Source organism: Urtica dioica, chromosome 10 (assembly GCF_054948205.1).
Source record: "Urtica dioica subsp. dioica isolate 48M chromosome 10, U.dioica_male_clone48M_v1_H2, whole genome shotgun sequence".
Lineage (NCBI taxonomy): Eukaryota > Viridiplantae > Streptophyta > Magnoliopsida > Rosales > Urticaceae > Urtica > Urtica dioica.
Genome location: NC_142765.1, coordinates 15529567 through 15601655, shown reverse-complemented (window position 1 = coordinate 15601655; position 72089 = coordinate 15529567). Strand labels below are relative to the sequence as shown.

At 44.2% G+C, this 72089-nt stretch overlaps 2 protein-coding genes, 1 long non-coding RNA gene and 1 pseudogene across 4 annotated transcripts; 2 read left to right on the top strand and 2 right to left on the bottom strand.

Moving 5' to 3' along the window:
* The first annotated feature begins 39351 nt into the window (after positions 1–39351).
* LOC149383517 (uncharacterized) lies at positions 39352–40527 on the top strand. The gene is made up of 3 exons (XR_016301928.1): positions 39352–39402; positions 39641–39788; positions 40383–40527. It is a non-coding gene; the product is annotated as an uncharacterized LOC149383517 (long non-coding RNA).
* A 4514-nt stretch (positions 40528–45041) lies between these two features.
* TAR2 (tryptophan aminotransferase related 2) lies at positions 45042–52507 on the top strand. Of its 2 annotated transcripts, none has more exons than XM_089628422.1 (6): positions 45042–45183; positions 45820–46052; positions 49569–49872; positions 51054–51334; positions 51449–51747; positions 52106–52507. In XM_089628422.1, exons 2-6 carry the CDS (start codon positions 45826–45828, stop codon positions 52285–52287), a joined length of 1293 nt encoding a protein of 430 aa, XP_089484548.1. In that variant the 5' UTR covers positions 45042–45183; positions 45820–45825; the 3' UTR covers positions 52288–52507. The 2 variants fall into 2 exon arrangements, with proteins under 2 accessions (XP_089484548.1, XP_089484547.1); XM_089628421.1 differs by lacking the exon at positions 45042–45183 and adding an exon at positions 45205–45284.
* A 62-nt stretch (positions 52508–52569) lies between these two features.
* Positions 52570–56185, bottom strand: LOC149383515 (AP-1 complex subunit mu-2-like). The gene is made up of 11 exons (XM_089628423.1): positions 55883–56185; positions 55651–55797; positions 55508–55570; positions 55243–55419; positions 55024–55127; positions 54526–54633; positions 54262–54358; positions 54065–54162; positions 53669–53810; positions 53452–53574; positions 52570–52856 (listed from the first exon to the last, which is right to left on the bottom strand). Exons 1-11 carry the CDS (start codon positions 56009–56011, stop codon positions 52758–52760), a joined length of 1287 nt encoding a protein of 428 aa, XP_089484549.1. The 5' UTR covers positions 56012–56185; the 3' UTR covers positions 52570–52757.
* Positions 56186–64605: 8420 nt separating this feature from the next.
* On the bottom strand, positions 64606–65313 carry LOC149383514 (secreted RxLR effector protein 161 pseudogene; annotated as a pseudogene).
* Positions 65314–72089: the final 6776 nt, after the last annotated feature.

Sequence of the window (72089 nt, the reverse complement as noted above, 5' to 3'; positions counted from 1 at the left end):
TCTAGGTTTTGCATCCTTCATAAAGTCCTCCTCAAGGAAACGAGCATTCGTGCTAACGAAAGTCTTATCGTCCTCGGGACTATAGAAAGTAAAACCCTTGGTTTCCTTTGGATATCCAACGAACAGACACAATTCTGACCTACTAGCCAACTTGCTAGTCTTTTGCCTTAGCACGTGTGCAGGGCAACCCCAAATTTTGATGCGGCCAAGATTCACTTTACGGCCAGTCCATCGTTCATAAGGAGTACCAGGAACCGTCTTGGACGGAACTTGGTTCAGAATATAGGCGGCTGTTTCGAGGGCATATCCCCAAAAGGAAAGAGGGAGTGATGAGTAACTCATCATTGATCTAACCATCTCCATAAGAGTTCGGTTTCTTCTCTCTGACACTCCGTTTTGTTGCCAGGTTCGGTAAGCTGAGAAGCGATACCTTCTTCTTTAAGAAAATCATCGAACTCTCCAGACATATACTCACCACCTCGATCAGATCGAAGGGTTTTGATCACTTTGCCAGTTTGCTTTTCCACTAAATCCCTAAAGACCTTAAATACGTTAAAGGTATCGGATTTGTGTTTGAGCAAATAGACAAAACCATATCGTGAGTAATCATCGGTGAAGGTAACAAAGTATTCGTATCCTCCACGTGCCTATTGACTGAGCGGACCACATACATCAGAATGTACTAGTTCCAGCAACTCAGTGGCTCTTCGACCCTTATCGGAGAAAGGCCGCTTAGTCATTTTTCCTTCTATGCAGGATTGACAAGTAGGTAGTGAACCTATTGCAGAGGCTTGGAGTGGACCGTCCCTCACAAGTCTCTTAATCCTATCTAGACTGATATGACCAAGTCTTAAGTGCCATAGGTATGTTGATTTTGTTAGATCGGAGGATTCAGAAAGTTTGATCCTCTTTGGCTCCCTAATTAGATCATTATCTATTTCGGTGTCTAAAAGTGAAGGTTGAGTTAGATGAATGTAAAAAAGAGCATTATTCATACATGCATCAGTGACAAAAGAATTATCAGGAAACGAAATATGAATTCCATTCTTAATGAACTTTAAACAATAATTTTGCTCAAGAAGACGAGCAACGGATATTAAGTTCTTCCCAAAGGTAGGAACAAAATAAACATTATTCAAGTTTAATGTGCGGTCTTAAAAAGACAACATCACAGATCCCACAGCCTTCGCAGACACAAGGCTCCCATCACCCCATTTGAAACAGAACTCGCCTTCATCTAAGCTTTTGGTTTTCATGAAACCATTCAAGGAACAACAAATATGGTTAGTAGCAGCGGAGTCAAGAATCCACGTTGATACATTATCAGCTACTAAACATCCTTCGGTAACTAGTACAATACTATGTTCCTTTGCTTTGAGATAGGCAGGACAGTTCTTTTTATCGGCCTTATGAGGTCTCTTCTTAGTTCCAGAGGCGGAGGCTTTTGCTCAGTAGCATGTGCCTCTCCTTGATTACTCTTTCTCTTAGTGAGACCTACAGCAGTGTGAAGTTCCTTCATAAGCTTGGTAACAGTGTACTCTAGCTTGTTTATGGAGTAGTTCATCTTGGAGGTATCAAGAGATACGGGGAGAGTTTCTAAGATCATATCTATGACACTCTTCCCATCAATCTCAGATCCTAGGATTTCCATTTTATTCAGAAAACTAATGATCAGTATCATAAAGTCTCTAACAGGAGTCCTAGCCTTCATATGACAGTTCATAAACTGTCGGACTGCTTGTAGCCTTGTTTGACGCCTTTGCCCTTCAAACATCTCAAGGAGATTGTTGAGCATGTCGGCGGCAGTCTCGATGTCACGATATTGTTGTTGCAATACATTGTTCATTGATGCTAAGATATAACACCTCACAATCTCATCGGAGCAGAGCCAGGCCGCCAAGGCGTCTTTGTCCTCTTGAGTTGAATCATCATTTGTCAGAGGAGGACACGGGGTGTTGAGTACCCATTTGTGCTTGTTAAAGGTAGGTATTATGTCGAGGTTATGTTTCATAGTTTTTGGTTTCGAGTTTGTTCGAGGAAAGGATGATTGAGAGATGGTTGAGAGACATGTTGCTTTTAAGTTGAAACAAGTTTATGATTAGTCTTTGGTTTAGGATTTAAGTTTGTTTAAGACTTGATAAAATCCAAAGGTGTTATAAACCAAATGATAATTTACTTCCTCAAGAGAAGGCCGCAAAAAATCTCCATCTATAAGTAAATAACACATCATTAATGCTTAGCCAAGATGTCAATACATCAATTTTGACTAGCCACCTTTTAAATTGGTGTGATCACTCACATCCTTTCGCAGAGCCTCAAGGGAGGATTACTAGGGATTGAGCCTAAGTGTGCAACCAACCACTTAGTCCAAAAGATCAACTTTGAAAAACAATCCCCCAAGGGGAGGCCTTGTCATCATCGTCTCACTCTCGGACGCAGCTCATCGAGCAATGATCGAAGCAAAAACGCCTTGGAGTACTCCCATTTAAGAGAGGGTCGCAAGAGCGGCTCTTAGTCCCACGTTAATTGCTTCTTTCATTAGTGTTGGGGAGCGTGGGTTACAAACAACAAATATAACCCTCCCACTTAGTTTTTGGAGTTGGTTCATCGACTCTTATAAGTTCGGAAACAGATTTCCTAGTTAGAGAGCGACAGAGCGGACAACTAGAAGAGAATCCTAGATCTTCATGTTCAGAGCAGTGTTAGTGCATAAAGGCACAAGGGACATACTCGGATCTTTTCCTATTTTCTATTTCGGGAAAGTGCATGAGGGAAGTGTGAACTTCAACTCACTCGAACACTTGAAAGTTTGAGATTACACATCTTTTTATTTTTCGGCTTGTCTACAAGGAGACCTCCCACTCAAAATTTCAAGAGCATATAGATTTTGAACATATGTGATATAGATATAGTTTTGAAAACATTTTGAAAACTTATTTGATTTGGATGACAAAATATTTTTCAAGTTTGAAAGCGAAAACGGTTTTTCAAAATTCAAACTAGTTTTGTAAAACTTCAATTTCAATTAAACTTTCAAAAATGAAAACATTTTAATCTTACACATCATGTTTATAATCTTATGAAAAACATTTTTGCTCAAGAAATTTTTCTCATTAGAGTTCTATAACTCATGGTAGTGGGGCTGAAAATCCGGAATTCTAAAAAACTGGAGTTTCGGAACAGTCGCGCACCTCGGAGTAAAATCGCCATAACTGGCGGCTCCGATGTCCTTTTGACCTGAAACCGGTGGAATTGGACAGAGGACAGACAGAGCTTTAATTTTATTTCAGAATAATTAAATTTTGATTTCTGAGCAGAGAGTTATTCCACTTTTACTGCAGGTTTTACTCCAGCTCGAAGAAAAAGAAATAATTAAAGCTTGGTCATTTTTAGGTGCGAAAAAGAATCGGGTGTAACGGAACGTTTTAGGGTGTTGTTAAAGCTTTTATTTGTGTTTTATTAGCAAGGTAATAACATGGTATAAAAGAAATAACTACATCCATAAAACGATTCAAGTAAATATAAGAAACTAGTAAGACAAAAAAACTAGTCACAAAATTTACTCGAAATTTCTCAAACCTTTAAAACACGTTTTTCAATATAAAAAATTAAAAACTTTTAGAACTGATTCTAATGTGTTTCAATAACACCCCAAACTCATAGAAAATAAAAAATGATTTTTAATTTAAAGGCATGAGCAATAAATTAAAAAAATCTAAGAAAACAATTCTAAATTGTCACAAAATTAGTAAACTTTCGAAAACGATTTTCAAGCTCATAATTTTAAATACATGTACATGCATATCTTTGACCATAGCTCTGATATCATTTGTTGGAATTGATCTAGGGTTTAAGAAAAAGTTTAACGCTTCGTTAATCGGCGGAATTTTAAAAATTTTCTTTTTCAAGTAAAATGATTTTTACTAACCTAGACAAAGAGCAAGCACATGTAAATAAAAACTATAATGAGCATAGAAGTTTACTAACCTTTCTTGAAGCTTGAACTTTGAGAAGCTTTTTGGAAAGTTGCAACGCTCGTCTCCCTCGCAGCACGTCTCTCTTTCTTTCCTCGGCACCTCGAGCAACCACGAAAGTTTCTATCACTAAATCACTCGAAATAAAAGGAATTAGTGAGTGGACACTTTTAAACACTACGACTTAAGAACGAGTCTTGAAGTCGCAGAGCTAAACACTAGGTCAAATGAGGACCTAGGTGCCAAAACAAAAGTCGAAAATAAACTAGAGAGAGAGGAAGGGGCGGCAACCACAAGATCTAGAGAGAGAGGCTCTCAATCTCTAACTTATGTGGAATGAGAAAAATGAGAAGAATGAGGCTCCTATTTATAGGAGAGGTCTTACCTTCAATAAGGTAGTTTCCTCTTCTATAGAATATCACATATTCACGAGCCAATTCCATTTATGATATACTCGGCCAAGGTAGGCTTCATTAAACCTTGGATTTGTTTCCTATTTTGTTCCATGCCTTGCCTTTTGTCTCTCTCTTGGGCGCCTACCTCATTTACTCTTAGGGAAAATTTGTTTCCTCTTTTTCTTTTGGCAAGTATCTTCATACATTTATGCACAAAATATTTTCTCTCTCTCTTGGGTATGTTGGGCGCCTATCCTCATCTAGAAAAGCCTTCTAGAAGCTTTTCCACTTGTTCATGACAACATGAAAAAAGCCCATTAAGAATTTTCATTAAAATTCTTATGAAATGAAATTAATCCACAAGGCCCAATTATTTTAATACGGCCGAGTGACATTAAGTCATCAAATGAACTTGTCAAAAAATTTATTGACATTCATTTCATCATTTGTCTCAAAAGACAAAAATACCCTTTAGACTATTTTCGTTCTTGTTTTGACTTAGCTTCCAGTTTAACTATTCCTAATCGATGTGATTCGTGACAGTGACCTCATGGATCCAAATGAACAAAGCTTGAGCTAAAATACTTGGACTCAAAAGTTCACAAACCTTTTCCAAGTTTAGCTTAATGCCAACTGACTCCACTAAAGAGTTGACACTGAAAATCTCTCGGTTCAAATGAATTTATTTTCTACTCAAGAATTCAACCTAATTGTAATGAGTGGATCCACAGAATATTATCAGTGTTTACCCTTCATGAATATCATCAACTAGTCCGGATTTACAAAATTACCATTTTACCCTTCTAGCTGTTATTTCCTCAACTCCTTTGTCGCTTGTGAATAAGTTAGAAACAATGTATTGACGAGGAGCTAACAAGTCACATTGTTTCATCCAAAAGAGTCAACACTCAATTTGGACACTGGCCAGTTTATTTATTCACACTCCAAGGAACAAAGCATGAGGTGATATACATTGCATTTCAGCAATCTTGTACATGAATTCCATGTCTATGAGAACTTCACAAAGTTACTCATGACATTCTCACAACTTAGTACTTCACCAATAGGCCTTGTTCGGAATCACATAGTGAGTCCGAACTCTGACTTTCTCAAATGAGAATACTAAGGTGTGAAATGACATGTCTCATTTCAGGATTAAGGTAAGCACGATGCAATTCATACGTAGTGACTTCGAGACATAAGAGGTTAAATGGTTTGTTCTTATCTTGTGTCTAGAAGTGCACTGGTCAATTCAGTACCTTCGGAAGATACCTAGAAGAACTATAGAGTCTCCAACTCTCAATGCCTCATAACCAGACATCATAGATTCTTCTAACAATCGTAATGAGGTCAATAGTCCTTTGACCCTAAGATTGCGAATATATCGTTTTAAGCAAACTACGAAGAGTTTGTTCATGCAAATCTACATTTGTCTCTCCGTAAGTTGTTTAGTTTGTTTATGGACTAAAGACTAATGTTTTATCATAAAGCTTCAAACAGACACGGAAGAATGAATGAACGTTTCAACTTTTTATTAATGAATAAGCAATTACAAGCAAGAGTCTTCATGAGACTTTATTACATCAAATGTACGATATAAAGATTACAACTCTTCTTGTGGGCACCATTGACAACACCGGCGTGGGAATCAGAGCAGTTCTCATGCAAGATCGACAGCCGATTGCGTATTTTAGCGAAAAAATGAGTGGGGCCACCCTTAACTACCCCATTTAAAACAAGGAGATGTACGCATTGATTCGAGCTTTAGAGACTTGGCAACACTACCTTTTGCCAAGAGAGTTCGTGGTCCACACCGACCATGAGTCACTCAAGTACTTGAAGGGACAGCAAAAGCTCAACAAACGGCATGTGCAATGGAAGGAGTTCATCGAGCCGTTTCCATACGTCATCAAATACAAACAAGGTAAGGAGAATGTGGTAGCTGATGTCCTTTCTCGAATGTATGTTTTACTTTCCACTTTAGATGCTAAACTTCTTGGTTTTGAACATATAAAAGATTTATATCCAAAAGACCGAGAGTTTAGTGAGATATTTACGAAGTGTGAGAAGATGGCGTCGGGAGATTACTTTAGGCATGATGGATTTTTGTTCAGGCTTGGTAGACTTTGTGTGCCTAGTTGTTCTCTTCGGGAGTTGTTAGTTAGGGAAGCTCATGGTGGGGGCCTTATGGTACATTTTGGGATAGCTAAAACTCTAGGAGTGATCCAAGAGCACTTTTATCGGCCTCGCATGAAGCGTGATGTTGAGAGGATTTGTGGTAATTGTGTCACATGTAGGAAAGCTAAGTCGAAAGTTCAATCACACGGTATGTTTACACCTTTGCCTATTCCTAGCTCACCTTGGGTAGATATATCTATGGATTTTGTGTTAGGTTTGCCTAGGACTAAGAGAGGCCGTGATTCTGTTTTTGTAGTGGTTGATAGGTTTTCAAAGATGGCACATTTTATTCCTTGTCACAAAACCGTGCTTCTAACGTTGCTGATTTGTTCTTTTGAGAGATTGTTAGGTTGCATGGCATGCCTAGGACGATTGTCTCGGATAGGGATACCAAGTTCTTAAGCTACTTTTGGAAGACCTTATGGAGTAAGTTGGGTACTAGGTTATTGTTTTTTACTACTTGTCACCCCCAAACTGATGGTCAGACCGAAGTAGTTAATATGACCTTGTTGACTTTGTTGAGGGCAATCATTAAGAAAAATATCAAGACTTGGGAAGATTGTTTACCACATGTTGAGTTTGCTTATAACCGCGCTATTCATTCATCTACTAAGTTCTCACCCTTTGAGATTGTCTATGGTTTTAACCCACTAACGCCATTGGATTTATCTCATATTCCTATGTCTGAGCATGTGAATTTAGATGTTGGACAGAAAGCAAAGCTTGTTAAGCAGCTTCACGAGACGGCACGACTCACATTGAGCGGAGGACGGAGCAGTATGCGCAACAAGCCAACAAGAACCGCAAGAGAGTGATTTTCGAACCCGGTGATTGGGTGTGGCTACATATGCGTAAGGAGCATTTTTCGGAGCACCGCAAATCCAAACTACAGCCGCGTGGCGATGGACCATTCCAAGTTATCCAGAGGATCAACAATAATGCCTACAAATTGGATCTCCCAGGTGAGTATAATGTTAGTGCTACATTCAATGTGACTGACTTATCTCCTTTTGATGCAGATCACGATTTGAGGGCAAATCCTTTTCAAGACGAGGGGAATGATGAGGACATGTCCCACAAGGAGCCACAAGAAAAATACCAAGTGCCGGTAGGACCCGTGACAAGGGCTGGAGCGAGGAGATTCAAGGAGGAGCTTAACAATCTGATCATCAAGCTCCAAGATGAAGAAGGGGACAAGCTCGCAAAGGAGAGAATTCAAGGAAGCCAAGAAACACCAATGAAGAATGTTATTTGGGCCGAATTGAATTAGACGGACTATTCCTATTTTGCTATTTCAGTTTGTGTTATTTGGGCCAAGACATGTTATTTAAAAAGCCCATATTTGTTTGTATTGGGCAGGTCCGTTGTTTTATGTCTATTAGTACTTAAATAAGGCTAAATGGGCTTATTAGGTTATGGGGCCCATGGAGCTACGAATTTGTCTTTGTAAAAACTCTATAAATTAAGCCTTTAGGCTGAATGAAGGGACAATTGGATTTCGAGTTAAACACTTTTCTGTGAGGATTTTCATTCTCTCTTTGGTTCGTTTAGAACTATTCGAGCCTCTTACAAAGCGGTGCGTGTAGGAGTTCAAAACCGACTCATCAGACGGCCATTCGTATCCGTCCGTGGCGTCCATCGATTCACCCTCGTTCCTAAATTGTAGAGATCCGTCATTGTGCTATTGGGATATCAGGTCTCGGAGCTTAGTCGGCCGAGGTTCATATCAGAAACAACCGATGTCAAGAAAAGAATCCAACAGGAAAGAAGAAATGAAAAACATCCCAAAACATCAAGGAAAGCAAGCGCTGAACAAGTGCGCAAAAAACCAAAATAAAACCAATTACTCGGAGCCAAAGTCAACCTGCTCCTCGATGATCTCAGGCGGGGTAACACCCGACCCTTTGGTGGCATCTCCATCAAGGGAACAGTTCATCGATTGAGCGGCCTCGGCAGGCGCGAGGGCACGAGGGCTATTCGTCTGCAGCACGTCATCCAATGAAAGGAACATGCCATCAAAGAAGGAAAAGGTAGTCCCGCGAGACGCATTCTCCTTTGCGGTCGCGTCACAAACTCGAACCGCGGCTGCATAACGAGCCTCCTCCAGAGCGACATCCCAATCATCCTCTAAGTCCGCCTTGGCCCGCATGGCATCGTCCCTCTCCTCGATGATGGCCTGCATCTCCACCAATAGCGAGTCTCGCTCTCTCTCCGCTTGGACACGGGAAATTTTCCTCGTCGATAGTCGAGTATGGACAATCTTCAGCTCTTCGTCCCGACTGAGAGCATCGCCTGAAGTTTCCTCGTCTCCCCTAAGAAAGTGTCGGCCGACTGCTCCACCTTCTCTCGAGATGCTTGCTCGGCCACTCGCGACGATCTCTTGGCAGTCAGCTCCGCGTTTAGATGAGCCACCTCCTCGCGGGCCCGCTTCGACTCCTCTTCGAGTGCTTGGAATTCCTGGGCAGGCCGGACCCCCGCTAGAGCAGCAGCATGTTCGACCGCGGCATTCTCCATGTCGGTCTTCATGTTTCGCATCCGTTGCAGTAGGTCCCGGAGAATGCAGTCACCCCCCTCCTGGTGTGCGATCATCTGCGACAGTAGATGACACAGGTGCAACTGCAATGAGCACAATAATGACGATCGTATATGGATCAAAGAGCGAGTCTTACCTTGTGGGCGTCACTGGTCCCATTCTGGAAATACTCAATGTCGCTCTTCGTCAAGAGACCCTTGAAGTCCTTCAAGCAGGACTCTGAAATCCCTTGGGAACATTGATCCCTCAACTCGGCCGCCTCTGCTAGAAGCATCAAGTCCATGTCGTCTCTTGCTACCGGCACATGAGCACGTTTCGAGCGGGAAGGCGAGCTGAGCATGACCGACGACGAAGGTCGCTTGCTCGAAGAGTTCGCCTCATTTCGTGCCCGCGCGGGCGACCTCTCACGGTGAGCTTTGATCCAAGTGTGGGCCACGGCGACGACATCGGCAGAAGGCTGCGCCCTAGGCAATCTTGCACACGAAGGCTCCCGAGCCATAGTACATGTCACGGGAAACACCAAACGGTTAGAACGAGATAATAAGCACAGACAATAAGTGATGCAATAGCATGAATACGTCCAATACCCCCCACATTGTGGGAATGGGCAGAAGAGCCCCCCTCCTCAGACTCGGGACCCTGTGGGATCTCATCGCCAAGGGAAGAACGGTGGGGCACCTTGACATTAGACACTAACCACCCGGTAGACGCCATCAGGTCCAGGGACTCAAAGAGCGATCCTTGTAGCCTGGAGTCTGGGACCGCTCTGATCACGAGCACGAACTCGGAATTCTCGATGTCACAGTCAGTCGGGAAGTCAACCGCAGGCCCAAAGGCAAGAGGCGCTGCCTTGAAAGCAGACTCGGACACCCACACCCAAGGGTACCGATGCTTCGAAGACACTTTGGTAAGTATGGCGAAGCGCTTGCGATGGGATACCATGTAAAAATCCAGTTTCCCGGGGACTCCACGAACAACTACGTGGTTCCGGATATCATTGACGGTGATGGCCTCCTCTTCGCTTGATAGAGCATCATGTACCACGCGGTGACCACCCGATAGAAAGACGGAGACATCTGAGACACATGCACCTTAAACTGAACCAACAAATCCTGAATCACCAACTAGAAGAATAGTCGTACCCCTCCGCAAAGACTCGCCTCGTGGACGGTGGCATAACCTTTTTGCGGGGGATTCGAGAGATCGTCAGGCAGTGGCCGCAGGATCGATATCGACTCCGAGATGTCAAACCGCTTCCTCAAACTCATGAAACTAGTAAGCGAGAGCGAGCTCAGAATATCGACACCAGAGCAATTGAGGCCGCTGCGAATCGCCGACTCCCCGATAGGAAAGGCTCGCGCCTCCTCTCGAGCGGTCAAGGTACGTGCCACGACCGTCAGAGAACGTGGACATGAAGACTCACCTGAGCCCTCGTCGTCAGGCAGCGGCCGCAGGATCGATATCGACTCCGGGATGTCAAACCGCTTCCTCAAACTCATGAAACTAGTAAGCGAGAGCGAGCTCAGAATATCGACACCCGAGCAATTGAGGCCGCCGCGAATCACCGACTCCCCGACAGGAAAAGCTAAGGCTCGCGCCTCCTCTCGAGCGGTCAAGGTACGTGCCACGACCGTCAGAGAACGTGGACATGAAGACTCACCTGAGCCCTCGACGTCAGGGGTGCCTCCGATATCGACAAAGTCCCCCTAGTGCGCGGCCGAGACGGCCAGACTTCCTCCCTGGCGCTCGCCCGAGCGGGCCGTCTGACCTCCTTAGCGCGCACTCGGCCCGGCAGGGCCGGTCCCCTACGCGCCCAGCCCGGAAGGGCCCCCCTCTTGCACGTCCGGCCCAGCAAGGCCACCCTCCAATGCGCCCGGCTCGACAGGGCTCCTCTCACACGCGCCCAGCTCGGTAGGGCCCATTCCTTGCACGTTTCGCCTGGCAAGGCTTCCCTCGCGCGGGCCCAGCTCGAGCGGACCTGTCTCGCGCACGCCTGGACTTGAGCGGGCCAGGCCTTCCTCTTGCGCGCCTGGCCCACGCCGACTGGGCCCTCATCGCTTACGCCCGGCTCAAAGGCGCGGCCCGACACTCGGCCGGCTGGGCTTTCCTCGCGCAAGCCCAGCCCGCCACCGCCTAGGGTTAGCGCAAGAGCTGTGCTGCCCGCTGCGCCGTGGCCGGCGTCGTCCGGCCGGTGCGCCCCTTACCCGGCGCCGACGCCACCCTGGACAGCGCCGCCCGACGCCGATGCACCTCCACGTCGTCCAAATACTTCATTGCAGCCCGCGTCTAACCAAGCAGCCCTGTCGGCTGAAGTGCTCCTCTTCCAGCGCCGGCGTTGGCCCAGATAGCGCCGCCCTGAGCCGGCGTGCCACCTTCGGCGCCTGTCTCGCCAGGCGCGGCGTCGCCCAAGTCGCGCGGCTCACCGGCGTCGCATGCGCCTACCCAGTCGGCCTCGCCCGCGCGCGTAGTGTGCCTCACCCGGGCTGGCCCCGCCCTAGCGGTAGTGTGCCTCACCGGTCGCTCCCCGTACAGGCTGGCCTCGCCTGGGCCGCGCGAGTCAACCCCGATGCGTGCACCGCCCATCGTTGAGCCATCGGCCGCCGGAGACCCCTCCTCGCTGGCCAGCCAGGCGTCCACTAAAGAAAAGACGCACCCGGCCGTGTTCGTCGCCTATCTCTCGGAAAAACCCAAGCACAATGATGAACAAGAGTGGTGATCGACTGGAGGAAAAGAAACTTGGTCCCAAAAATCCTCCAAGTCCTCGTGAGAGTCCCCAAGGAGGACAAAAAGGTAATCATCAAATGTCCAACACGCCGACAGGTGGTTGGTGGGGTCCATCGGCACGTGTGACGAGAAAAGAAAAAAAAACAAGTCGAGAGACGAATAAAATATCATTAGAGGAGGGCCATACCTCTTGAAAACAAGACGCTCCGACGGGTCAACAGCGATGGAAAACCTTGAGTTTACCACCCGGACTGCACCCGGTGATAAACTCGGGAGGCTAATGTTACCGGCCCCTCCTCAACCGGCAAAACAAGGACAAGCCAGCCACTGGCCGGCCTAAAGGCCATCCCCGGCCAATGGCTAGTCCAAGGGCCCACCTCGGCCAATGGCCGGCCCTAACGCCAGCCTCGGCCATTGGCCGGCCCTAACGCCAGCCTCGGCCATTGGCCGGCCCTAACGCCAGCCTCGGCCATTGGCCGCCCCTAGGGCCAAAATCGGCCAATGGCCGACCTAAGGGCCAGCCTCGGCCATTGGCCGGCCCAGGAGTCTCATTCGGCCAATGACAGACTCAAGTGAAGCCCCAGCCATTTGCCGGCCTAGGGTCACCATCAGCCATTGGCTGGCCTGGGTGATTCTCGGCCAATGGCCGAGCCAAACCCACGCCTGGCCATCGGCCGACCCGAGCTATACTCGGTCGATGGCCGGCTCCAACCTCACTCGGCCAAGGGGTCCTCAAAACCACCCCTTGGTTGCCTATAAATACGAGGGTCCATCCCTCGAATTAGGTAATCCAATTTTGAGCCCCGAAGCGCTGTCAAACTCGTACTTCACTCGTTTCACTCATCTTTGGCCTCTAAACACTCAAACCCTCTTATCCACCTCAATCCTACTAATGTTGTGCGTCGGAGAGGTAAACAGAGGCAACCCCTCTGTTTCCCTTTGACTGCTTCTCGTTTACCCTCTTTTTAGGTACACTGACGAACATCACCACCACCAAATAGTTGTCCGAAAACGGCGACAACAATAATCAATAACAACTATCATCCATAGCCTCCGCATTAAATTGAATCACATGTTGGGCATCTTAGTTTGAACGGTGAGCTAAAACATTATCGATGATTGATGCATGCCTCGATAGCTGTATCTAAAATCATATATCTTGGAAATTTGATCACTTTGTGGGAGCATTTTGTAATTGTGGTAAGTATACGGCCTGGACAGACTTTGATTGTTGATGTGTCGTTTAAGTATCGTTACGACACACTAACCAGGGTCGCTATGATGGTCACAGTGAGACTTGATCTAAATCTCGAAGTGATCATGGACTTCTAAGTCATATCGACGGGTTCTTTTACTCATTTATTAAAGGCTACTGAGACACTGGGATACTTATGTCTTGGGAATTCGGAAAGTGATCTGAGAAGAAAGTGGTTGACATATATGGAATCCAGCCTTCCTGAAAGAATGTGAATATTGACTGACCTAAGGATTGATTCCAGAACTGATAGATTGCTAGCACTTTCGTAGTAAGTAACGTACGAAAGAATCTTTCGCTGGGGAAGCAACGGTGCTTAGGGTATATATGTATAAAGAATTCGAGTATATGAATTTCTCTTTTCTTCTTATTCTTCTCTGATGAGTTTACAGAGTAGTTATATACACCAATGAATCCAATCGGTTACAATTACTCCCAAATATTAGGCTAATAACTAACAGATAAGAGAAAATATATCTTCCTACTTATATGTGATATTTAGAATAATTAAACTAATAACAGTAATACGTTGATAATAATTTCTACACTCCCCCTCAAGTTGGGTTGTACATATTGTACATTACTAACTTGCAGCTCAGTTCTTCAAAGTTCACTCGTGGAAGTGCCTTTGTGAGTATGTCTGCCATTTGAAGTCGAGTAGGAGTGTAGATCAACTGTACTACCGCATTCTCAATCTTCTCTGCTATGAAATGACGATCTATCTCAATGTGTTTTGTCCTGTCGTGATGTACCTGATTCTTAGAGATACTAATTGGCGCTTGATTATCGCAGTACAATCGAATCAGCTTCACAGATTCAAGGTTTAGATCAGTCAAGACTCTTTGAATCCATATTCCTTCACAGATGCCCAATGATATTGATCCAAACTCAGCTTCGGCGCTGCTCCGAGAGACTACTGATTGCTTTTTTGCTTATCCATGTCACTAGATTACCCTAAACATACGAGCAATATTCGGAGGTTGATCTTCTGTCTGAGACGTCCCATCCCCAATCAGCGTCCGTGTATATTTCGATGTCTCGGTTATCACTTTTCTTGAATAGTAGACCATTTCTAGGATCCATCTTCAAATATCTCATCACTCTCATAACTGCCTCCATGTGTTCTTTAGTTGGATTATTCATCTGTTGACTAATCGCACTTACTGAATAGGCAATATCTGGCCGAGTATGGGCGAGATAGATGTTATCGGCCCGACGAGGTCCGACGACGCAATCGACCTTTCGGGCGGCGGTGCGAGCTCACCCGGCCGATGGCCGGCCCAATTCACTCGGCCATTGGCCGGCCCAAGCAGTTCACTCGGCCAATGGCCGAGTGAATGTCACCCGGCCCATCAAGTTCACTCGGCCAATGGCCGAGTGAACCCTGAGCCGGCCCATCAAGTTCACTCGGCCAATGGCCGAGTCAATCCTCAGCCGGCCCATCAAGATTCACTCGGCCAATGGCCGAGTATACCCTCAGCCGACCCATCAAGTTCACTCGGCCAATGGTCGAGTGAAACCTCCAGCCGGCCCAACAGTTCACTCAGCCAATGGCCGAGTGAATCCTCTCCCGGCCCAGGCATTTCACTCGACCAATGGCCGAGTGAATCTCATTCGGCGTCCAGCAATTCACTCGGCCAATGGCTGAGTGAACCTCCCCCGGCGTTCAACATTTCACTTGGCCATCGGCCGACTGAGTCTCACCCGGCCGATGGCCGACTCAACTTCACTCGGCCAAGGGACCTTCAAAACGTCCCTTGGTCGCCTATAAATACGAGGCTCGACCCCTCGAGACAGGTAATCTAATTTTGAGTCCCGAAACGCTGTCAAACTCATAACTCACTCGTTTCACTCATCTTTGGCCTATAAACACCCAAACCCTCTATATTCCACCTCAATCCTACTAATGTTGAGCGTTGGAGAGGTAAACAGAGGCACCCCCTTTGTTTCCCCTTTGTAGTTCACATTCCTTCTTCTACTTTTCAGGTGTTTGGACGAGATAGACATCATCAACAGCTAAGGGAAGACTTGGGATACCATGTCCGACACGCTCGAACCGAAGCGAGATCACTTGGTCCGGCCTTGGGTCTGACCGCTTTCGGTTCCTAATCGTTGTCCGAAAACAAGCGACAACATTTTGGCGCTAGAAGGAGGGGACCTCCCGACCTTGGCGACGCTCTCCCTTCCAATACTTTCTCTTACTACTTTTACGACTCTCGAGAGATAAGTCAAGTTCCCGCTGCCTCCGCAGGCACTCGAGCGACGAGCTCGAGGTACGGCCTCCGAAACCTCGCACACCGTCTAGGAGGGCAGCCTCGTGATAACAAGAGCCAGCCCCAAGACCCGGCGAATGACCCCGAGGCCGTGCTCCGAGAGGACACGGCTCGAAGGCTCGCCGAGCTCCTAGACCGTCCCGGCGTCGATGGCACCCTCATCGCCGAACTTCTCGGCTACGACGTTGAGGATAGGTCCGCCCGAGACGACTCCCCGACTATGTGGGGGAGTCGAGGACCAACGAGGCAACCCCTAGCCTCGCCCAATCACGGTCTGAAAGGACGAATTGCGCCTTGGCCGGACCGTCGCACCCGGCGCGACAACAGGCACGGTCACACTCCCGAGGACTCGCCCCCTCGGTTTCAAGAGGCGGCCAGACACAGCCCCTCGCCGGGGAGAGAGTGGCCCTAGGGGATGATGGGGCCGATAGCCGGAGCGCTCGCAGGACAATCCGGACAAGGGCGACCTTAGAGAGCGCCTAACGGCGCAGAGAAACTCCCGAGGGGAGGATCTCTGCCAAAGGCTCAACTCCCGGAGGGACGCACTCCCCGCCACAACTCTTGGCCGACCTCAGGCCAATGCCGGGGACCAAGCGTCCAACGAGCGCAAACATGCGACTCCTGCGGTCCCGGCGGTCAGCCCTGCTAACGGGCTCGACATGGTAACGATGATTCAGAGCCTCCAAAACCAAATCATCGAAATGAGGGAGTGGGGGAGGCAAAGGCCTTATGGAGGGATCGAGGAGTCATACTCTCCCTTCGCCACTCAAATCCTCGCGCAGCCTTGCGTGCGAAATTTCAAACTGCCGTTCATCCCTCCCTACGACGGGCGGACGGACCCGAACTTCCACATCCAACACTACGAGATATGGATGACGATGCAGGGACAATCAGACGCCACTGTTGTCGGTCGTTTTCGGAAAACCCGAGACGCCCAGAAGACGCGTCGCTCAAAGGGCCGATGGTCAGGCCGAAGGTCCTGAAGAGCGACGAACCTTCGAGCCCTTGCCCCAAACTCTTGACTCCTTGAGTCGAGCCTAGCCCCTCGAGTCGAGACTTGAGTCGGCTCCTTGAGTCGAGCCTCGCCCCTCGAGTTGAGACTGGTTCAGTCTCCTCGAGTCGAGCTTCGCTCCTCGAGTCGAGCCTTGAGTCAGTCTCCTCGAGTCGAGCTTCGCTCCTCGAGTCGAGCCTTGAGTCAGTCTCCTCGAGTCGAGCTTCGCTCCTCGAGTCGAGCCTTGAGTCAGTCTCCTCGAGTCGAGCTTCGCTCCTCGAGTCGAGCCTTGATCAGTCTCCTCTAGTCGAGCCTCGCTCCTCGAGCCGAGCCTCGACTCGAATCCTATCCGTCGAGCACACATTTGTGTCATAAACCCGAAATACAAAGCTCACAATAGCTCAACGGGCCCGGAAGGACGACGGTCGCGAAAAGCCCACGAAGGGACAGCCCGGCGCGCGCACGCTGGCTGTACCGCACGCCGCGCCCGGGCAAGGTCGCGCCGCGCGCTGAGCGGCGCAGCCCGCGCGCCGCGGGTTGCGCGCCGCGCGTGGTGCACCACTGCTTCTTTATGCGCCTCCTCCTGGAAAGGTGCGCGTCCTGAGTCCTACAATGGCGACGAAGGACCCCCTTAGGGTTCCCAAACACCTATATAAACCCCCTCCCACTGAGGGGGAAGCCATCCCTTCATCTCCTATCGATACGCTCGATTTCTCACTCTCCTCTGCTTCTCTTGATGCCATTTTTGGCCTGAAGCATTCTCACCAGTCTCTCTCGTTCTCAGAGGTTCCGAAGCACTCACGGGAACTTCCCGGACATCGCTCCCTCTGACCGAACACCCCCCGGTGCTCAAGCACGCCCCTAGGGTTCTCGACTAGAGTTCCCCTCTCGTGTCTAACACGCTATACGCGCACGCGATCTCCGAGGTTATGAGACGCCGCCGAGGACTCCTCGTGCCCCGTCTCCTTCATCGAGTACGCCTCTCCACCAAGGTTCTACGCCTCATACTGCGTCTTACACGCCTGAACTACGTTCTGACCTGATCCCACGCACGGGTACGTAGGCAGCCGACAGCCAAGGCACGGTCACTCCTCCTCCTCACCCCATACCTCTCCCGAGAGGCGGGTTGATCGGAGAAAACCTAGCTCGAGACTTTCGAGTTCACATTCTTGGCCCGGGTACGATCACTTGGTCCGGCCTTGGATCGAACCGCCCGAGGTTTTCAATAGTTGTTCATTTTCGTGCGACAATATTTTGGCGCTAGAAGGAGGGGATTTCCCGACCTGTTCAGCCCTATATCCCTTCTGTTCATCTTCTTCTTTTCTTCTACAAACTCAACTTTCTCCAACTTGAGAAAAGATGAGTAGTCAACCACCCGTACGTTCTGAGGGCGTTAACAACCCCGATAACGTCACGGGGACCAAAAAGTACTTCTTGCGCTCCTGAGCGCATGGTGACGAAGAGTCGCTCCATGAAGAGAGCTCGACCCGCTCACCATCTCCATCTCCTGATAGCAGGGACAACCGCATCATGGAGTTGGAGGAGAGTATCCGCCGGCTAAAGGTGAGGAACGCAAGGTACCACAGTCGATTGGCTGCGAAGCAACCTACGCGTGACACGGTAATCCCCGACGGGGATCCTGAGAACCTCAACGAGGAAAGCTGCGACCGCGACCCAGATTACGAGGGTACTGGTGAGTCAGAGGATATCGAGACTTCTCTCACGAAGGACGGGGAACCCCCCGCCGTGTTTGAAGCCGGTCCATCGAATCCCCAACCCTGGACAAGTGACGCGCCCGCATCTTCTCAAGAGGGGAATTCCCGACGTTCAGCCCTCGACCGACTAGGTCAAAGGGAGAATGTTTCGGAAAGTCAGGGCACGCGGAGAGCGCGCCGTCGCAGACGAAGCCTGCGCCTCCGTACGACCAGCCCTGATCTTAGGGACCACCTCACTGCTCAACGCATTGGGCGTGGCAATGATCTGAGAGAGCGACTAAGCTCTAGACCCAACGTCCCGTTGGCAGCCCCAACTAATGGGAACCGCCGCACAGGTCAGGGGTCTAACGAAAGGCGACAGGTGACTCCTCCCGAATAGGGGGTTACTCCGACAACCGGTCTCGATGTGGTCACTATGATCCACAATCTCCGAAATGAGGTACGAGATCTCCGAGAATACGGAGTAGGTGGAAGCACCTATGTTGTCGTTGAGGAGAACTCCTCGCCTTTCACGGCTCAAATATTGGCTGAGGTTTGTACGGGGAATTTCAAACTCCCAAACCTCACTCCCTATGATGGGAAAGCAGATCCTGCTTACCACATCCAGCACTATGAAACTTGGATGACAATGCAAGGTGTTTCTCCTGGCGCCATGTGCCAAGCTTTTAGCTTGACCCTCGCCGGACCCGGTTTTGAGTGGTTCAAGAACTTAAGGCCAGGAAGCATCCACTCGTTCAAAGACCTGAAGGACATGTTCCTAGCACAGTTCGCTACATATATGGTCCAAAAGAAGACCAAGATGTACCTGTGGTCAATCAGGCAAGAGAGTGGCGAGTCTCTTAGACGATACCTTGCCCGATTCACTGAAGAGTCGAACAAGGTCGATCGCTTTGACGACGGTGCGCAATTGCCGCTATCATAGAAGGCCTGCGCACAAGTGACTTCCTTAAGTCAGTCGTCGGCCGTGTCCCTTCGACCATGGCCGAATTAATGACTCGGGCTAAGACCTTCATGGGAGTCGAAGATTACCTCGACGGCCGCAAGAGTAACAATCAGAGTTCTCGACGTCGGGAAGAACCTAGCCACGAGCAAAACGAACCTCGTAAAAGGCGAAACAAGGGAAATCAGGTTTCTAATAACCAACCCCATGTACCCCAGAAGCCGCGACTTGCGGAAAACTTCAAAGGGTACTCGTCGTTCACACCGCTGAACACAGCGCCGGAACGGATCCTGGCTCTGGCACGTGACAAGTTCACGCCCCCGGCTCCAATGAAAAAGGATCCCGCAACTCGTGATCGATCTAGATATTGCAAGTTCCATCGGGAATACGGTCATTTGACCTCGGAATGCTACAACCTTAAGAGGCAAATCGAGGCTTTGATCCAACGGGGTGAGCTGAAAGAGTTCGTGTTGCGCATGATTAGCGTTGCGGGCCCCACCACGAACAGACAGCAGTCTGGTCAGGGATGAGGAACAGCCGCTTCTGCCGACCGAACCGCGGCTGCCGCCAACGCCAATCCACAGCTCCACGTGGTGACCACCATATTGGGAGGACCACAAGATGGTGATTCGGCCCGACAACGGAAGAAATTCCTTAGGGCCGTAACTCAGGAAGACGCTGTTATGCATGTTAACTTCATGTATGAAGAACCTCCGTCCGTGCCTCACGAGACGATGTATTTCACCAATGAAAAGGCCAAGCGAGTTGTGCATCCGCACAATGACGCAATTGTGCTCAAAGCCCAAGTGGCAAATAACTTGGTGAAAAGGGTTCTCATCGACAACGGCAGCGCTGCCGACATAATTTTCAAGTCCACCCTAGAGCGCATGAAGCTCGGGGGGCTGCGTCCGACTCCGACCCAAACACCCTTGTTTGGGTTCACTGGGGAAAAGGTTATGACCGAGGGCATCATCGACCTGCCGGTCACCTTTGGGACCCCTAGAGGAATAGAGGCCATTCACATGGTCACATTCCTAGTGGTCGATCAGGAGTCGCCCTATAACTTAATCATCAGGCGACCCACATTGAACCGGCTAAGGGCAATCACTTCCACGTACCACCTGCTGGTGAAATTCCCAACCGAAGAGGGAATTGGCATTATAGCCGGAGACCAATCCCAAGCCAGAATCTGCTACGTGCAAGGAGTTGATGGCAAATCCGCGGGAAAAATGGTTAACACAATATTCCAACTGGAAGACGATTACCCATGCGACCCAAGGGACGCAAGGAAGTTCGGAGAACTTGACCCCCGGGATGAAGTTGAAAGACTCAAAGTGGAAACCTCTGATGATCTTGTGCCGGTCGTCCTGGACGAATCTAAGCCTGATCAGGTTGTAAAGGTCGGCATCCGACTTCCACTCGCCATCAAAACTCAGCTCACTGCTTTCCTCCGGGAATTCAGGGATGTTTTTGCGTGGACTCATGCGGACATGCCCGGAATTGATCCCGAGGTAATAGTGTACCGATTGAACGACGACCCAAAGGTCGCCGAAAAAGTGCAGGCTAGAAGAACGTTCAACCCAGAACGATACCTGGCCATAAATGAAGAGGTCGAGAAACTCCTCACCGCAAACTTCATTCGAGAGGCTAAGTACCCCAAGTGGGTCGCCAACGTGGTAATGGTGAAAAAGCCTAATGGGAAGTGGCGAATTTGTATAGACTACAAAGATCTTAACAAAGCCTGCCCTAAGGACTGCTTTCCACTCCCGCGTATTGAGCAACTGGTGGATGCCATGGCTGGCCATGAGCTTCACAGCTTCATGGAAGCCTATTCGGGCTATAACCAAATTCGAATGCACGAGCCCGATCAAATTAAGACAACCTTTGTCACCGATCGAGGTCTCTATTGTTATAAGGTCATGCCTTTCGGCCTTAAGAACGCGGGAGCAACATACCAGCGCTTGGTAAATCGGATCTTCGCCGATCAAATCGGCAAGACAATGGAAGTGTACGTGGACGACATGCTCGTTAAAAGCCTACTGGCAACCAATCGCGTACACGACCTAAGGGAGATGTTCATGATCCTCCGCCGATACAAAATGAAACTCAATCCCAACAAATGTGTGTTCGGGGTTGAATCCGGGAAATTCCTCGGATACATCGTCAGCCGACGAGGGACAGAGGAAAATCCCGAAAAAATCAAGGCACTCCTTGAAATGAAGTCTCCAAGACGAGTCAAAGAGGTACAGAGCCTGACCGGTCAGGTTGCCGCTCTGACACGCTTCGTGTCTAAAGCCACCGACAAGTGTCAACCGTTCTTCAAAGCTCTAAAGAAGGCGGACGGCTTTGAGTGGACGGACGAATGCGAAGATGCCTTCCAAGAAATGAAGGCTTACTTTGGGTCCCCACCGTTCCTCTCTAAACCAAGAGAGGGCGAGATGCTATACGTATATCTCTCCATCTCTAAAAGAGTTGTAAGTGCTGTTCTTGTCCGCGAAGAAGACAAGATCCAATGGCCGGTCTACTACGTGAGCAAAGCCTTACTTGACGCGGAAACGCGCTATACCGAGATAGAGAAACTTTCTCTGGCTCTCGTAACGGCAGCTAAGAAGCTACGACCGTACTTCCAAGCTCACCCAATCGCGGTGCAAACCGAGCATCCGATCGGTAAAGCTCTTTAAAAGGGAACATCGACTAGCATGGCGATCTGGTCCCAGGAATTGAGCGAGTACGGGATTGAGTTCCACCCAAGAACGGCTATAAAGGGGCAGGCCTTAGCCGACTTCGTGGCAGAATTCTCCTCTACTCCCGATATGGGAATAGCATAAAAAGATCCAAACGATGATGCGTCAACTCAGAAAAGAAAGGTAGACCCGACGGGTCCCATCTGGGACTTATACGTAGACGGAGCATCTAATGCTCGGTGGGCTGGCGCCGAAATAATCCTTATTAACCCCGACGGGGAAAAATTGCGTTACGCCCTGCACTACGGCTTCCAGGCCTCCAACAATGAAGCCGAATACGAGGCACTCATTGTGGGGATAGAGCTAGCTCAGAAGCTCGGCTCCTGTAACCTGCGAATACACTGCGACTCGCAGTTGATAGTAAACCAGGTAGAAAGAGATTACACCGCCAAGGAACCTAATATGGTTGCGTACCTGGCTAAGACAAACTCCAAACTCGATGCTTTCTCTTGGTTCGAGATTCACCAAATCCCGAGGGAACAAAATTCAGAGGTTGACGCACTTGCTCGCCTTGGATCTGGCATCGACGAAGACGGATTGGGGACCGTACCCATTGAATTTCTCCCACGGCCATCCGTCTCCCGAGACGAAATCGGGACCATAGAGGTGGCATCTCAGCCAACTTGGATGGACTCGATTGTCGAGTTTCTGCGAAGTGGGGAACTCCCCAAAGACCGTAAAGAAGCCGATAAGATGAGGACCTTAGCATCCAAATACACGCTCCGTGAGGGCGTACTCTATAAGCGCGGTTACTCAACACCGCTGCTCCGATGCCTCGATAGCGTTGAGTCGACCAAAGTCCTCCGCGAAATTCATGAGGGCATCTATGGGAACCACGCCGCTGGAACTTCCCTCGCACTCAAAGCGCTTAAGCAAGGCTAGTTCTGGCCTACCAAGAAACGAGATGCTTGCGAATGGGCAAGGCGTTGCGACAAATGCCAGCGCTTCGCGAAAATTCCGCGACAGCCTCCGACCCCATTAAGCAGCATCATTGTCCCACGTCCCTTTGCTAAGTGGGACGTGGATATCATTGGTAAGCTCCCTTAAGCGCCAAGGCAATACGAGTATGCCATTATCGCCATTGACTACTTCACTAAGTGGGTAGAGGCCGAGCCGCTTGCCAGAATAACTGAAGCGAACACGACAAACTTCATCTGGAAAAACATCATATGCAGACACGACATCCCCGCCTCGATTGTGACCGACAATGGCGCCCAATTCGACAACGCGCGAGTAAGAGATATCTGCGATCAGCTAAAGATCAGCAAGACCTTCTCCTCGCCGCGCCACCCTCAAGCAAACGGACAGGTTGAAGCAGTCAACAAGACTATCAAGGGCAATCTTAAAAAGAAGCTCAAAGATAGAAAGGGCGCCTAGGCCGAGGAATTGCCATTCGTCCTATGGGCTTACAGGACGACCGCGTGAAACGCCATCGGCGAAACTCCATTCTCCCTCGCATATGGGGTCGAGGCCGTGGTTCCAATCCAGATCGAGATACCTACGTTCCGAGTCGATACGTTCGACGAAGCAAACAACAACGAGGCCATGCGCCTGGAGCTGAATTTGATCGATGAAAAGAGACCAGAAGCATTCAGACGTCTCGCTGCACAGAAGCGCAAGGTCAAAAGATACTACAACTCCAAGATCAAAAGGCGAACCTTTGCCGTCGGAAGCCTTGTGCTCAGACGAGTATTCCAGAATACACAAGTCCAAGGTGCCGGCGTCCTAGGCCCGAACTGGGAAGGTCCCTATAGAGTCCGAAAAGTCATTCACGACGGGACATACTACATCGAGCACACAGACGGAACTCCGATTCGCCACCCGTGGAATGCGGAACACTTGAGTCAGTACTACCAGTAGCTAGCGTTCCCCACGTTTTTGTCGCTTTTATTTCCCATTTTCAATAAGGCCTACGAGCCAATGTTTTAGGATTTTAAATTTCTCGCAAATTTTTAGCAAACGTAATAAAACTCGAGTTTTCCGTTTCAAATTTCGTTTTGTGCAAGTTTTCCAGTTATCAAAAATTAAACTTGTAACCCTCAAACTAGGGGGGGCTAGCAATGGTAAGGAAACCCTCAAAAGAATACGCTCCACCAAAAAATTTATAAGACGCCTACACGGCGCAACCTAAGATGCCTACATGGCGCAACTAAGACGCCTACATGGCGCACCTAAGATGCCCACATGGCGCACTCAAGACGCCTACATGGCGCACTTAAGATGCCTACATGGCGCAACCTAAGACGCCTACATGGCGCAACGTAAGACGCCTACATGGCGCAACTTAAGACGCCTACATGGCGCACCTAAGACGCCTACATGGCGCAACGTAAGACGCCTACATGGAGTAACCTAAGATGCCTACATGGCGCAACTTAAGACGCCTACATGGCGCAACTAAGATGCCTACATGGCGCACCTAAGATGCCCACATGGCGCACTCAAGACGCCTACATGGCGCACTTAAGACACCTACATGGCGCAACCTAAGACGCCTACATGGCGCACCTAAGACGCCTACATGGCGCAACGTAAGACGCCTACATGGTGCAACTTAAGATGCCTACATGGCACACCTAAGACGCCTACATGGCGCAACGTAAGACGCCTACATGGCGCAACCTAAGACGCCTACATGGCGCAACTTAAGACGCCTACATGGCGCACCTAAGACGCCTACATGGCGCAACGTAAGACGCCTACATGGCGCAACCTAAGACGCCTACATGGCGCAACTTAAGACGCCTACATGGCGCAACTAAGACGCCTACATGGCGCACCTAAGACGCCCACATGGTGCACTCAAGACGCCTACATGGCGCACTTAAGACGCCTACATGGCGCAACCTAAGACGCCTACATGGCGCACCTAAGACGCCTACACGGCGCACCTAAGACGCCTACATGGCGCAACTTAAGACGCCTACATGGCGTAACTAAGACGCCTACATGGCGCACTTAAGACACCTACATGGCGCAACCTAAGACGCCTACATGGCGCACCTAAGACGCCCACATGGCGCACTCAAGACGTCTACATGGCGCAACTAAGACGCCTACATGACGCACTTAAGATGCCTACATGGCGCAACCTAAGACGCCTACATGGCGCACCTAAGACGCCTACATGGCGCACATAAGACGCCTACATGGCACAATTAAGACAGCTACCCGGCACATGTAAGGTGACCACGTAGTATGGCTAACTCGCAGTCAAAAAACTTACAGAACGCAAACCATCCAAGTGACTGGCGCGTCTGAAGAGGTATCCTGTTGAGATAAAAGAATTGGCAAGACCGTTGACACAAACACTTGCCTATCTAAACACGCCATAAAAAATGAATGAGTGAAAACGTTCATAACAATAAATAATATCCCCGTACATGTCTCCGAATCACCTCCGGGATCTTCAGACTCGGGACCAAAATCGTCCACGCAGTCAATCTCGTCGAGGACCGATTCTAGTGGAGTCGCTGCATCCATGCCCGCAATGTCTCCCGGCGTGCCGCAAGAATCCGAGCCGGACTGTGGCACGTCAGGGCAGGCCTTGTCGCGAGCCCCCTCGCCGACCAAGTTGATCACGAGGCGAGGAGCGGGATCCCCGGACACGGGATGATCGACCCCCTCGCCTGCTCTGCGCCCAGTTGACGCGCACTCTTCTTGAGGCTGAGCAACAGGCACAGTCGCGCCCGGCTCACCTTCTTCAAGCCACTATTCCACTCCACTTGGATTCTCTTCCACGTGCAAAGGAACTTCCCCCAATCCCGCGAAGAGATCGTCCTCTACATGTTCAGAGTCCTGAAACAAGAGAGAGAAATCTATCTCGGGACCCTCAGTTGAGAAAAGGGAAGGAATATCCACAATGCAAGCGGTAGAAAAGAAAAAAAGTGTAGAGAGAGAGAGAAAAGACAAAGTGGAAGAATAAGAGAGAGAGGGGGTCTATTTATAGACTCCTAGGGGGTAGGAGTCTAAATCCTACTCCCACAAGGGGAAAAACGGAGAAAAAACTCGAAAAAAAGTCGGATTTCCCCGCACGCAGCGAACCAGCCCCGCGCACGGGGCGCGCCGCGCGCCAAGCCCGCACTCCGCGCGGGTCGCGCCGCACAAACCGCGCGCCGCGCCGTCCAGGAAAAAAAGAGAGAAGAGAAAAAAAAGGGAAATTTTCCTTGGGCAACGGGACTTGAGAGATATTTTCCTCAAACACCCAACTGAAAGGAAAAAAAAGTTCATCACTGGGAACCTCCCAAGCGACGAGTTTGGGGGGCTAATGTTGTCGGTCATTTTCGGAAAACCCGAGACGCCGAGAAGACGCGTCGCTCAAAGGGCCGATGGTTAGGCCGGAGGTCCTGAAGAGCGACGAACCTTCGAGCCCTTGCCCCAAACTCTTGACTCCTTGAGTCGAGCCTAGCCCCTCAAGTCGAGACTTGAGTCGGCTCCTCGAGTCGAGCCTCGCCCCTCGAGTTGAGACTGGTTCAGTCTCCTCGAGTCGAGCTTCGCTCCTCGAGTCGAACCTTGAGTCAGTCTCCTCGAGTCGAGCTTCGCTCCTCGAGTCGAGCCTTGAGTCAGTCTCCTCGAGTCGAGCTTCACTCCTCGAGTCGAGCCTTGAGTCAGTCTCCTCGAGTTGAGCCTTGATCAGTCTCCTCGAATCGAGCCTCGCTCCTCGAGCCGAGCCTCGACTCGAATCCTATCCGTCGAGCACACATTTGTGTCATAAACCCGAAATACAAAGCTCGCAATAGCTCAACGGGCCCGGAAGGATGACGGTCGCGAAAAGCCCACGAAGGGACAGCCCGGCGTGCGCACGCTGGCTGCACCGCACGCCGCGCAAGCTGTGCCGCGCGCCGCGCCCGGGCAAGGTCGCGCCGCGCGCTGAGCGGCGTAGCCCGCGTGCCGCGCGTGGTGCGCCGCTGCTTCTTTATGCGCCTCCTCCTGGAAAGATGCGCGTCCTGAGTCCCACATTGGCGACGAAGGACCCCCTTAGGGTTCCCAAACACCTATATAAACCCCCTCCCACTGAGGGGGAAGCCATCCCTTCATCTCCTATCGATACGCTCAATTTCTCACTCTCATATGCTTCTCTTGATGCCATTTTTGGCCTGAAGCATTCTCACCAGTCTCTCTTATTCTCAGAGGTTCTGAAGCACTCACGGGAACTTCCCGGACGTCTCTCCCTCTGACCGAACGCCCCCCGGTGCTCAAGCCATCACGGTGATTACCGAGGGAGCTCGGACGAGCAACTTCCTCAAATCTATTGTCGAAAAGGTCCCGCGGGACATGGCGGAGCTAATGTCGAGAGCCCGTACCTACATGGGAATCGAGGACTACCTCGATGGCCGAGACGGTCGGAAGTCAGGGGGACAAAGCGGTCGCTGTCGAGACGATCAGGATGGAGATCGTCCTGACCCTCGAAAGATGAGGAACAAAGGAGGCCAGGCCCCTAACGGTCGCTCCCTCCCCAGACCGAGACCATCACATGTCGATAGCTTCCGAAAGTTTTCGGCATTCACCCCCTGAACACTCCGCAAGAGCGGATCCTGGCTCTACACCGTGACAAGCTAGGAAACCCCGCTCCTCTCACGAAGGATCCCGCGAAGCGGGACCGAAGCAAGTTCTACGAATACCATCAAGACCATGGGCATCTGACGTCCGAATGTTACCAGCTCAAACGGTAGATCGAAACCCTCATTCAAGACGAGAAGTTGAAAGAATTCGTCCTCAGAACAATCGGGATGGCCGCGGCAAACGGAGAACGCCCGCGGCAAGAAAGGAAAGGTCCGGCGACGGTAACTGTTATGGATCGAGCAGCGAACCAATAACCGGAGAGCTCACAAATGCACGTCGTGGGCTCAATCATGGGCGGCCCGGAGTTCGGGGACTCGGGCACGCAAAGGAAGAAGTACGTGCGTGAAGTCTCCCAAAGGAAGCGCACTACATCAACCACACGTACGAGGCTCCTCCTTCGGCCCCATTCGAGTCCATGTTTTTCACTAGCCAGGAGGCGGTACGAGTGCTCCACCCGCAAAATGACGCGATAGTTGTCTCGGCCCCGGTCGCCAACAATCTAATCCTGATCGACAACGGCAGCCCGCTGACATCATCTTCAAATCAGCGTTGGACAGGATGAAACTAACCGGGCTGAGACCGACCCCGATCTCGACCCCACTCTTCGGCTTCTCCGAGGAAAAGGGTCATGACGGAAGGCACCATCGACCTCCCGGTCACCTTCGGGACACCGGGGGGGATCGAGGTCACGCACCCTCGACGTATAACATCATCATCGGCCGCCCGACTCTCAATCGGTTGAAGGCCATAACGTCCACCTACCACCTAATGATGAAATTCCTGACCGAGAAGGGGATCGCCATAATGTTGGGAGACCAATCGATGGCAAGGATGTGCTACATCCAAGGGGTGGACGGAAAGGGAAAGGGAAAGGGAAAGATGGTGAGCACCATCTTCCAGCTCGGGGACAAATTCCCATGCAAGATCGAGGAAGGGGGCACCTTCGGAGAATTGGACCAAAGGGACGATGTCGAGCGTCGGAAGGTGGAGACACCGGATGACCTCATTCTCGTCGTGCTGGACGACGCCAAGCCTGACCAAGTAGTCAAGGTAGGCGCCTAGCTCCCGTCCGGAATCCGACTCCAGCTCGTAGCCTTCCTCCGCGAGGTCAAAGACGTCTTCGCGTGGACACACGCCGACATGCCGGGGATCGACCCCGAGATAATGGTCCAACACCTCAACGACGACAAAAGGGTGACCGAGCGCGTCCAACTGAGACGGGCGTTCAGTGGAGAGAGGTACCAAGCCATTGGTGAAGAAGTTGACAAACTTCTCGCCGCCAACTTCATCAGGGAGGCGGAACACCCCAAGTGGGTGTCCAATGTCGTTATGGTTAAGAAGCCAAACGGGAAGTGGCGAATTTGTATCGTTTACAAAGACCTCAACAAGGCCTGCCCGAAAGACAGCTTCCCTCTCCTGAGAATCGAGCAACTTGTGGACGCCACGGCGGGCCACGAGCTGCTAAGCTTCATGGAGGCCTACTCAGGCTACAATCAGATCAAGACCACTTGTTACGAACTGCGGACTTTACTGCTACAAGGTCATGCCCTTTGGCCTCAAAAACGCGGGAGCAACGTATCAAAGGCTGGTAAACCGAATGTTCGCCAATCAAATTGGCAAAACGATGGAGGTCTACGTGGATGACATGCTGGTCAAAAGCCTCAAGGCCCACGACCACATTCGAGACCTCAGGGAAATGTTCACAATCTTGCGGCGCTACAAGATGAAGCTCAACCCCAATAAGTGCGCTTTTGGGGTTGAGTCCAGAAAATTCCTGAGCTACATGGTGAGCCGCCGCGGGATTGAAGCCAATCCCGAGAAGATTAAGGCGATCTTAGAGCTGAGGTCACCACAGAAAGTCAAAGAAGTACAAAGTTTGACGGGAAGAAGACCGATAGGTGCCAACTATTTTTCAAGGCGTTGAATAAGACCGAAGGGTTTGTGTGGACAAAAGAGTGCAATGAGGTGTTCCGCGAAATGAAAACCTACTTCAGCTCCTCCCGTTCCTCGCAAAACCGAAGGATGGCGACACCTTGTATGTCTACCTCGCGGTTTCCGACAAGGCTGTGAGCACGGTTCTAATACGCGAAGAAGACAAGGTACAATGGCCGGTTTACTACGTTAGCAAGGCGCTCCTCGAAGCCGAGACTCGATATCCGGAAATCGAAAGATTGTCCCTCGCCCTTGTCACGAGCGTGGGAAAACTCCGGCCCTACTTCCAAGCGCACCCAATCGTGGTGTGTACGGGACATCCCATCGAGAAGGCCTTACAAAAAGGGACCTCGTCTCGAATGGCCATATGGTCCCAAGAGCTGGGCGAATACGGGGTCGAGTTTCAACCGAGAACTGCCATCAAGGGCCAGGCCCTCGCCGACTTCGTGGCCGAATTCACCAACGCACCCTCAACAGACGAGGGCAACAAAGACGACAAGAACAAGGAAGACAAGGAGAACGACCACGACTGGTCGTCGAAGAAGAGGACCATTAACCCGATAGGGCCGGTCTGGGACTTACACGTGGATGGCGCATAAAACGCCCGAGGGGCTGGCGCCAGCGTTGTACTCACAAATCCCGATAGGGAAAAACTGAGATACGCCCTGCGATTCAAGTTCAAGGCTTCCAAGAACGAGGCAGAGTACGAGGCTCTAATCATTGGCTTGGAATTGGCAAACAAGCTAGGTGTCCAAAATCTCCGCATCCACTATGACTCACAGTTGATTGTGAACCAGGTTAAGGGCGACTATGCAGCCAAAGAGCCGAACATGGTCGCATATCTGTCAAAGACCCAGAAGAACCTGGAGGCCCTGTCATGGTTCGAGATAGTCCAAGTTCCCCGAGAGGCGAACATTGACGCCGACGCCCTGGCGCGCCTTGCATCCGGGATAGACGAAGAGGGGGAAGGCAGCGTCCCAATAGAAGTGCTAACTCGACCCTACGTCTTGATTGATGAAACTCCGCCCCCCTCATGGATGGCGCCACTCGTGGAGTACCTCAGGCGAGGGGTCGTCCCTGAAGACAAAGAAGAGGCCAAAAAGCTGAGAAGCTTGACACCGAAATATACGATGAGGGAAGACAACCTGTTTAAGAGAGGTTACTCCATGCCCCTTCTCCGATGCTTGACCGAAGTCAAGGCGAAGAAAGCGCTCTGCGAGGTTCACGAAGGGGTGTGCAGAAACTATGCCGCCAGACAATCTTTGGCCCTGAAGCTGCTAAGGCTCGGATACTTTTGGCCTACCTTGAAAAAGGATTCCCATGAATGGGCCAAAAGGTGCGACAAATGCCAAAGATTTGCCCACATCCCACGCCAAGCGCCGGCCCCACTATGCCCGATCATTGTACCTCGACCCTTCGCGAAGTGGGGAATCGACCTCATCAGTGAACTGCCTGCGGCCCCGAGGCAGTACAAGCACGCGATCGTGGCTATCGATTACTTCACAAAATGGGTAGAGGCCGAACCGTTAGCGAAGATCACTGAGGCGAACACAACAAACTTCATCTGGAAGAATATTGTCTGCCGCTTCGGGATCCCCGCATCAATTGTGATCGACAACGGAAAGCAATTCGATAATGCGCGCCTCCGGGACATGTGTGAACAGTCGGGCATCAGCAAGACTTTCTCCTCTCCCCGCCATCCTCAAGCCAACGGTCAGGTCGAGGCGGTTAACAAGACAATCAAAGAGAACCTGAAGAAGAAGCTGGAAGAGAGAAATGGGAATTGGGCCGAAGAACTTCCCATGGTCTTCTGGGCATACCGGACCACCGCACGGAACGCGACCAGCGAAACCTCTTTCGCTCTTGCATTCGGTATCGAGGCCGTGATACCTGTCGAGACCAAGCTGCCAACCTTTCGCATCGAAGAGTACGAAGAAGCATGAAGAAGCCACCAACGACGAAGCAATCAGGCTCGAGATGGACCTCATACACGAGAAGAGGGCAGACGCACTCTCCCGCCTTGCTGCACAGAAGAGGAAGGTCGAGAAGTACTACAATTCCAAGGTCAAGTTGCGGAAGTTCGCCGACGGAAGCCTCGTCCTCAGAAGGGTGTTCCAAAACACCAAAGTGCAAGGGGCAGGAGTTCTGGGCCCCACTTGGGAAGGCCCGTACCGCGTGCGCCGAGCCATACACAACGGCACGTACGAACTCAAAAATCTAGAAGGGCTCGTGTTCACCCACCCATGGAACGCGGAGCACCTACGGCAATACTACTAGTAGGAGCCGGCTCCCGTCTTCTTTATGTTTAATTGTTTTCGTCTTATTTCCAATTTTAGCAAAAGACAATTTCAAGTTTCAAATAAGGCCAATGGCCTGGGAATGTAATTTTCTAACTATTTTGACATGGTAATCGGATTACATTTCGCTTCGAAACCTTTATCCTATAGTATCATAATTTCTAGTCTCCCCTACGAGTACACAAGAAACTCGGGAGGCTAATGGGTAACAGGTGCACATCTTTCGTGCGACGCTCTCGCATGATTCAACGCTTCGCACACCAAAAGCGAAACGTCGACGGGTCGGATCCGTGCACCGGACCTCTGACTTTGCACATCTTTTGCGCGACGCTCTCGCACGACTCCACGCCTCGCACGCCGATAGGTAGCGGGGCGCCGACTGATCACATCCGTGCACCGGACTGTTGATCTTGGCAGCCAAAGCCCAAAACGTGATTTGCGTACCGACAGGTATCGCACTCGCTGGGAACTATGCTTGCCTCAAGCCCACTCTGGCACACAACACGCACGCTAACAGGTAGCGTACGTGTTGGAAAGTGGGCATGATAGCCGCTCAGCTCGCGCGCGCCGATAGCTCGCGAGTTACTAATGACCAGCGAAGATTCGCACCCCCCGGCGAAACTGGTCTAGCCAGCGTCCGCGGAAATCCTCGCCGCCAGGTGTGGCACTAAGCCGTGCAAACCAGTTACGCTAGATATAGTAAGCCGGGGATCATTAGGCACGCACTAATCGGATTGTGCGAATCGGTTACGCTAAGCATATTAAATTGAGAAAATAAGACGCATGATAAACCGGAAAAAGCTTTAAAGCGAGCAATGTTGCATAAACAACCCAACGAAAAGAACATGGAAACACGACGAATATCCAACAGAAAATATCATAACAAATATCCGAAAGGTAAAACAAGGCAAGCGTTAAACAGATGCGCGGAAAACCAAAATAAAGTCAACTACTCGGAACCAAAGTCGATCTGCTCCTCATCATCCTCGGGGCGAGGGGCGCCCGACCCGTCGGTAGCCTCTCTGTCAAGCAGGCGGTTCGTCGATTGAGTAGCCTCCGCGGGGACTTGGGGACGCGGGTCGCCCACCTGTGGCGCGTCGTCCAGAAGAGGGAACATGGCATCAAAGAAGGAAAATGTGGTCCCACGAGATGCGTTCTCCTTCGCGGTCGCATCTCAAACCTGTATGGTCGCCTCGTAACGAGCCCCCTCCAACGCGAGGTCCCAATCGTCCTCTAGGTCCGCCTTGGATCGCACGACATCGTCCTTCTCCTCGATGAGAGTCTGCATCTCCACTAGTAGAGAATCTCTCTCCCTCTCCACCTTTACGCGGGAGATCTCGCTCGCCGACAGTCGAGCATGGACGATCTTCAGCTCCTCGTCTCGGCTTGAGAGCGCCACTTGGAGTTTCTTCGTCTCCCCCAAGAAGGTGTCGGCCGCTTGCTCCGCCTTCTCCCGAGACGCCTGCTCAGCCATATGCAATGATCTCTCGACCACCAATTCCTCGCGGGTTCGCTTCGACTCCTCCTCGAGCGCCTGAAACTCTTGGGCAGTCCGAACCCCCACTAAAGCGGCAGCATGGTCGGCCGCCGTGCTCTCCATGTCCCTCTTCATGATCTGCATTTGCCGCAATAAGTCTCGGAGAATGCGGTCGCCTCGTTCTTGATGCGCGCGCATCTGCGAAAAGGCGGTGGTATACGTACAATCAGGACAAGTATAATGGTTGCGTGTAAGTCACACGAGCGAATCATACCTTTCGAGCGTCGCTGATTCCATGTTGGAAATACTCGAGGTCGCTCGTCGTCAGCAAACCCTTGAAGTCTCGCAGGGAAGTTTCGAGGATCCCCTGAGAACATTGGCCTCTCAGCTTCGCCGCCTCCGCTAGAAGAATAAAATCCATGCCGTCTGGCGCTGCCGACGTATGAGCACGCTTATGGCCAGAGGGTGAACCAAGGGAGATCGATGATGACGGTCGGTTGTCCTCCGCGTCGGCGATCCCCCGCGACGAGCCTCAACTCGGGAACGAGCCACGGCCATAGCTTCAGTAGTAGGTTCTACCCTCGGCACTCGCGCGCGCGACCGATTCCGGACCATGGTATCTGCAAAAAGAAAAAGGCGTCAGTCGGTTAGAACATAACAAAATGCGTAAACAACAGAAAGCTGCGATAACACTAAAGCATATGTATGGTTAGTACCCCCCACGTCGGGGAGAGGGGCAAACGAACCCCCTGCCTCTGACTCGGGGTCCTCCACAACCTCCACGCCGAGGCTGGGGCATTGAGGAGCTTCATCGCTAGGCACGAACCATCCGGTGGTCGCCATGAGATCTAGGGACTCGAAGAGCGATCCGTGTTGCCTCGAATCCGGTACCGCCCCAGCCACGAGCGCGAGCTCGGGACTCTCGATGCCGTGATCGGCCGGGAAGTCGGCCGCGGGGTCGAATGTGAGAGGCGCCGCCCCGAAGGCGGATTCGGATATCCACACCCAAGGGTAATGGTGTTTGGAAGATAGCTTGGTGAGTATGGGAAATCGCTTGTGATGTTGAACCTTATAGAAGCCAGGCTTCCCGGGGACGTCGTAGACGGACACAAGGTTCCTAATATCATCGGCCGTCATGGCCCGGCCTTTCGCTTGATGAAGCATCATGTCGCACGCCGCCACCACGCGATAGAAAGATGGAGATATCTGTGACGCGTGGACGTTCAGTCAGACCAAAAGATCCTGGATCATGGGTTGGAAAGGCAACCGTAGCCCCCCACGGAGACTCGCCTCGTGAATAGCGGCGTATCCCCTACACGGACGAGTCGGAAGATCGTCGGGCAACGGTCGCAATAACGAAACGGATAGCGAAATGCGAAATCGCTTCCTCAAACCCCTGAATCTAGGAAGGGAAAGGGAGCTCAAGAAGTCAACTCCGGAACAGTCGAAACCACCTCGAATTGTCGATTCCCCGATAGGGTATGATGAGGCACGCTCCTCCGCTTGTGCGGTCGAAGTAGTTAGGGCGGTCAATAGGGTACGGCGACTCGATGACTCGCCCGAGCCCTCGGCATTGGGAGCAATCCTCGACTCAAGGAGTTCCTCGCGACGATCTCCTTAATGGGCCGGCCGAACCGTTGTGCGCCTACTCGGCCCAGCGGGGCCCGTTTCCTGCATGTGAACCCCATGAGGCAGCCCCATTGACGCGTCCGACCCAGCCGTGGGCCCATGGCGCGGGCCCCTTAACCCACGGGTCAACCTCGCCAAGGGCCGGCCCAAGCGAGCCCCCCTCGTGCTTGCCGGGTTCTGGGTCGGCCGGGCGGCCTTCTTGGTGTGCGCTCGGCCCAACCGCGTAACCCAACTTTGGGCGGGCTGGGTCTTCTTCACCTAGGCCCGGCCCAATAGGCCCTAGGGTTTGCAAGGGGTCCAGGCTGGCCGCCACCCCCTCTCCGGCAATGGACGGCCGGCACTCCTTGTCCCCGGCGTCGGCGCCTCCGCCAGCGACGTCGCTCGCCTCCGGGCCTCCCAGGCTCCCATGGTCGCCGGCCACCTGCGAACCAGCCCCACCCGAGAGGGTGGGGTCCCCCCCGGCACCGGCATCGGCCCTGGCGACGTCGCCCCAGGCCGACGCGCCGTCTCCGGCGTCCTCCCCACCTGGCGCGGCGCTCCCCGGCTTGCGCGCCTCTCCAGCGCGACCGGCAGGTGGCTAAACAGCCCAACCTGTCGGGTGGGGTCTTCCCCGGAGCTGGGCTCGACCCAGATGGTGCCGACCCAGCCAGGCGCGGCTCCCCCCACGCCGGCGCCGGCCCGCTCGGCCTCCTCGACGAGCGTCCCGGCCGATCCCGTCGCGCGCGGCCCGCCAGAGTCTTCCCCGGGGATGGGCTCGACCCTGACGGCGCCGACCCAGCTGGGCGCAGCTCCCTCCACGCTGGCACTAGCCTGCTTGGCCTCCTCAACGCGCTTCCCGGCCGAGCCCATCGCGCGTGGCGCGCCAGGATCTCCCTGGGCGGTCTCCTCGGCCGTGCGCCCCTCCTCCAGGCTGTGGTTGGTCTCACCGGCCGTCGGGCGGTCATCCCCACCAGCCAGCCACTCGTCCGCCGAAAAAAATCACGATCACCTAAGCCCATTGTCACTCGGTCCGGAAAAATCAAACCCAAGGTTGGGAGAGATTGATAATCAACGGGAGGCGACGAAAATTGGCCTAAGAAATCGTCTAGGGTCTCACAAGAATCGTCAAGGAAGAAAGAGAAGAGGTCCTCGGGGGGCCCATTTGCCGACAGGTGGTTGAGGGACCCATGGACACGTGTAACGATAAACACGTCGGAAAAATAATAAAATAATGATAGAGGAAGGAGGCTTACCAATTCAAGATAAGGCGGTCCGACGAAACGGCGAGGGGCGGAGCTCACTTGAGTTTACCACACGGGCTACGCCCGATGGCAAACTCGGGGGGCTAATGTTATCGGCCCGACGAGGTCCGACGACGCGATCGACCTTTCGGGCGGCCGGACGAGCTCACCCGGCCGATGGCCGGCCCAATTCACTCGGCCATTGGCCGGCCCAAGCAGTTCACCCGGCCAATAGCCGAGTGAATCTCACCCGGCCCTTCAAGTTCACTCGGCCAATGGCCGAGTGAATCCTCAGACGGCCCATCAAGATTCACTCGGCCAATGGCCGAGTGTACCCTCAACCGGCCCATCAAATGTATTTTCTAAAGTGGAATATGTCTCCTTGGCAATATCCCAAATCTCTTTTCCTGTTGCATAGTGTAGAAAATTCTCACGAATATCATTGTTCATCGAATTGATTAACCACGACATGACTTGGTGATTTTCGATCTTCCACATCCGATAGCTTGGATCAGTTTTGATTGGAGTTGTGACTTCGCCAGTGAGGTAGTCTTCTTTTCCTTTACCGCAAATGAACATAAGAACTGATTGTGAACATTGAAGAAAGTTTTGTCTGTTGAGGTGGTGGCCGGTGACCATCGTGAGCAGTCCGTCGTTTCCAATGGCGGTTGTGGCCGAGGAGTCGGAGGTGGCCGTTGACGGGGTTGAGGTGACCTCGCTAATTGAGGTTTAGGATTGCATTTTTTTTTAGGATAAGGAATCGTATTCAGAGAGCTTCTCTAATACGATAAAGAATTCGAGTATATGAATTACTCTTTTCTTCTTATTCTTCTCTGATGAGTTTACAGAGTAGTTATATACACCAACGAATCCAATCGGTTACAATTACTCCAAAATATTAAGCTAATAACTAACAGATAAGAGAAAATATATCTTCCTACTTATTTGCGATATTTAGAATAAATAAACTAATAACAGTAATACGTTGATAATAATTTCCACAATATACCAAGAAAGATATAACGGAATAATTGACCTTACTCAATACGGGTTGAACCTGGAGGATCTTGATCACGAACTGACTAGATCAATGGACACTCGTCACGATGAGTAAATATAATCATAGTAATAAGGAGAATGCAGTCTTGGATTACTTTTTGGAGTATTGAACAAGATTGAATGAATAGATTGAAAAGAGAAAGTATTATTTCCTCTTTTAATCGGAATGGTAGGAGCTTCTGTTACTAGGTCCATAGTCCCCGATTCGGCTCTGACTAAGGTGTACAAGAACTCTCTAGTAATAATAAAGATTAAGATGATTTATTATTATTAAAATCTCACAGTTGTAAATTGTTTAGCAGCATTCTTTTGGAAATTTGTCTATTTGCCGAATTAAATATTTACTGTAGAATTAATTATTTATTGTAGATCAAGTAAATAATTAATTGAATTTTAAGTTGAGCATTATGGACACTGTAAAATTCGAAATTCCTTGGTCCATGACCATGAAGTTGGGCGCCTACTATGGGTATTAATTATCTGATATTCTCTCTTTAATTAGTTGCTAGATTTGTGAAAAAGAAATCAGGTAAATAATTAAATAAGAAAGAGAATAATAATGGTCGAGATATTCTCTCTGCATTAAATAAGGAAATAAGATATTGTATTTTATTCTCTATCATAATTAATTTTCTAATATCTATGAGAATAATAATGGTAGAGATATACTTTCCATTAAATAAGGAAATTAGATATTGTCCTCATAATTCTCAAATATCTAGATTCCTTAAATATATGAGAAAAATAAGGAAATATAATATCTGAGATTCTGATATGATGGATGAGAGAAAAAGTATGATTTCTAGTCAAGATCCAACGGTTAATGCTTAAATATAAATAGGGGTCAAGGAGAACACAATACATACATAACAGAAGAAGCAAAAATTTGCCCAACATCATAGAGGTGGATGGATTTTCTTCTCTCCCCCTCTCCCTCTGAATTTTGTGATTCCATTCTCAAAAAAATAAGAGTAGATATGAAACTCCATAATCAGATCTTGTGAGATTAATAAAGTGTGCCCACAATGTATTCTTGTTTGTCCGGAGATTACGTTTCGGAAGACTATGGTGTCATCGAAGATGATCCACACTACAACAAATAGAGTTTTTCGGTGCGGATGACTTTTGGGTGCGACTTTTCGCACCTAAAAGTCGCACCAAAATTACTTTCGGGTGCGACTTTTCGCACCCAAATGTCACTAAAGTCGCACAAAAAATTTCGCTGATTTTTTTAAATTTGGGTGCGAAAAGTCGCACCCAAAAGTTTATCTATCTTTGGGTGCGACTTTGTCGCACCCAAAAGTCCAAAACATTTGGTCTCAAAATTTAGCGGGATTTTGTTCCCTCTTATTTGTTTGTTTTTTTTAGGGATTCCCTCTTATTTGTTTTCACCAAAGAATCGGGAAAGGAAAAAAGAAAGAAGAAAAGAAAAGAAGAGAGAAAGGGAAAGAGAGAGACCGAGAGAATGAGAGAGAGAGAGAGAGAGAGAGCCGAGAGAAGAGCCGAGAGACCGAGAGAGAGGAAGAGAGCGAGGGAGTGAGCCCGCGGAGGAAGAGCGAGGCCGACAGCCACCGAGACCGGGCCACTGGACGCACGCACGGGCTGAGAAGAAGCGAGCGCCGCCGCGACTTATGTTATGTTGATCTTCTTGTTTCCGATGTGCCCTACGACTTACTCGTTGAAATGGCCGTTCTTAGGTATACATTTTTTTTTTTGTGAAATTTGATTCCCATTCCACTGTGTATATAAAGGCTGCCAGGACAACATGGAACCAGTATTTGGAAGAAGAAAAAAATATGATGGCCTTAAATTGAATTCGTGATTAAAGTGCTTATTCTTTTTCTTATTTTATCACTTTCTCATAGCTTTTGTGATTTCTCTTGTTTTGACGAGGTGTATGGAGTGAAAAGTCATGAACGTCGAAGAACTTTGCCAAGACCGCGGTCAACCAGGCTTTCTCGCACAATCTCAGAAGCAGTACGTCTTTTTTTTTTTATGTGAAATATCTGGTAGTTTCGTGTGTTTGGGATAATTACTCCATGTTTAATAATCGCGACTCACTCGTTCGTTTCAAGATGTTGAATTATTGGACTAGGACTTTTAATTAGATCTGAAATTGCGTATCGTGCTCTTTGAAACTAGAACCGTTTAGGCTTAGTATGATAATTTCTTCAAGTTTTTTGTGGGTTAGTTACAATATTCTCGTCACTACTCGATTATATTCCTGACAAGATTGTTCTTGTTTTTTCAGTCGCAACTATGTGGTTGTGTGCTTTGAGTCGCAAAAAGGTTTCTGTTTAAGAAATAAAAAGTTTATGGTGGGTGACTTGGACAGACCATGTTTTTTCTTGTTTCATATTCAGCAACATTTGGTGGCGAGCTTCATGTTGCTATTTATTTGCAGGTCCATCATTGAGGCGAAGAAGAAGTTCTCGCCGCCGATCAGGACCCAGCCTTGCTCGCTCTGTGTGAGCACAATCTCAAACTGACATACAATCTCAAAGGTAATTTGTTCTATGGGATCCCCACTACGGAGCCCAGAAACTTTGCCATCTTTTAGTTGTTCCTAATATTGTGAAAATAAATTATCTAGACCTAGGGAATAATCTCGCAAAATTGAATGGAAAAACATCAACAAGATAGTTTTTACTCTCCTCGATGTATAGCTTTTTCGTAAGAAGTGATATTGTCATTTGTATTCACTGTATGCTTTATATTATAGTAGTTTTTAACATGTCACAGTGAAATAAGCTTTGACCGGTGGCCGGAGCGAAACGTCGTCGCTTGCGCTTGCGTTTGCAAGCGGTGGAGAGACGTGGCGAAAGAGATTGATCGGTCTCCGTCGCGCTCCGTCGCTGGGAAAATCACTTTCCCTTCGTGCCTCAAACAGGTATAGCCTAGGAAAATCTCAATTCAGTTTTTTGTTCTGATTATTGTAGATCAGCCGTGTTTGTTTGTTTGTTCGCACTGTGATCAGATCGCGTGTTGTTGTGTTGGCACTTGGTATAATTTTCTAGTTTGAAGTAGATGAAAGTTAGTTAAGGAACGTAGTTTGGAATTCAGACATATTTGAATTGTGCTAGGGTTTTAGAATATATTGGACAGTTTTAAGCTAGTTTTATGTGGTTGTAAAATTGCTTTGATTTTGAAAAATGAAATCTTGGAATTAACAAATATTGTTTAGTCATTTAATTAAGCAGATATATTGTTTGTTTAAATTGAAAGTTGTTGGGGACTGACTCTCAATGGTGTTGGAGAAATTAGCCTTTAATTGAATGATGATTTATGGAAAATTGGGATCAGCATTCCAAAATTTTGGTGAAAAAGAAAGAGATTACTGCTGAACAGGTCAAAAAATTGGTGTTGGAGAAATGAGTCTTTTTAACTTCTTTTTTTTTCATAAAAATTCCTCTCTTCATGTAAAACCTTGCGAAATCCGATGAACAACAAGGAGGTATAATAATACTGGCCTCATTGCTCACAGGTACGGTGTAGCGAAGATCCGCGAGCATTGTCTCGACGCGATAGCTTCCGACTTCGAAACGTTCGCGGAGTGCCGAGAGTTTCGGGCGATGTTGTTGACGCTGCCACCGCCGTCCGGGGACTCGACGCTCCGCACGACAGTTCCCAGCGCTTAGCCCCATGTGGGTATATATGGTGATATTCACCTTTATTTTGTTTTAACTACCTGGTGATAGATTAAATTTTTTTGAATAAGGAAACTAGTTTGTCTTCTATACTGAAAATGTGAAATACATTATTCGGTCTCTTTAAACTGTTGATGGCATAACATTTATTGGGTTATGAGCAGTCATGTAGTTTTTGTGTTTGTGTGAGTGTATTTGTGTTTGTGTTTGTGAGTGTATGATTTGAGATACAAAATAGGAATTGAAGTCACTTTTAAATCAGCAGACATCTAACATACTGTCAATAAATATGTTTTTTAATAGATTTAACGTCACTTTATAAACAAGCGTCGTCTAAAGTACTTTTTTTTTACTCAACAATGACTTTTGGGTGCGACTTTTCGCACCCAAAATTTGGCGGGTAGAGCTTTGGGTGCGACTTTTCGCACCCAAAAGTCAATAATACCCGCCTATAGGGTGTTATTGGGTGCGATTTTGGGTGCGGAAAGTCGCACCTAAATGTCGCACCCGAAAGTCAAGACTTTTGGGTGCGACTTTTCGCACCCAAGACTTTTAAGTGCGAACTTTTGGGTGCGGCAAAGTCGCACCTAAAGGTATCATTGGGTGCGACTTTTGACTTTTAGGTGCGAAAAAAGTCGTACCCAATGCTATTTTTTGTACTAGTGCCAAGAGATTAAGAGATATCTCGGAGATCAGATCGGAACTCAAATATTGGAGAAGAAGACGAGAAGAAGAAGAAGGTGAACCCGTTTCAGAAGCCTAAGGAGAAACCCGTAAGTTTTCTGATAACTCACCTATTTAATTAGGTTTCTTGATAATTGCTCTCATGGTTTGATATTAATTAAATAAATTTAAATCTTGTTAAATAATCTTAATTAATTAGCTAAGTAGTGTAATTAATTCATCCCGCATGGTTATGATGAAGTGAACAATCACCAATAAGTGGTATCAGAGTGATTGTTCGTGTCTGATACCAGTCTGTTTTTCCAACAGCTAAAAGGTTAAGTTTTCATGTACAAATATAAATATTATCATTACTTTTTTTTAAGTCATATTTGAGTCGGAGCTACCTTAGCTGGTTACATCCCTATTTCCTGCTAAATTCGGGATGAAACTAATACAATATTTATAAAACAAAATATTACAAAGATAACTTCGATTTATGACAAAATAAACATCATGAAGTAAAATAAATTATGATTTGACAACGAATTACAACGCTTCTCCCTAAAATGAGGAGAGTACAATGACAACATTTCTCTATTACGTTAGACAAATACTCACATTAAATGAAGAACTCAAGTGCTTAATGAAATCTAACTATCTTTACTCTACCAATAATTGAAGCGGATATGATGGAAATTTCTATGTATCAACAACTGATACAATTTAATGTTCAATATGGTTTATACTAAAAAAAACACTGCACAAATAATGAGAGCATTGGAATATTGTGATTGAAATCTCGAGATACATCCATGCAAGGGTATCATCACGTCATATTACGTTACAAAATAACTTATTTTGTTGTCAAAGGCTATATGTTGATTATGAATACACATATGATTTTGGTAAAAAAATAAGTTCGCCTCAAGTTATGCGTTTCCTCGTGCTGAGTTGAACTTGGGTTCGCTACACAAGCTATCAAATAAGCAAGTTTGTATGCAAATAATAATGGACAAGCTCGAACGCAAACAAATAAAAAAAATGTTATTTTGTTTTGCAATAGTACATAGAGCGTTTTGCATTTAGCGAAGAATTCAATATATACTTCATTCAAGAAAATATCATTCAAGTTCAATACCATCTTTTCGAGACAATGTGGAATATGAATTGTAAATATTATTTCTTCAAATCTGTACCGTCCGCAACCTAGCAGATATGTTGACAAAGCCGGTTAATCCTTATTAGTTTGAAGTCGGTCTTCTATTGGCCTAGCGGAAATATAAACAACATGAAATCAACATGATTTATAGAAAGGACAAGGCAGACACAACAAAATGACTTGGTACGCCATAGATGAATTATAATAAGAGCAACGAAATATCAAAGTTTGGTGTCATCCTATTGGAATTGAGACTCTAGCTAATCAATTTAATTGTCTATAGTTGGTAACAAACATTACATTGTTTTCTTGTTTTAAATGCATTGATGAACTCATTATATCCATCTTTTGCAAAATAAATAAAGAAACTACAATAATCAATCCACAAACAGACAATGGGCAAGGGAAAGTAGAAGAAAATTGAAATAACTTCAGGTGGTTTAAAAGCATGTGCATGCATGCAAATGCAATCCATGTTTCATGAGAAAGTTACTAACATTTTTTTAAATTCACCAATTTGAATGCAACAAATTTAATTAACGACCATATTAACTTGATCACAAAACAAAAAGAAAATAATTTGGAGTATTGCATAAGAAGAGATACGATCACAACTTCATACATTTTGTTGCGGTATCTTTCTTAGGAAAGAAAAATAATATATACACAATTACAAATTATACAGGGGTTTAATTATTTCTATATTATGATATATATATATATATATATATATATATATGAAGATTTTATTAACATTGATTTATGCTTAATTAAGTCAATATTGCGACCTTGATAGCTGATTAGTAAGATGAAAAGATCAAATTGATTGTATAAACAAGTTATTATTAGATGATGTGATTTTGTGATCTAACTTGAAATCCATGCTAGTAAATGCATTTTTTTTTATAATAATTATTAGAATCTAGATGGGAAAACACTCAATAATATATTAAATGATTGAAAAGCAAGACTATTAACTCCAATAGTGTTTACTAAATTTGGATTCGATCATGAATGAATGATCAGGTGAAGGAACAATGAAATCAAAACCGAATCGATTTGAATCTCAAAAGACTAAGAAATGAATTAATATAATAGCGCTACAATCCAATGTCCGAAATCTAAACCAATGCAATAGTCCAATAAGTTTCTTAAAACTACAAAAATCAATAGCTTGGTGCAAGTGATTTATCGACATAATTTAATCCTTCAAAAAAAAATTTATATTTTTTTAAGCGCAAGCACTTCATGAACTATTATCGTAAGATTGGGCCATTTTTTTAGTCATTTCTTTTTAGAGTAAAAAAATCGTCACAAGTTATTGTTGAATAGTAAAATACATTTAAGTCATTATGCATAGTGAAGAAAAGTCTAATGAGGTGAATGAACTCTACTCTTTCTTAATCGCCCGCTTGCCTTAAAAAAAAAAATCAACGCCTATTGATATGAGTTTGGTGGTAGGGTCCACATGTCAGTCGGTCCTACCTGTATTAGTATTACAGCGGGCGCTAATCCGTTAATACATATCAGTACTCTAAAAATAATTAGGTCATGTTTTCAATCAACATAAATTTTATTTGACATTTCGTGTGGCGTTTAAAGTTCAGAGTTGTCGTCAATCTTATCAATCCAACATTGTCTTTGTCGTACGAACTAGTGTTAGTCGATCTTGTGTCTTCAATTAAGGGATTTCTCATTTTTCTTGTTCCATGTTTCAATAATTTAGTTTAGATCTTGCTTTTGTACTCTTGGATATTTAATCAATGTGGTTTTAGTTCGGTTATGTATATATAAATCTCAAATTCAAAAATTGATTTCAATTATGTTGTGTATTTTAAGCACGAAAGGCGCAAGTTCTTGTTGATGGTATACAACTCATTATTTTATTATTGTGATCATGATTGTATTGCGACCAATTTTTCATATTGTATTTCAGATAATTTTGATTTTTTTAACTTCTTTAAACTCTGAGTGTTCGGCCGACGAGAATTTCATTATGACTGATTATGTTTGAACAAGATTCGACCCTTAGTGGACTAGAATGTTCCAGTTTAAATTGTGTAGGAACTTTGGTTCAACTAAAACAAACATCTCGTTCCGATTAATTTTTGCATAGTACAAAAAAAGTATTATAAAATTAAATAAAATTGAAACCTAAAATGTATTAAAAAAAAAATCGATAAATGGTACCAAAAGGATACCAAAATTCTCATTCTCTTTATAGTAGTACTGTAACATAATTTCAGTAATTCTGATTTTGTTCTATTCCGAATGCACAAGTTTAAACTTCCTAATAATTTCGTTTTTACTTTTTTTTTTTATCAATGTATTTTCAAACCCTAAAAAATAGAGTAATAACTTAAATATCGACAAATAAATGCTTAAAAAAGTCTAATAAAAATGGTAAAAAAATAAAATTAAGTAAAAATAAAAAACAAACCAAGTAGCTTGAGCATGTTTTTAATAATGCTTAAAAATAGTCTAATAAAAATGGTAAAAAAAATAAAATTAAGTAAAAATAAAAAACAAACCAAGTAGCTTGAGCATGTTTTTAATTTTTTAATTAACTTTAACAACATCGCTTTTGCTTATATAAATCATACTGTTTTTTTCTATGCATTATTAGTTACTATATATAAGACCCCTCTGAAAACATGTTTAATATGCCATATGTTCAATACACACAAAACATTGAGCAGTGAATCTACGCCTCTAGTTTTATTTTTCTTCGAGATCTGCTACCGGAAACCTGCGAGATTTTCCCGGGAAAATCGAACTAGGATTTCTCGATTCTCGAGAAATTCTCTTGTCGGGTTCGCTTTACCACTAGCTCTCTCTCTCTCTCTCTCTCTCTCTCTTACTACTCTACTCTGTTTTACTTTTTTCTCTTTATTCCGCCAATGCGCGAAATAGAGTAAGTTTTGATCTTTATTGTTCATCTCCGAAATCCCAAAAAAAGCAGAGCCTATAATTATCTCTTTTTATCTTTTACAAATATACATGATTAGTGATATTATTTATTTTTAATTGGTTTTTATCTGTAATTTTTCACCGAAACAGAGCACAAGAGCTTCGAATTTCCAGGTTTATTTTATTTTATTATTATTTTTTTTAAATGGGTTTCAGAGTCGTTTCTGGAATTGAAAAGTTCGTTTCCTTTTTCTCTTCTTTTCGTTTGTTCGTTCATTAGTGCACCGTCAATTTTTTTTTTTTTTTCTTCCACCAAAATAATAAAATCTCTTTGCCTTTTCCATGCATTTCTTCTCCACCATCCATCTGTCATTCACACCATTTTGTTTCTCGTTATAAATTCGATTTCTGTTCTTTGAGCTCTTTAACTTCACTTCAGACTAAGAAAGAAAGGAGAAAAAAAAAAGATCATACTCTGTTTTTTATTATATTTATTTTTTTTATTTTTTTGCATTTAATACTCTGTTTTGCTTTAAAAGAGAAAGATGGGCACGATTCCGAGTCCTTTATCACTCAAGCACTTGCTGGTTCTGTCTCTGGCTCTGAACGTTAGCTTGGTCCTAAGAGTTTATCTCGAGACCGAAAAACAGAGCTCTTATGGCATCACTGAAGAAGAAGCGTGCGAGAGCGAAAGGGTATTATTGTCAATTCGGTCACAGCCTATCTCAGTCAAAGCTGAAGAGGACGGGGAAAGAATAGTCAATCTAGACCAGTTAAGTGCATCAAATTTTATTATTTTTGTTCAATATAGTCCTTAAATTTTTGTGCGTATGGCAGTTTGGCCCTAATTGTTTTTTTTAGCATACATATCTTTATTTTATTTTATAGCATTATAGTCTTTTCGAAAATATTAATTCTTTAATAAAATTTAAACCCCTAAATAATTAAAAATATATTCATAAACCAAAAATATCTTGCTAAGTAAAAAAAAAAAAAATAGTTATATACTTATATTATATTTTAAACTATAAAACACTAATAAAATCATTATTAAACATATATACATTCAAATTTCTTACGTTAAACTTTTAATTAAATTATTAAAAAAAATATAAAATACCCAAAACTAAGATATGATGCATGGTATCATATATGGAAATATATGTTGAGCTATTTGTTTAATTATTTGACTAATTTTATGCATGGTATCATAGGAAATTTTTTAAAATTATAAACATATCTTTATAATTTTTTATATTGTTTAAAAAAATAAATTTGTTTCGAAGTTGATGATAAAATATTTAAAAAAAAAGTTATAAAACGCTACAAAATCATTAAGGACCAAAATGCTCAAAAAAAAATTAAAGGACTAAAATGACAATCACAAAATTTTAAGGTTTATTCGCAGAAATTAAATCTTAAGTTTTTCTAGGGGACTTAAATTTTGTTTTGTCGTTTTGTTTGGTTAATGCTATATATATAGTTCTTTATGAATTAATAATACAATTCCATAATAATATAATTATGGTTCGTATCGTTTCTGGATTCTGGAAGTATCAAATAATGACCTCACATGAGGGTTAGTTATTTGGTACTGTGCTATGTCAGAGGTCCAGTTATACTGTTATTTTTTTTTCTCTGAAACCTCCATCAGAAAGAGAATCTTCCTTATTTACCCAGGGGTGTTTTTGTCTTTACGTGCCTTTTGTTAAATTAAAAACAACAGAAAAATTCTAAGCATGCTTTGACAGTTCGCCTCTAAAGAAAGTGTGCAAGCTCACAGGTCCATTTATATATATATATATATATATATATATATATATATATATATATATATATATATATATATATATATATATATATAATGCATGTCACGAGACCAAACTTGCTGTCAGCGAAGCTTGCTAGTAATATGTGCTAATTATTATCTTAAAATAAAGTTTTAGTTTTTTTTAACTAATCAATTTGAAACTTAAAATTACAAAATAACCATTATTTTAAATTTTGTTGTTAATTAGCCAGACGATCTTATTATCTAAGAACAAAAGACTTTATATAACTCTCTAAATTGCTTCACTCCCATTTCCATGAAATATATAAAAAAAAATAATCGAAATAAAAGATAATCTGTATCGCTATTAACAAGGAAAAAATTAACCAAAAACGCGACAACTTAACAATTTGAAAAAAGAAAACAAAACGATAAAACCTCTCCTTCATTTGCTATTTCTTTTATCGTAAAAAAGAAAGTCGGATTATAAAGGAAAAAAAAGAGAGAACGAAGAAGCTGCAAAAAATCGCAATGTTGAAAAAATCATGAAGAAAATAATGATAACGACATATTAACAATAACTAACAGTTATTATCTATGCAATATACAAAATTTGAGAACCCGGAAAAATATTAATAGTTGTTACCAATAATTAATTGCGAAGTTTTGAAAGAAAAAAAAAACCAAAACCATAAAAATCCAACTTATTAACAGATATTAGCGATAATTAACTGACAACGATTTGAAAAAAAAATACAAAAATTCTCGTCGAAACTAAACATGTAGAATGATTTCATGTTTGATTGCAAGCCTGATCGTGTCGTCGAAGGTGGAAGATTGTCGATCATGGTGAAGAGAGAGATTGGACCTCAAAATTAAGGAAGAGAGAGATTATGTTTTCTAATTAAGGAAGAGAGAGATTTGTTTGTACGTCTGCAAGGTTATTTTTGAATAGAGAGATAGAGAGAGAGTTAGACATCCCAATATATTAAAAAAATTGGACTGTTCTTTTTTTTTTTTCTTTTTTTTTTTTTTTAATGAAAGTCAATCTTATTTCTTCAAATAAAAAGAATATATCAGGTACAAATCAATTTCATTAACTTGCCACATCATCAAAATAAGTACTTTTCACATATTATTCAAACGTTGGTTAATATAAAATTTTCAAGTTTTTTATTTCACACGTTAGGTTGGTCGTAGTTATTTAATGAAAAAGATTTTGATATCAGATGGAATTATATTGTTTAGTACACACGTTACACTCTCCCAAGTGAAGTGAACGGCTCAAGTCTTTTGAATTTTGATTCGGTTAAGATTTTATCCCATTTTATTGAAGTTTAAAAATGTTTTTTTTAAGCGAAGACAATAAAACCGGTGGCAGTGCTCGTTGACATTTGACCTAAAAAAAATAAAATAAACCCATCATTTGAGTGGGCATATAAGTTGTGCCATCTCTCAAGTTCCAAAGACTTTGAAAAGAAAAGAAAAAAAAAAGAGAGGGTTTCATTGAGCAAAAAAAAAAGTGTGTGATTCTTTTCATATAAAATGAAGTTAGTGTGCGTCTTTGGTTGTCCAACTCCAACATAAGTTAAGGAAATTCTTTTTTGACCCCTCCAAGTTGTGCATTTTTTTTTATTTCTTTAGATGACTTTATTTTTATTAGTGTTATATGGGGAAAAAAGTGTGATCATATATAGATGTACCACTTTGTGTCTGTGGGTCCAAATTGATACCAACAAACACCATCTCTCTGGGCCTTTACCACTTATCAACACATGTTGAGGACCTCATATTTGCATTTTGCACACACCAATCTAATCATTGATCCCTCATACAACTTTGTGACCCCACACACACACACTCACAAAACCTTCTTCTCTTCCCATAGTATCTCCATGCCTTTTAAAGATTCCCTAATTTTTTTAAATATATTTTTTATATAAAAAAAAGTTTAATTAATTCTCTTCTTTCCTTGAAAGCTTGGTTTCATCATTTATGGTTCATATCAATAATGCCCTCCTTTCTTTTTTGTCATTCCCTCCTATACACTTTCAATTAGGCACATATCAATAAGCGTTCGTGTTTTAGCTAATGTTTTGTAAATAGCCAAAACTGTTATAAATATTTCGTAAATAATCATATTTACTAGAAATTTACTCTGCGGTTTTTGTTATTTTTATAACGTAAATAAATTTACGTGGCTATTTACGAAAAATTAACGAAACGTTGGCTATTTCAAAATTTCTAACATTTCGTATGACTAGATAGCCACTGAACCCATTTTTGTTTTGCATGTGCTATTTTACTTGGTCAAATAAAAATAGTCACACAAATAGTTGAAAAAAAATGAGGATATCTTATAAGAATATTTTTGTGTGTAGGTAAACCCCATGAGAGATTTAATTCGGGAGACATTGAATCCACTAATCACTCAAAAAGATTATACTAATTGGAATTATATACATATAAGAATAATTAGACGAACATTAATTAAATTAATTAAAATTCTTTATGCAGTGGTGATCCAACCATGTACGAGAAGTATTGGAAAGAAATGGGAGAGAGGACAACGATGGTGATAAAAAGTTGGCACACAATGAGTTATATCTCTGACCCAAAGAGGCTTTGCTGGTTCATAGAAGCTGAGCTGGCCAATCAAGTGCTGAGGCTCCACCGAGTGGTTGGTAACGCTGTGACTGAGGATCGCCACGTCATCGTCGGGACTGGCTCTTCTCAGCTCTACTTGGCCGCTCTCTACGCTCTCTCTCCACATGAAGCCGCCGAGCCAATGAGTGTTGTCTCGGCCGCTCCTTATTACTCGGTGAGTGAGTATAATATTTCTATTTCGAAATTGTAGTAAAAAATGTAAATTAGAGAGTTAATATACAAAAATAAGTTCAATGAGACTAGATTGTAAATTTTTAAAGAAAAAAAAAATAAAACTAACAAAGTGTAATTTTTTTCCGACGGGGTGCTATAGCTGCCTTGGATCTACAGTAACTCAGTCTCGGCTCTTTCATTTTTAAATATTTTACTTTTAATATATATGTAGTCGGAAATTTAAAATGTAAGAACTCTTAAGATACGTTTTTTCTTCAGTTCAAAGAATTGTTGAATTCTTCTTATTATATATATATATATATATATATATGGTCTAGTTTTAAATGGCAAATACTATTTAAAGTAACATTGTTACACATATGGTGAATGTAGTATGACTTTGCTTAATCAAAATCAAATCCCACATTGCCAATGCCCATAAAAGCAATCATGTGGGTTTGTTTCCTTTAATTCTACTTTCTGTCCTGGTCTAAATAATAAATTATTTTGTGTAATAGATAATGAATTTTGTGGATTTGCTTTCACCAAAGCTCTTCACTCGGGACTTTATTTAACTTCTAGGATCTGGCCAAAAATCTAACTTCTGCAATTATGCCATTAGCTCCATACAAAATATTTTAGCTAGCAAAATGAGTCAGCAAACCCACTTATTTATTTAATTAATTACATACCTTTCGGAGGGAAAAAATAATTGCTTTTGATTGCGAAAGCCAATCCAAAAGGCAAAATCCATAGATGTCTTTTCTTTGTTTTGTTTTTGTTTTTGTTTTATTTTTATTTTTTATTATTGTGCACTGTCTTCTTCTGTTGTCCTTCAAATATTTGCCTTTTTTCCTTCTTTCTCTAAGCTCTAATTTTGTCATCCTCTATTTATATTTTTGCTTATGGTCTCTAAAATTTGAATCTTCACTAAGATTGAATGTTTCCTTGTCTCCCTTTTCCTTCCCCACATTTTCATTATCTTTTTCCCGTAACCCACATTTAGAGACATCAATTACCCTGTCACAGTGTCCTTTTCAAAAAAAAAAAAAAACCCTGTCACAGTGTCATTTTCCTAATGTACCAATTTCTTATATTAAAAAACAAAACAAGTCAACCTAAGAAAGACCATTGACAATTTGCAAACCCAACAATTAATATTTTTTCTTCTTCTTTTGCTAGTCTTACCCGGCCATGACCGACTTCCAAAAGTCCGGCCTCCACAAATGGGCGGGCGATGCGAAGACCTTCGATAAATCTGGGCCGTACATCGAGCTCGTCACATCTCCAAACAACCCTGACGGGTTCACGAGATACCCGGTGGTCAACCGAAGCGGAGGATCGCTAATCCACGACTTGGCCTACTTTTGGCCCCAATACACTCCGATCTCATCCCCGTCCGAGAACGATCTCTCTCTCTTCACTCTCTCGAAGAGCACCGGTCACGCCGGGATGCGAATAGGGTCAGCCACGCAAGACACATTATTTTTTTTCCATCGAATTTCGAATAGAAAGATTTCTTCACAAGCAAGTTATATTTTTTTTTTTGTTATATTTTATCGTATGTTTTTTTGAAGGTGGGCCCTAGTGAAGGACCCCGAAGTGGCTAAGAGGATGACAAAGTTCGTGGAGCTCAACACGATCGGGGTATCGAAGGACTCGCAGTTGAGGGCTGCGAGGGTGATCGAGACCGTGGCTGATAACTGTTTAGCGGCCCAGAGCCCGAGCGAGTCGTTCTTTGGCCTGAGCTATCGGGCCATGAAAGAACGGTGGCAACAACTACACTTGGCCGTGAAGACAAGCGGAATGTTCAGCGTTCCGGAGTTTTCCCCCGGGTTCTGTCGCTTTCTCGGGCGAGACACCGTGCCTCAACCTGGTAATATATTATAACTAAGGCGTTTTAGTGCAAATTTTCTTGAAATATTATTTTGGTCCATAACATAATTTTATGAGCAAACTGGTTCTCAAACAATTGATCCCGTAGCATTTGAGTTGCTTTCATGTAACTATTTTCAATTAATTCCAACGCCTATAAACTTGAAGCTTATTTATATATTACAAATATGTTATAATCCAATTTTTTTTTTTTTAGAGTTCGATAATAAGTTACTTAGCTTTTTAGATCATATGATTTTCATAAAAGTTAATAATTTTTCTATCTCATGAAAATGGCTAAACTGCAACAAAATCAACCTATGTTTAATAATACTAATAATTAGTTGTCATTGGTTCAGCGTTCGCGTGGCTAAGATGCCTGAAAGGCGTGGAAGACTGTGAGAGCTTCCTGAGAGGGCACGGGATCATAGCACGCGGAGGCGCGCATTTCGGTTCAAGTCCGCAATATGTGCGAGTCAGCATGCTCGACCGCGACGAAAACTACAGCTTGTTCTTGAAAAGATTGTCTGATATCCGCTAATGAATATGTTTTCCGGAAAAAAAGTAAAATATATGTCAAGATTTTGCAAGTATAGTAGAAGTCTAGTCGATGAAATTTTACGGTTCTTCAAAATTATTTTCTTTGTTTGTATGTGGAGACACTGAAGATAACTTCGGGATGTGTCTTAGTACCAAGTCACGTATATCATTAGCAAAGAAAATAACTTCAGCGGAACTCCGATTCATCAGCTTTTTCAGAAGTAAATTTACACATCCACTTATATTTCATTAATTAATTTGTGCAGAGGAACGCGCAAGAGGCTAGGTATTTAAACAATTAGCCATCTTCCAAAATTTACCAATTCCACAAAATTTCGGTGTGAAAAAAAAAATGGAACCCTGTGGAAACTGTTACATCATTACAAGCAACTTGTGAATTTAAACAAAAAGCTGAGTCTACAAACCACTGCCGCAGGATAAAGAAGCAAATATAAACATATTATTAGTCTTTTAGATAAGTCTTAGCTCATACTCTCCAGCCATTGTTATGTATCTCACCCATGGAAGAGACTGATATCCACTCTTCTCGATGATTTTTAGATACCGTACCTACATTAATTCGATGTCGAATAGTCAAGAGACCTATAACAAAATGATTTAGACATTACGAAATGTTTAATCGTCGGTGACATTACGTATACAGCGCTCAATAACAGCAACTCGTTTTGGTGTATGTAGACGAAGGTTTGACCACAGGTCTGACCACTTTGAGTTCATCACCACAGACTAAAAAACCTAACTAGTTTTAAACCCGGTGTTTTCTACATTACTTTTCCCATTGCAATTTAATGACAGACCTGAGGACTAATGCAATTATCTTCACTGAATACCAATCAATGAATTTTTTTAAAAACAAAAAAACTATACCAATCAATGAGACCTCTTATTTTATGTATGCTTTGAGGAAGAAAAACATGATTCACTCTTGAAAGAATACTTGACCTAAATCTGTTCTGTTCCAAAATAGCTAATATATAAAGTACGTGTAGCTGATAGATCTATATGTTATTTTTGGATCAAAAGGACTTTCACAGAATCTGAATTCTTGGAAGTTAATAAATTAGGCAAATCTTTCATGATATCATGATGGAATCTTTTTGGTAACCTCAATAAGTGAGCACATACTTGTGTTCAGATAGCGTACCTGAATTCCCGAGACCGTGAAATAGGGAATCTCAAACTTCACACGAATAGGGGGTTTTCTTTCAGGAGTTTCATCTTCGGCGGTTACGCTAGGAAGACTAAATTCGGCCCTCAACATGTACTCCTATAAACACAGAGAAGTATTTTACGCAATCGACCTGCTAACCATTTTTTAGCAAAGGAATACACACAGTGAAATTCGGTAAGGAGGTTCTTACCTTGTTACCGGGGAAAGATTTTATCTTCCAGACCAAGGCATCACTTTCGGGGGCATAAGCAGCAGACCCCATTGACGTCCGAACATTAGGGTTTGTGGAATCGGCTGGGACAGGCAATTCAATCTCAACATTCGTCGCAGTGCTGTACCACATAAGAAGAAGAGTAGTAAATCAAGATCTTTTTTAAAAGCTTTGAAATGCTAGTGGGATTTTAAGGTTGTTAAGAAAATGAAAAGTAACACATTCATTGGCCAAGAATGTTGACTTCATAGTAATTACAAAGAATATGGTAATTGAAGCTGGTTTCAACACATAATATAGAATCTGTGAAAAATATTTTATGGTTTGAATTAACGGTTACAGAGTACTAAATATAACATAAATAAATATGTCTACCTGCGTTCCTTATATTGACTCCTTGCTTTAACCGTGATTTCAATACGACTTCTTGAATGCTTTTCAACTTGTGCTTCCACCCATATAAGAGGTTTTACCTGCAAAATAACAAGTATTCACATATACATATTAATATAATATAATATAATTAATTTTTTCTGAACAATTGATAATTTTTAAGAAAGAGTGAAATAAACCTGAGTACTAAGTCTGTATGTCATCAAGTCAAAAGCTCCATCGGGGGGAATGAAAGATATAGTTCGGTCATTTTCAAATCGAGCTAATCGTACACACCTAACAGGTAAAGCAGAACCGAGAAAAAAAAGTTATTGAAGAGAAAAGAGCTTCAATATAGAAAATTGGCTTCAGATGTCAATGATTAACAATGGAAATTCCAAACTAGAATAAAAGAGAAACATAATTTATATACGTAATATATAGTGGAAGATGAGACAACATACTGATGAAACTTAATATCGTCGAGATCAATTGCTTTTCCTTTGGTTGTTCTACCTTGAGCCTCAAGTAGTACTCTATCATTCAGGCCAAGCTTACACTCGGGCATACCACTACAAGAATCCAAGAAAATCCATTTCACAATGTGTGGAGAGATAATCATTGATATGAACTATATATTATAGTTAAACCATTAAATATCCAAGGGAGAGCCCGTAAGCATAAACCTTCGTTGATTATCTGATTAATAGATTGATTAAAAAAAAAAAAAAACCATCGCCAATGCTCTTAAAAGCTGATGAAATGCTGTACAGCAGCGAATAACGGCTCTGATAAGGCAGCCAAAATTTACTCTGATAAGTGCCCTAGTACTAAAATAAGGTAGAAGCTTGCAAGAGAAGTAAATAAGCTTTGACTAAATGCGAAGTACCAAGATCACACCATGAAGCCTAGATTTTGGTTAATTTGTTGGGATAACTTAAGAACGAAGATAAACCAAGTACCTCAGATGCGTCCTCATCTTCAACGCCCCGACAACATCCGATCGGATTATTTGTCCGTTGCTGTTAACAAGGATGTTTACACTTTCCACCACATCTAAGAAAACCTGAAATCCCCCCAAAAGAAAAGGCAAAAAAAAAAAAAAAAGACAAGACATCATGTTCAGAAACCGGTTGAAACCCGTGAACCAACAACAAAAAGGAAGACGAGCCAAGACCCACTTCGTTTTTATTGTACCGAATCCCTTCGCTTCTCCAAGACACCGCATTCGTGACGGCCATCGGAGGCCTCTGCGTGACTTCCATCCGATAGGCATCGGTCTTTATGAACTCGCTCAGAATCTTGGCTTCCGTGAATTGAGGGAAACCGAAATCCATTATCTCGTCAAGCAACTCGTACTGTCGAAAACCCAACCCCAAAAAACAAAACAAAATCAACCAAATCACACTAACGAGAGATATACGATATTTCACAAACCCATCATACCACAACAACAAAGTTATCTCTCAGCGATTCCTCTTCTAACTCCTCGAAGTAATGCTTAAACACCTGTACACGAATCACTCAATTTCGAAACAAACAAGCAAACAAACGAAACGAAATGATCATCTTTTATCATCTCAACGTACATCAACCAGGCTGTGAAGAAAGAGCAAAATACACGCGGCGTTGCAGTTTTGCCTTGAAGCCGCCATTAAATAGACATTGGTGTGTTGTATAAACATGTAAGTGACTCCATCGTCGTACACCACCGGATCCTGAGACTGTGGATCTCCCTGATTCCACAGACACCATTACCACATATCTTCAATTAAACCGAGCTGAATCTAAGGGGAAAGGAAAATGAGAAGAAGAACGTACCTCTTTGTCGATGAGCTTGGTGAAGAATCGCTCGGCCTGAGAAGACGATACGTCGCCGCGGTAGTCGCGCCAAATCATGATCCGGCCTTTGATGTCCAGAAGGAAAATCGCCGACGCGGCGCCGGCCATCTCCGGGGAGCTCCAATGAATCGAGCTCGGGTTACTGAAATTCGGATCTGGAGATGAGAATTAGGACTGGATTCGTCGTCGTCGTCGTCGTGTTGGAAATCGTTTCTGGGATTTATTTCTTTATTCATTTAGAAAGTTGAGTTGATGAATTTGTCCAACAATGGCGTTGCTTCGCGCGCGTGGAAACTTCACGTGCTGTCAAGTAAAACGACGAGAATCAAGCGACCCCAAAGGAGGCCGTAGAAAACGACGATAAAATGTTGCGTTTCTAGTTTAAAAGAAATTGGGAAATGGACACGATTGACCCAATTTTTCATTGTTAGACATATGTGCTCCATTCATGTTTTTTTTTTTCTTAATTAATGCTTTTTTTTTTCGTGTGTTAAATGTGAAGTATTCTTTAGAGAAAAACATGAAAGAGACATAAAAACCTATTAATATCAAAATAGGGATACTAAATATTATTTTCTCGAAGAAATTATCTACAAAATCGAGCTTTTAACCATAATTTCACAGTTAATGCCGCAATGTTTGAACATCAACTTGAGGTTAGTCATTTGCATTCTGTTTTAGAAACAATTATATACTCTTAACGTTTTTTTTTTTAATGTTAAACACACAATTTAAGGCTGTTCGTTTACATATATATACCCTTGTTACTATGATACCTCAAAAAAATAATGATAGGCTATGATGTTTTTCGTTTTCTTTGTCAGCGACTCTTCGAATTTATGCTTGTCTTTCTCATATTTCGGTCAGTATCCTAGAATTTGTGTTCATTTATGTCGTCAGGTTCAAATTTTATTGTCATCTTCGTTTTATTGGTCTGGTAGTTCTTCAAAGATTTAGTTCAAAACAAGAAGATCAGGTTCAAAAGTCGCATCAAATGATCAAAATGGATGCGACAAAGTCGCATCCAATAGTCCGCATATATTGACCCTGAATGCGACTAGTTGCATCTATTATCGCATCCAAAGTTATTCCGTCACATTTTCTTTGGCAGGATATTAGACTATTGGATGATTTTGTTCCCGTCAAAACGAGGGAACTTTTTGGATGCGACTTGTTGCATCCTAGAGTCGTTCCCGCGTTTTGGCGGGCAGACTATTGGATGCGACAAGTCGCATCAAGTTTTATAGTTATTTTTAAAAAAAAATTAATATTTACTGAAGAAATAATAATCAATATAGAAATTCTAATTAGAAAATAAATTTCTTATAAAATGTAATACAAAATATTTAACATTCGAGATATTTTGTAAAATAACATTAAACTGATGTTTTGTTCACTAACAATAAATATACTACTACTTCTTCCGTGCTTGAAACCACTTTTCCATCGTGGCCGATCCTCTTTCGCATCTGCATCGGGATGCGTTGCTGCCTCTTCTTGCATCGTTGCCGCTAGGACGCTCTTGCTGGAACTCTACAGAAGCTGGCGTCTGGTCATCAACCCTTATAGCTGATGGTGGCGTAGTCTGAGGCTGAAGTGTCGAGGGCGATGGATGACTCTATCTCATGCTCTGTGTGAGCTCGAAAATATGTTGTTGCATCTGCTCCATCATGGCCTACTGGACTTGCACCGTGGACTGCAACTCGCTAACTGCTGGATCGTGTCGAGTGCGAGAGGACGAACCTGATGACGAGCTCGCGTCTTGAGCTGCAACGAGGAGTAAAGCTCCCCTAAGGATCGAGGGACATATCCCAATTTCCTAATCTCGATGCCGCCCGAGAACTATACGCATCGCTGTCTGCTCTAGGTCATCGATGTTCATGTCTGCGCCATCTTCCTCCGCTTGCCGCTGAATATCCGCCCTTTGATTATGGATTTGTTCGTTTATGAATGTGATAAAAATACAACAAAGATTATCATATAATAATTAATAAGTAATTAACATGATTAAATTAATGCAACATTACAACTTATATAGAGGCCTTTTGCGGCTTCTGTTGTACATTTGCCTTTATCTTTGTGGTAGTGCTGCCACGTCTCTAGTGCGGAGCCCAATGTCACATCTTCCCTCATTTGAAAGTATTAATGAAAATACGCGCAACGTGTTAATATATAAATATTAAATATTGCAATTAAAATTTTACGAATCAAAAACTTATTTGCTTCCGAACGACGAGCCAAGAAAGATATCGACCCTTGTCGACTATTTGTCTTCTTCTTCGTTTGATTTTTTTTGTTGCGTTCAGACGCTTTCTGCGACACTTAAATCTTGTTAATTCGAGCTCATAAAAGATAACAGTTTCTTTAAAAATATTAACTGAAACTCTTCTGTATCAAATCTCTCTATCGCCTTCTCCCAATCAGCCTGACTCACGCCCTTTGGCGTTTCTTGTTCGGCGAGATCTTTTTTGCCGCAAAATTTGAGTATGAACTTCCTCGATAATTTTGACTTTGCGTTACGAAAAATTCTCTTTGCATGGCGAACGATAGCAGCTTCAATCTCGGCTTGATAGCAATCTACTGAGCGTACCTCGCCAGTCTCAGGATCTCTACACAAAAAGTGAACTCTCTATGGAGTCCAGTCAAAATAGCATCAACAGACTGATGCAATACATCTGGCCAATTGGAGGAATTTGATCACGTACTGACTATATCAGTGAACGCTCTTACAATGAGTAAAATATAATTCTAGTAATAAGAAGAGTGCAGTCTTGGATTATTTTTTGGAGTATCCCCAAAATTGATGAATCGATTGAAAAATAGAAAAGACTGTTTTGTCTTTTTAACCGGATTTGTGTGAGCTTCTGTTACTAGGTCCATAGTCCCCGATTCGGCCTTGATAAAGGTGGATAAGAACTCTCTAGCAATAATGAAGATGATTTATTATTACAATCTCAAAGCTGTAAATCGTTTAGCAGCATTCATTCGGAAATTTGTATATTTTCCGAATTAAATATTTATTGTGGAATTAATTATTTATTGTTGGATCAAGTTTAATTAATTGAATTTTAAGTTAGGCCTTATGGACACTGTAAAATTAAAAAATTATTTGGCCGATGACCCTATGGTAGGCTCATACTATGGGTATTGATTATCCAATATTCTCTCTTTAATTAGTTGTTAGATTTGTGGAAAAGAAATCTACAACTAAATAAATAAGAGAGAGAATAATAATAGTTGATATATTCTCTCTCAATTAAATAAGGAAATAAGATATTGTCATTTATTCTCTCTCATAATTAATTTTCTAATACGTTGGAGAATAATAATAGTATAGATATTCTCTTCATTAAATAAGGAAATAAGATATTGTCCTCGTTATTCTCAAATATATAGATTCCTTAAATATAGGAGAAAAATAAGGAAATATAATATCCTAGATTCTGATCTGATGGATGAGAGAAAAAGTAGGATTTGTAGTCAAGATCCAGCGATTCATGTTTAACTACAAAATAGGAAATAATAAAGGAGAATAAAATATCTCTATAAGCTACCTAGAATATCTCCATTCTACCACTATAAATAAGGGTCAAGGAAAACACAATAGACAAAAGTGCAGAGGCAAAAAATTCGCCCAACATCACCCTCAGTGTTGCCAAATTCTTCTCTCTCCATCTCCCTCAGAATTCGTGATTCCATTCCCAAAAATACGACACAACCTGAAACTCTAAATAAGAGTCGTTGTGAGATAAGGACTGAGCCCACACTTTCTTCATATTCCATCTAGAGATTACGTTTCTGAAGATTACGGTATCATATCTAGAGATCCAAACGACGAGAGTCATGTCGTCGTTCCCAAAGTGAAGATCAGAGCTAAAGCTAGAAGATCGAGTCATTGGAGCTCAGAACGGGATCTTGAAGAACTCGATTAAAGAGTCAGTAGCATATTGCCAAACATGTAAGTAATATGAAAACTCATCTTTTAATCGGTTGCGTGAATCGCTCTCTCAAATCTAGCTCTATTCTATTCAAAACTGCAAATCTAGATCTAGTTTATATAATCGTATAAATAATTAGCTTGTTAGCGTAATTATTTATTTTTCGCAACGGTTATAGGGATGTCGTATTCCCAACTGTGATGTGCATCAGAATCGAGCCGCATATATAGACTTCCACTTATATTGGCCATTTTCTTTCGGTCGTTTGGTTGCAATGTGGATAAACTCGTTAAACCCTGTTCTGTACTGCAAGCTTAATCGATCATTGTCAGTAATCCAATCTCTACTTGGATTTAACATTTCGCTGAACGAGAGGAGAAAACGAGAGGGAAGAATACAATTATTACTTAACTTTGAAATAGAATTACTACTAAAGGCACGATAGCGAATTTGGTAGTTTGAGAGAGAGGTTGTGAAAGGTATGTTATTTTTGAAGTTTGGTTGTAGAAATTGTGGGTAAAGATAAGAAAGTGCCTCAAAATCCACCGAAAAACGGTATAACACGGCCAAATTCTCTCCACTCTAGCAATGCTAACCGGTCATCAACCTTCACCACAACCCGTTTCGTGAAACAATCATTTCAAAAAAATAGGCTGTGGTGAAGGTTGACCTATCAACGTCGCTGGTCAAAAAATCTGACAATGTTATACCGTTTAATAGATTGACAGAGAAAGGGAAAAATTGTAGATTTAGGATGACAAATATATTATTTTGGGCCTTTAATATAAGTCGAAGAAGAAAATCCTAATCCGTAAAAAATGTCTCATTCTACCTCATTCGCTAAAAAAAAAAGGTTTATGTAATGATTAACTTCATTAGCCTTTACCAAAAATCTTGTTGTTGAGGAAAAACAAATTCTTACCAAAAACACAAGTTTTTTTTCCATCAAAGAACATGGCAGCGGCAAGCTCTCAGCCCACGTCCCTCGGCACAACGCCAACCTCCAAGATCTTCACCTTTGCGGCCCGCACCCTCCTCCCCAACTCCCCCATCGTCACTCCATCCTCTCCGACATCTCGTCTCTCCCATCTCTCCCACGTCTTTTATTATTTATATTTTATTTATTTCATTTGTATGTTTAATTTTTTAGCAATATTACAAATAATATTGACGGGAAAGTAAAGGCAAAAGCAAAGGAAATAATATGTAGAACTAAAAACCGGAAAAAGTAAGGAGGAAGAAGAAGTCGGCAGGAAAGAGTCGAGGCCCGTTGGACGGTTTTCTTGAAACTTTTTGAAAGTCCAGATCCACTGTTTTATCAAACTGTGAAATGTTGTAAAGAGATTAAGAACACCTGTAAACACAACACATTGAAGGAATAAAAAGACACGACGAATGATAACCCAGTTCGGCCTCAACTGCCTACTCTGGGGGGATGTGAATCCCGGTGAAAAGAGTAACTTCACTAAACGAAAGTATGAGTACCAACCGGAATACAATGGATGATAACCTTCCACTATTCCTACCTCCAATACTAACTTAGCTTATTACTAATCTAGGCTCCCCCTAGATTTGATCTCCCCTCACTTTTCACTTTTGCAATCACTCGGTGTGTCAAAGAACCTCTCTTAACGCATACAAGCAGAAGGTCTGATTATCTTGCCGGAGGCCACACTTCTAAAAACCAAAGACACCAAACCCTCTTCTTCAAAGGTGTTTTTCGGCGTGAAAGTCCATAACCCTACCAAGGGTTTTTCCAATGTCTTTTATATGAGACATACCAAGAGAATGTCCTCTGATGCAAAAACAATGCTAGATGGCACGCATCCATTGATAACAGTAAAAAGCTGTCAGCGACGCCACAACAAGAGCCGACACAGCTTGAACATAAATATGTTCTTCGAGATGCTTGAAACAACATGATCAGTGACAAAACATAAGCCTGAACCAAACAGCCAACTTCCTAGTAACAACATTCCCCCCCTTTGGCTTTGAGAAGGCAAAACCCTTCCCAGAGAATCTGAGCAGCAAAAACAACCAAACATCCTGCAGAGTCACTCATGTCACCTTGACTGACAGAGGAGAGTAGCACACAAGACCATCCGACTGCTATATCACTCATGTCACAGTGACTGACAGAGGAAAGATGACAACTAAGCAATAAAAAGCATTCAAAATGCATGCAGCATGAGTTTTAGTTTCAGATTCATCAAAGTTTTACTCCCCCTTTTTGCCAAGCAAAGACAAAAAGGATAAAAATATTACATACCAGGGGAGGTTCAAGAGGAAAGGAAATAGACAAAAACACAAAAAGAACACTGAAAAACAGTTTATGTGTTAGAGCGAGAGGAAGTAGTAGAAGCAGCAGACAGCATCCTAGCGAGAGTAGCTTCAAGAGAATTTTTCCTTTGGGATGAAGAGGCGATAACAGACTCAAGGTGCTTGATTTCATCCATGATAGCGAGAGCCAGTAACTTCCTGACATCAGCTGACAAGGGAGGCACGAAGGGGGCATCAGGTTCATTGAAGTGAGCATGGGGCAAGCTAGATTGAGGTGGCTTCCTAATGTCAGCCACATGATGCTTCTGGAAAAGTTTGTAGCTGAAGGAGATCTTTGCAGGGGCAGAGCTACAACCTTTCAACTCGTCATGAGAAAGAATGTTAGGGTGTTTATGCAGGAGGATCCCCGTGATCATTGCCGGGTAAGGGATGGGGAGCTTGGTGGCCTCTGAGCCGGCATGTTTGATGATATGCGAGTAGACAAGCTTCCCGAAATCAACTGATCTCCCTGTACCAATCATGAACATAAACTAGGCAAGAGTGAGAGAAACACCTGTTGAATGCGATGTAGGGATCCAGTTCTTGACGCCTATCTTGTGAAGAATTTAGTATTTGGAGCTGAGGAGAGAGGCCCCGTAAAGTCATGTCTCAAGCCATCCGTTCTGATCTTTGCCTCCTGTCAGCTCAGAGACAAGCTCAATCCTTGAAGGCATAGGATCTTCAGAGACCGGAGCTTCCGTTCCCAAGTAGTCATGAATGACCTAGGGAAAACTCAACAGTCATGTTCATGATCACCACCTTTTGAAAGCTTGGATGAGTGGCATCATCGATTTGTTCTGGGAGATTCACAATGAACTCCCTAACAAGCTGAGCATGATAGGTCCCAACTGAAGTGACAGTGCTGAAGAGACCGGAACAGATCGATGATGTCAGTGCATTCGAGCGCTTCATTTGAGAGCACGCATTTCGAGGCAATCTTTCTGAGGATCACAAACTTCCACCTGCTAGCATTCTGCAGGGTATGGAAGGAAATTCCTATGATAGGAACATCAGGAACCTCTTGCCTGACATGCTTCTTCTTTGTAGTCCTGGTCCTCTCTTCTTCTTCAACTTCTTCTTCCTCTATAGTGTTGGTGACATGGTCAGCAACATCTTCTGCAACACCCTCATCTTCCGAAGTCACACCATCTTCCAAAGGAGCCTCAGTTCTTGACTTCTTCTCACTCTTCTTCTTTTTTTTAGGTGGTTCGCCCTTTCTGGCTTCTTTTCTATTCTCTTGCTGAGACTTCTTCTTGGCAACCTTCTTAGGGGATCTCTTTGGAATTCTCGGTGAGAGTGACAGGAGGACCTTCAATCGGGTTAGTAGCAGCCCCTTCTGACATGATTCTATCGAACTCTTTTGGCGAAATCGCTCATTGACCTCGTCAGTAGTGTAACCACACCCCTTCAGCTCTCTTGTCATCTCGGCAAGAGTAGGATTGTCGAACTCTGTCTCCCCCTGAACAGGTCAAGCCTCATCAATAGGATGAGGAGAGACGGGGGTATCAGTGGGGGTGTTCCTGACACTAGTTTCCCTTGTTTTCCCGAGATCCATCATGGCATCTACAGTAGCGGCCACTGAGGCACTTTCTGGGACACTAGATTCAACAAAGACCCCTACATTCATATTCTTCTGGCCATCACTAGATGGTGGGATAGAAGTAGGGAGAACTGTTCTTATTACATGAGGAAAGGAGGGAAGAAGATTGCGAAGATCAGGAGTGTCAACCTTCAACGAAGAGTCTCCGGCCACACCATCGACTCTGGAAGGCTGAGGCTTCCTGATTGTGATGCCATATTTGTTTACTTGAGCAAATTCGATCTTGAGACCCGAGGAACCCTCTTCTTTCCCTTTTGAACCTGACCTAAGAGCAGTCAGTGTCCCTTTCCTTATAGCCACCATTTTTGCACATCCAAAGACGAGAGAAAAGAACAGATGAAGGCGAAAATGGGTAGAAATGAAATAGCTCGAGGGGCGATTGACAGTGAAGTGATGTTCAGAGAAAAGACTGATGACAGTTGAAAAAGTTACACTTCTTCTTGGGAAATAAACCGTCACACAGGTTTTGAAAAAATAGCCCCAAAACGCACCGTTTAGCCCTGACCTACGCAAATAACTTCCCAAAATGGGCCTTTTAACCGCCAAGAAGTAAGCCCAAATAAATCTTGGCCAGCCCAATAATTGCTATAAATAAGGGATGCATACTCCCAAGCCTGAGGGAAGTTTTCCAAATTTCAGCACATCCAGGGGCTTGGTAAAAATATCAGCCAGCTGATCCTCAGTATTCACATGCTCCAGGGAGAGAATCTTGTAGTTTACAAGATCTCTGATATAATGGTGATGAATCTCGATGTGTTTGGTCTTGCTATGCTGGACTGTATTTTTGGCAATATTGATTGCACTGGTGTTGTCATAAAAAAAGTGTCACAACATCCTGGGGAACATCATATTCCCCCCAGTATGGACTTGAGATAAATCATTTCAGTGCTAGTAGCACCCGCAGCAATGTATTCTGCCTCAGAAGTAGACAGAGACACACAATTATGTTTCTTGCTGAACCACGAGATCAAATTGTTCCCAAGAAAGAAACAACCACCTAAGGTGCTCTTCTGATCATTAAAATTGCCTCCCCAATCTGCATATGAATAACCAGCAAGACAAGAGTTTGTATCGAAAGAGTATTGAATACCATAGTCTGCTGTGCCATGAATATACTTGATGATCCTCTTGACATAGCTCAGATGTGTGGTGCTAGGTTGAGCCTGGAATCTTGCACATACACCTACTGAGAAAGAGATATCAGGCCGACTAGCTGTCAGGTAGAGAAGGCTCCCTATCATACTCCTGTATAGTTTGGTGTCGACCAGTTCACCTCCATCATCCTTGCAAAGCTTGATTGTTTTCGAAGCTGGAGTTCTCTTGGGTTTACCAGATTCAAGACCAAACTTCTTGACTAACTCCTTAGCGTACTTACTCTGGGACAAGAAGATACCACCTTCAAATTGCTTGATTTGAAAACCCAGAAAGTAAGATAATTCTCCATCCATGCTCATCTCAAACTCAGACTGCATTTGTTCCATAAAGTGGTCTACCATAGTCTGAGACATCCTTCCAAACACGATATCGTCGACATAAATCTGAGCAAACATCATTTCTGAACCGGATTTCTTGATGAAAAAAGTTTGATCCTTCACACCCCTGATATAACCCTTTTGAGTAAGATACTCCGCAAGGCGATCATACTAAGCATGAGGTGCCTGCTTTAGCCTATACAGAGCCTTATGAAGTTTAAACACATGGTTAGGGAATTTAGGATCGACAAATCTCTTAGGCTGCTCCACATACACTTCTTTATTTAGGAAGCCATTAAGAAAGGCACTGTTGATGTCCATCTGAAACAGTTTGAACTTCTTGAGACATGAGATACCAAGGAGCAGACGAAGGGCTTCATGTCTTGCCACTGGGGCAAAAGTCTCCTCAAAATCCAGGCACTCAATCTGAGAGTATCCCTGAGCAACTAACCTGGCCTTGTTTCGAGTGACATTTCCAAGGGCATCTGACTTGTTCTTGAAGATCCACTTGGTACCAATGACATTGACATCATCTGGTCGGGGAACAAGTTTCCAGACCTCATTTCTCTCAAATTGAACTAGTTCTTCTTGCATGACAATCATCCAAAATTCATGACTACCAGGAAGTGAAGCACACATTGCTAATCATTTCGCGATAGTTCACAGGATCCTTTCTCCTGGTAATGACTCCATCATTTAGTTCTCCAATAATGGCGTCTGAAGGATGATTTTTCTTGACCTTGCTGGACACCCTTTTGACTAAAGAACCCTGTGTAGAGTTGTCTACAGTAACAGCGGAAGCATCTTCAGTGTCTGTGACATCTTCAGGAACACTGGATACAACTTCAGAAGTAGATTGCTCACTTGCTTCATCTTCTTCAGTGACTTTGTCTTTATCATCAAAAACAACATTTCTGGACTCCATAATGCACTTAGTTCGCTTGTTGAAGACCCTGTAGGCTGCACCGCTAGAGGCGTAGCCTAGAAAAATGGCTTCATCAATTTTAGGATCAAGCTTCTTTCGTGGTTCCCTCTTAGCAAGGACAAAATATGGACTACCAAAGATATGGAAATATTTGACATTAGGCTTCCTCCCCCGCCAAATTTCATAGCTGGTGCAGGACATGCCAGGGCGAATAGAAACACGATTATGAATGTGGCACGTTGTGTTGACAGCCTCTGCCCAAAAACGATAGGACATTGACTTTGCATGAAGCATGACTCTTGCCATCTCTTGAATCGTCATGTTCTTCCTTTCCACAATGCCATTTTGCTGTGGAGTGATGGGTGCAGAAAATTCGTGCTTAATTTCCTTAGAGCTACAGAATTCTAAGAACATTCCATTTTCAAATTCTTTGCCATGATCACTCCGAATCTTCATAATCTTCCCTGTAGAGTTTTCTTTCTCACGTTGAAGTCTCAAACTTAAGATTCGAAAAGCCTCAAAGGCATCAAAATTTTCTTTCAGAAACTCCACCCAGGTCTACCTAGAGTAGTCATCAACAACCAATATAATATATCTTCTACCCCAAAGACTTTCTACTTGCATAGGACCCATGAGATCCATATGAAGAAGTTCTAGTACTCGTAAGGTGGTGAGGAAGTCTACCTTCTTGTGGGAAGCACAGACTTGTTTTCCAACTTGACATTGCCCACAGATTCTTCCTTTCTTGATCTTGAGCTCAGGCAGCCCTCGAATTGCCTCCTTAGACACTAGATTCCCCAAGCTTCTCAAATTCAGGTGACCAAGTCTCTTGTGCCAGAGATCATCTGCATCAACTTTGCTCAGGAGGCAAGTTGGAGATAGCACTGAGGGTCAAGACCAAAGGTAGCAGTTATCTGGAGATCTCAATCCCTTCATATAAATGGAGTTGTCTTCACGCGTGACTAAGAAGTCATTCTGTTGTCAATGGTGCCCACAAGAAGAGTTGTAGTGTGTATTTATGTACATTTGATGTCATATAGTCTTACGAAGACTCTTGCTTGTAATTGCTTATTCATTAATAAAAAGTTGAAACGTTCATTCATTCTTCCGTGTCTGTTTGAAGCTTTATGATAAAACATTAGTCTTTAGTCCATAAACAAACTAAACAACTTACGGAGAGACAAATGTAGATTTGCATGAACAAACTCTTCGTAGTTTGCTTAAAACGATATATTCGCAATCTTAGGGTCAAAGGACTATTGACCTCATTACGATTGTTAGAAGAATCTATGATGTCTGGTTATGAGGCATTGAGAGTTGGAGACTCTATAGTTCTTCTAGGTATCTTCCGAAGGTACTGAATTGACCAGTGCACTTCTAGAGACAAGATAAGAACAAACCATTTAACCTCTTATGTCTAGAAGTCACTACGTATGAATTCCATCGTGCTTACCTTAATTCTGAAATGAGACATGTCATTTCACACCTTAGTATTCTCATTTGAGAAAGTCAGAGTTCGGACTCACTATGTGATTCCGAACAGGGCCTATTGGTGAAGTACTAAGTTGTGAGAATGTCATGAGTAACTTTGTGAAGTTCTCATAGATATGGAATTCATGTACAAGATTGTTGAAATGCAATGTATGTCACCTCATGCTTTGTTCCTTGGAGTGTGAATAAATGAACTGGCCAGTGTCCAAATTGAGTACTGACTCTTTTGGATGAAACAATGTGACTTGTTAGCTCCTCGTCAATACATTGTTTCTAACTTATTCACAAGCGACAAAGGAGTTGAGGAAATAACAGCTAGAAGGGTAAAATGGTAATTTAGTAAATCCCGACTAGCTGATGACATTCATGAAGGGTAAACATAGATAATATTCAGTGGATCCGCTCATCATAATTAGGTTGAATTCTTGAGTAGAAAATAAATTCATTTGAACCGAGAGATTTTCAGTGTCAACTCTTAAGTGGAATCAGTTGGCATTAAGCTAAACTTGGAAAAGGTTTGTGAACTTTTGAGTCCAAGTGTTTAGCTCAAGCTTTGTTCATTTGGGTCCATGAGGTCACTGTCACGAATCACATCGAGTAGGAATAGTTAAACTGGAAGCTAAGTCAAAACAAGAACGAAAATTGTCGAAAGGGTAATTTTGTCTTTTTGGACATGGCATGAAATGAATGTCAATAATTTTTTTTGACAATGTCATATGATGACATATTATATCACACAGCCATAACATGTTTATTGGGCCTTGTGAATTAATTTCATTTCATAGAATTTTACTTGAAAATTCTTAATGGGCTTTTCTTATGTTGTCATGAACAATTAAAGAAAAACCTAGAAAGCCTTTTTAGAAGGCTTTTGGCCGTCCAACCCAAGTGAATGGGAGACCAAATTTCGTGCAGCCCTTAGTGAAAGAGAGATTATTTTGTGCATTAATGTATTTAGATACTTGCCAAAAGAAAAAGAGGAAACAAACTTCCCCTAAGAGGAATCAAAGTGGGCGCCCAAGGTAAGGACAAGGCAAGCAAAATAGGAAACAAATCTTGTTTCTAGAAGGCTGCCACACGTCCAAGAAGGGAATGGGAAATAAGGGATTTTTGCTCATGAATATGTGATATTCTATAGAAGAGGAAACTACCTTATTGAAGGTGAAACCTCTCCTATAAATAGGAGCCTCATTCCACACATTTCATTCATCCAAGTTTAAGAGATTTGAGAGACTCTCTCTCTAGAACTTTGGCCGCCCCTTCCTCTCTCTCTCTAGTTTATTTTCGATTTTCTTGTTTTGGCACCTAGGTCCTCATTCGACCTAGTGTTTAGCTCTGCGACTTCAAGACTCGTTCTTAAGTCGTAATGTTTAAAAGTGTCCACTCACTAATTCCTTTATTTCGAGTGATTTAGTGATAGAAACTTTCGTGGTTGCTCGAGGTGCCGAGGAAAGAAAGAGAGACGTGCTGCGAGGGGAGACGAGCGTTGCAAACTTTCCAAAAGCTTCTTCAAAGTTCAAGCTTCAAGAAAGGTTAGTAAACTTCTATACTCATAATAGTTTTTAATTACATGTACTTGCTCTTTGTCTAGGTTAGTAAAAACTGTTTTACTTGTAAAAGAAAATTTTTAAAATTCCGCCGCTTACCGAAGCGTTAATTATTTTCTTAAACCCTAGATCGATTCCAACACATTCTTGGTGGATGTGACAGTGAGATCTTGATCACACAACTGACTAATGCTGATGAGATTTGCCTTGAGTCCATCAACAAGAAGGATGTTGTCAAGGGCAGGTAGACCTGAGACATTCAACTTCCCTTTTCCCACAACGGTGCCTGTAGATCCTCCACCGAAAGTGACATGACCCTTCGAGCAACTCTTTACAGTGTTTGAGGAAAGATTCCTCCCCAGTCATGTGTCTAGAGCATCCACTGTCGAAATACCAGTCTTCTCTCGCTGTGGCTTTCAGAGATGTATAGGCAACATGTGCTCGATGGTCATGTTTAATCCTCCACTCATGATAAGATCTCTCTCTCAAATGGACTTTCATCCTGGAAAATTTGCTTTGAGCAAACAACACATTTTGACCAGTGTTCTTCCTTCCAAGAAATCTACCATATAACTTGAAGCAAAACGGACGAATGTGGCCCCACTTCCCACAGAAATGGCATCTCCAAGCAGGTTTGAGTGACCTCATTTGCTCAACTTGCTCTGATGTTGCAGGAGGTGAGTGAGACACCCTCTGTACCGTCGAGATTTGCTGTTGAGATGATGGAACAAATACTGTCTTCAATGAAGGTGTATGCCCTGAGCGATAGCCAAGACCTCTGTGACTAGAGTTCGGTTGACCAATTCTGAGAATCTCATTTAAACTAGATGTCCCTGAATTCAACATCTGAACTAATTTGGTCATGTTAGACAGCTCACCATTTAGCCTTGAGATTTCTTTCTTCAAAGTGCCAATCACTTCAAGAAGGTGAGATTTCTCAGTCAGCAGGGATTTAATCCTGTTCTTCATCTCTTCAGGAGAGTCCTTTTTCAACTCTTTAATTTCTTCTACAAGGCTAGCTTGCTTCAACTCTAGCTCTTCTATTTTGGATTTTTGTTTGAGGAAAGCATTGGACTCATCCGCCCAATTAACAAATAGAGTCTTGTAGGCCTCCAAAAGAATCTCATCACTTAGTTCCTCTTCTTCTACTCTTGAGTGAGGCTCAACACTTTTAGATGTTTCAGTTTGAGACATGATAACGTCGTAGGCGTGGAGCAAAAACTCATCACTCAGTTCCCCACTGCTAGCTGACTCGTACTCATTAGATCCTTCAGAAGGAGCCAGGGCAGTCCCTTTATTCTCTTATGATGACCCTTCGGTAGAAACTGAACTCTGCATTGTGAAGGCAAGGAAATTGTTTCCTCCTTCCTCTCTAGTATCACTCCCTGATTCACTTTCATCATCGCTGAGAGTGGTGGTGTAGTTCTTTTGTTGACGTCTTAGATAATTTAGGCACTTAGCTTGGATGTGACCAAAACCTTCGCACTCTCGACATTGAATTCCTTTTCCCTTTGACCCATAGGATGCTCCCCTGTCCTCTCTTATGTTCTTGTTAAAATTCCCAAGTTTGTAGCCTTGAAAGATCTTCTCATGGTTAGGTCCGGAAGTAGATTGACCAAGGAAATTTTGAGATCTCTTCTCAAACTTCTTCATTAGCTTCCCATAGTTCTTGACCATCAAGGCTAGAGATTCATCATAAGATTCTGTGGACCCATCCAGCTTAGTGGATATGGGCTCAGTGGAAGCAGACTTGAGAGCAAGACTCTTGGTTTTCTTCTCAGATGAGTCAATGAAGGACATCTCATAAGTGAGAAGAGACTCAATTAGCTCATCCACCTTCATCACCGAGGTGTCGTGAACTTCATCAATGGCAATCACTTTAATCTTGAATCTTTCAGGCAATGAAGTCAAGTTATTCTTTACCAATTTAGCATCTGACATAGGTTCTCCAAGAGAGTGAGACTCATTTGATAAGTCTCTGACTCTAACATAGAACTCACTAATAGTCTCTTCCTCGAGCATCTTTATGTTCTCGAACTTGGTGGTGACAAGTTGGAGTCGAGAGTTCTTGACCTTGTCTGTGCCCTCATACGTAGTTTCTAGAATATCCCAAGCCTCTTTAGCACTTTCACACGTATTGATCAACCTGAACACATTCCTGTCAACACCATTGTAGATGGCATTGAGAGCTTTAAAGTTGGACAAAGTTGCTTCGTCTTCAGTTGGGCTCCATTCAATCTCGGCCTTTTTCACTGTGGTAACACCATCAGCCAAGAGTTTCTTTGGCGCTTCCCAACCTGTAATGAAATATTTCCATGTCTTATGATCAATAGACCTAATGAAGGCTCCCATCTTGGCTTTCCAATATGTGTAGTTCTGCCCATCAAGAAGAGGCGCCCGAGAGATAGAACGACGAACAAGATACACAAAGGTGTATGTAACGCAGTGTGAGGCCCAGAGCCTAGAGGGCGTTCTCGACGAAGGAGACGGGGCACAGAGGAATCCTCGACGACGTCTCAAAACTTCGTAGGGCGCGTAGGCGATTTTCTGTTGGAAATCGCGGACGCGTCTAGTGTTCTAGACACGTAGGAGATTTTCAGTGGAAAACCCTAGGAGCGTGCCTGGGCACTAGAATCGGCGTTCGATCAGAAGGAGCGACGTCCGGGAGTCCCGAGAGTGCTTCAGAACCTCTGAGAACGAGAGAAACTTGTGGAGAGCGCTTCAGGATACAACAACGAACAAGACACACAAAGGCACCACTTAGTGAATCGACGGCGAACTAGAACCTGTGTTAGAACTATCACCAAGACAAACAAAGGAAGAAAAATTTCTGGGGAAGAAGGAAGCTCGGGAACAGTGGGAGATTATTGGTTTTGGTGTGTTTGAAATGAGAG

Excerpts from the sequence above, each read along its gene's own strand:
- LOC149383515 (XM_089628423.1), bottom strand. The coding sequence starts at position 56,011 with ATGGCCGGCGCCGCGTCGGCGATTTTCCTTCTGGACATCAAAGGCCGG. Across the intron at positions 53,811-54,064 it reads AGTCAATATAAGGAACGCAG|CACTGCGACGAATGTTGAGA; the intron begins GTAGACATATTT and ends TATGTGGTACAG. Across the intron at positions 52,857-53,451 it reads TCACGGTCTCGGGAATTCAG|GTACGGTATCTAAAAATCAT; the intron begins GTACGCTATCTG and ends GAATTAATGTAG.
- TAR2 (XM_089628422.1), top strand. The coding sequence starts at position 45,826 with ATGGGCACGATTCCGAGTCCTTTATCACTCAAGCACTTGCTGGTTCTG. Across the intron at positions 46,053-49,568 it reads AGAATAGTCAATCTAGACCA|TGGTGATCCAACCATGTACG; the intron begins GTTAAGTGCATC and ends TTCTTTATGCAG. Across the intron at positions 51,748-52,105 it reads AGACACCGTGCCTCAACCTG|CGTTCGCGTGGCTAAGATGC; the intron begins GTAATATATTAT and ends TCATTGGTTCAG.